Genomic DNA, 64,429 nt, shown 5'->3' with positions numbered 1-64,429 from the left:
ATTTTTTATGCCAAATAGTTTTGTTTATAGAAATTCTTTTATAATTTATTATTATTATTTTATTTCCCATTGCACTTGATTTTCTCCTCTATTTTGTAGTGCATGAAAACCAGGTTCTAAAATCCACCACTATAGTACAAACTAGATATTAATAAGCTAATCCAAAAACTTTGTGCAAAAATCTATGAATAGAGAGAAAAACAAAGGCAGCTAATCAAGCTTAGACCCTTATGGACTACCTCACCCTTACCTTGGGGGAAACTAATGGCATCCAACTGCCCGAGCTACTAAAGAGAGTCATATTTGACTTTAAGCATGGGTTCCCACCGATGCTAGAGAACAAACAACTCGTTCGGTGGTGCTGCCCATGAAAATCCTATGCAGCACCTAAGGAAGTTCACCAAGTTGACCAACACAATTAGACAAAACCGTGTACCAACAGAGTACATCAGACTCTATACCTTTCCCTTCTCTCTTAATGGGAAGGCATGGGACTGATTATGCTTACTATTTGAGAACAACATCACTACATGAAACTAGTGCACAAGTGCCTTCTTAAGGTGGTATTTCTCTCCCATGAAGACAAGTGAGTACATCTTAAACATTGAGAATTTTGTATAGAGGGAGCAAGAGAACTTACTTGAAGCTTGGGAAAGGTTGCAAGAGATGATTAGCAGTTGTACACAACATGGCATTACTTAATAGAGACAGGTCCATATATTCTATGTTGGAATGTCCTCACATAATAGGATAATTCTAGATTCTTCTTGTGGGGGTAACCTCATATTAAAACCCTTTGCTGATGCCATCAAGATCATTGAAGACACATGCTCTAAACCCTATAACAACTCATAAGGATATGAGGATTATGAAAGAGGCGTCAACTAGATGAAGAAAAATGACTCCCAAACTGAATTGGGAAAATGATGCATGCCCTAACATTGAAGATTGAGATACTCATGAGAGCTCAAACTCAAGTCCCCATTAATACACCTTTATTCCAAAATTGTGATAAATGTGGGATTGTGCATAGGCCATGAGAATGCACTATTGATGACAAGCTATCAACTTTGTTGGGGGAGGAAACGATTCTTATACTTAGTACCCCAACAATTTCAATCAAGGACAGGGCTTCAGGCAAAGTCAAGAAATGTTTAGGCCTAAACCCATGCAAAATTAGAGGCTTAGACAATAGGAGAGAACACCCACTCTTCATGAATCATGCTTCAGTATATGGCCCAAAATGATTAGAGAATATAGTAAGTGGAGTTTTAGTTGACTAGTATACAATTTGTCTTGTCACAAAAGCAATCGGACAACCTCCCTTCACAACTTGAACCAAATCCTAAGAGGGAGAAGGTTAATGTTGTGATGACTCGAAACAAAAAGGTATAAAAGGACTCCAAGGAGAAGGAAGGTTCTTTCCCAAAAGCCGCAAATGATGTCTTTATTGAGAAAGACCAAACACCTAAGAAAGTTGAGGTTTCTACTTATGGGAATTGAGTGCCAAAGAAGGAAGGGAATAAAAAGAAGGAGATACTAACATCTCCTTAGGTAAGTCTACCATTTCCTCATAGAGTTAAGAATGACTAACAAGGTGTACAATTTAGAAAATTTCTTAAGGTTATGAGTAAAGTGCACATTAACCTCCTTTTTGTTGAGGCTATTTCATAGATGTCATCTTATGCCAAGCATTTAAAAGAAATTTTATCAAACAAAGGAAAATTGGCAAATTTTGGCACTGTGGGTCTTACTGAGGAGTGTTCTGCTATAGTCCTTAGAAAACTTCCTCCTAAGTTAAAAGACCTTGGTAAATTTACTATTCCCTACTTGATAGAGGGTCGTACTTTGATAAGTGTTTATGTGATTTAGGGGCTAGTATAAACTTGATCCCCTATTCTATCTTTAAGAAATTTGGGGGTTGTATTAATTTTTATAACAAAATATAGTTTAAACATAAACATATCATATTTGTAGATTTACAATATCCAACAATCAACATCATAAATCACAATTAACATGTACCATCACAATCCACAACATAGTGTTGTTGCCAACATCCATCATCACAAACCAACAAATAATATGGAACATATTTTATCCATCAATTATCACAAACTCTCTTCATAACTCAATTATCAGAAACATCAACATATCTGATGTACACTAGGACTCCCTAGCAACTCAACCATCACATATTGGCTCTACTCCATAGAGTTTCAACATCATATGAGCGATGCTCCATAAGTCTCATCCCCTAACATAGTACTCATACTTTGACTATTCAGGGAGTCTCTTGGACTAACCCTACAGAGGAAGTGTAGTTTTATTAAATATAGACAAGTGTGAGTATTGACTTACCTTTGTAAGTTTGCAAGACTATACGTTTACAGGGCCCATTTCCATTAGCCATCGTGAAACTTTCTAGCACTAGGTTGAGATCCCACCTAACACTCTCAACTTATGTGCCTACTCATATGTCCATGCACTCAATGTATAGACACGACAACAACAATAACCCTGTCCCTATATGCCAAAAGCGTCAACAAAAACCTCTTGAGAAGTAATTTTCATCACTTTGACACACCATTCGAAGTGAAAACATAGAGATGGTACTTGGGAAGATATCCCACTAGGTGAGACCCTTGAGTTGCTTTAGTAGGGCAGAGATCTGGCATGAGACTTTCCCAAGTGTACATTTTTCAATAAAAATCTTTCCAACTGACATAGCTACTCATTTTAACATACAGGGATGATTTTTATGCAAGATTATCATAATCTCATTAACATTTCATTAAGATCTCAAAATATCACACTCTCCTCCATATCACATTCAACAAAATAAAAATTATATATATATATATATATATATATATATATATATATATATATATATATATATATATATATATATATATCCTCATGTAAATACCTCAATTTAACTTAATCATTTGTATTTCAACATATCATTCATCCATCTCACGACATCATCAATTCTTATAAAATGTGAACTTCCTAACATAGTTCTAGAATCCATCCAAATGTGGCATTTTCATAATCCTCACACGTCAAAGATAGGTTCAATTAAAATTCATTTAGAAACCATTTTATAAGTGTTCAACATGAATTTTCACTTAAGCCTCACCTAAATCTTGCTTAATCGTGCATTCCTGAAGCCATCTCATTTTTTTTAATATTTTTGCTTAAGCCTAGGTAAATCCTTACTCAAGCCAAATTTTCATTTAAACCAAGAATTACCTACGCTTAAACCTAAAATTCAACAATAAAATTTTCATTTTAGCTAGTTTCACTTGAGAGAGAATAACTCTTGGCTTAAGTGATGTAGGTTACAAAACTTTGAATCTCTACAACAAGATCTCAAATGGCTTCTAATTCAATCCCAATTCAAATTACACTTAATACATAACAAATAAACATAATTCCAAACATAAGATATTCAAACAAAACACATAATCAAACTAAAGCATTCCTCACCCTATGATGGGTTCAATTTCAAATTTATCAAATCCTTTTGAGGTGTTTTGAAGGATGACATCAAGTGGTTTTTAGATGAGTTTCATGCCAATGGAGTCATGCTTAGAGGGTGTAACTTATCCTTCATGACCCTGGTCCTAAAGATTGATGACAAGCAAAATCTATGGGATTTTAGACCTATTTCATTGATAGGATGTATGTATAAAATTCTTGCTAAAATTTTAGCAAGCAGGCTCAAAGTTGTTTTACTTGGGGTGATTGATAAGAGGAAAAGTGCCTTTTTGGAAAGGATACAACTACTCCACAATGTGATGGTAGCAAATGGAGTGGTGGAAGAAGCAAAGAGGAGGGAAAAAAATGTCTTATGATGTGTCTTGGAGTTTCCTTTTGTCCATGCTAAGAATATTAGGTTTTGGGGAAAAGTGGATTGGATGGATACATCACATATCTCTGTCTCGTTGAATGAGAGTCCTACCAATGAATTCATTCCTTAAAGAGGCCTTAGACAAGGAGATCCGTTAACACATTTTTTATTCAACATTGTAGCATAAGACCTTATGGGGATGATGAGGTAGGCATCAACAAAAAACCTCTTCAAAGGGTTCATTGTAGGGAATAGTAAGGTTGGTGAATCAGCTATAGTATATGCATGAATGACATAGTTTTTTTGGGGAGCTGAGTGCTAATAATGTTACCACGTTGAAGATTATGTTGAGATTTGAGAGGTTATGAGATGGTCTAGAGGCTTAAAGTCAACTTCTACAAAAGTTCATTAGGGGCAGTTGGGGTGGACTTTTGGGTTTTTTTGCTAACCGTTTGAATTACAAGTTAATGTCTTTGCCATTTACATATCTTGGACTTCCTGTGGTGGCTAATCCTAGGAGGAAGGAGACATGGGATCTTGTAGTGAGGAAAATAAAGAAAAGGCTGGCAAGATGGAAACACTAACTTGTGTCTTTGGTGTGGAGAGTATGTTTAATAAATTATGTGTTATTTTCCCTTTCACTATTTTATTTATCTTTTTACAAAATTCCCCAAGGTGTGGTAAAAAAGGCTAGGAAATTACAAAGAGATTTTTTGTAGGATTGCGAGGAAGGGAAAAATAAAATAGCATGAGTAAGATGGGAAAAAGATTTGTTGTCTTAGAGGAGGGGACTTGGTGTGAAGGACATATCTTCATTTAATGATTCCCTTCTAGCTAAATAGAGGTGGATTATTTTCCATGAGAAGGCTAGCTTGTGGAGAGAGGTTGTGCAGTCGAAATATGGAGGGTGGAGGGGGTTTATAAGTGAGGGTGTTGATAGGAAGGCTTTAATGTGGTGGAGAGATTTGACTAAAGTCTGTGGTGATCATAATGAAGAGAAATGGTTTGATAGTTGCATGGTGTGGAAAGTTAGGAATTGTGGTAAGATGTCTTTTTGGCATGATAGGTGGATTTGGGAAGAGACCTTGGCATATTCATACCCTAGGTTGTTTGCTAACTTAAATCAACAAGATAAGGTCATTGGGGAGGTAGGCTTTTTGGAGGGGGACGAGTGGAAATGGAACTTGGTGTGGAGGTGAAGATGGTTTAAGTTGCTCTAAAATTGGAACCATCAGGATGCTTCACCATTAGATCGGCCTACGGTGCCCTACACAATGTGATGATTCAAACTCAAGTTGATGAAATCTTTCAACATATATAAGCCTTGGTTATTCCACCAAATGTTGTACATCTAATTTGCAGAATCATGCTCAACAAGATTTTGTTTGGAGACAACCTCAAGAAAAAGAATATTCAATTAAGTGTATATACATGCTCCTTTTGTAATGAACAAAAGGAATCCATTACACATGTGTTATTGTTGTGTAGGGACATTGACCATGTATTGAAGAGATGTTTTGGGTGGCTAAATTCATCTACAATTATGCATAATAACCCCAGGGCCCACTTTCTTCAAACTCTGAATGTGCTAGTGCAAGGAACACATTAAAAGATGGAAAGTTCTTTATGTTGCACTCATTTGGTGTACCTGACATATGCACAATAAATGCCTGTTTAATGTTGGAATATTTGATATAGACTTTCTATTGCAACAAATTCATTTCACTACTTAGTTATGGTTGTTGACAATGTCCAAGTACTTTCATTATCCCTTCCAATAGTGGAATGCAACATCAAGTATCTACATTAGCAATTCACAACTTTTTTTGTCATATTGGCATGTAATATGGCCCTTGCTGTGTCTGGTAATTCGAGGACATAACATGGTGGATTGATTTGATACCTGAGGTGCTACTAGGGGTGGGTCTCTATGTTGGCATGCAGGGGACAATAATCTGGTTATGTAATGTTGTAGGTTTTGATGATGCCAAAAAACAAATGGCAGAAAGGCGAAAATAAAATAACATGAAAAATCTTGAACACGAACAAGCCAAGCAATTAGAATATTCAAGACTTAGGTTAAATTGTTAAAAGGTTTTTCCAATAAGTATATTTGGCCATTTGATTAATTTAAATCAAGTCTTTAGGTTTCTTTTAAAAGTGTTAAAATTGTTTTTCAAGTTCCGGAATCCATGTAATTGATTACCACATCATGTAATCGATTATCATAAATTTGAAATTGCACAAAAATGTGTGTTTTGAAGAGTTACATCTTTTGGGAATGACCCTTAACGATTTACACAAATTTTGCCTATAAATATTCATCATTTTAACACATTTAAAAAGATGATGATAAACACTTGGTTTACATTGCTTCACTTAACCTGAGCTACATTCAATTGTCCTTAACAAAATAGTAAAGGGTTTTACTAATCAATGATTGATTACAACAAGTATTTTGACCTGTCACTCCTGACTTTACAAATATTCTCCAGGCTAACACAACCCTTAGACTCCACCTGAATCTAAGAACACTCAAGTATTATTTTGTCACTAAGTCACTCCTAACTTTCTCAAACAATTAGTTTGAAGAATCATTGATTCTAACACTCAAAAAGTGCATGTACAATAAAGTAAAACTCAGTACAAGAACTTTGCTAAGCAAAGGATAGACTCTATGAGTACTATTTTTCTCACAGTAGTATTTCTCTTGATTTTTTCCTACTTTTTCTTCAATGTATGAATGTTATTCATCAATCTTGAGCGATGTTTTTATGTGCCTTTTAAAAGAGGAGGATGATCAGTACATTGTGGAATCTTGTCCATTTAATTTTTGGTCATTGTTGATCTAATTCTTCTGGTGCCACCTGGGGACAGATGGACTTGGTGCAATTTATGACAAGTGTGATATGTTCTCCTCAATGAGACTAATTGCGGATCAATTGTTTTTAAAACTATCCTACATATTATGATTTCAAATGTTAGTGATTTATAAAAGGAAAGGTAATATTATGATGTATAATATTCCTCATATAGACGGATATTTATAACAATAGAATAATTTGATCACACTTAAAGTAATAATCTGATTCTTTTTTAAGCATAATTAACAAATGGATATCGACCATGACTAAATACAAGGCAGATTCCAGTAAAGGATAGTGGACGATAATCATGACTATTTAGGATAAGAGAAGTCTTACCATATTTGTTTGAATCATACGTCCTGTCCACTTATAAGTAACTCATTAGTCATCACAAATTTATATCTTTGTGTTCATCAAAACTAAGGGATAATGGATGGTCCAATGATGGATCGTCCAGTTCTAACACGGTTGGCCACACTATCACTAATGCACGAATCACACATAGGCATGACAAATAATCTCATAGCTGCGGGTATTGCCTCAGACCTGCTTTGACTTTGACGGGAAATACTCACTTTGATTGGGTATGGTACAAGTATTACTAATCGGGGATGAATACCAAATTATATTTGTACACGTACTTGTACCCACCATCATTACATTCTTATAATTTTTTTGTCATAACATATATACACATAATATATATTAAAGGTTTTATAGTCATAATTTTTTAAAATATAAAATAATTAACTTAATAGTTAAATAACAAACTTAAAAATATACATTTAACTAAAAATATAATTGAATTCTTAATTTTTTAATCTTTAATTTCTTTGTCATTAAATTTATATATTGTTGAATTAAAATATAATTAAAAATTTAATATATATTTTATTTACAAATATAAAAGGAAAAGTGAATGATATGCAAGTATACTCAATCCTAATAAAATTACATAGGAATGGATATTAAAATTTTAAACTCGTTTCTTTTGTATCTGAACCCATCCTCATCTTTTGGAGATACATAAAGGAGAGAGTAGGGGTGTTCGTGGGTTCAGACAGATTTTGACCAAATTCAGGACCCAACCCAATCAAATTTGATCGATTTGGTTTGGTTTTCACACTTTTTTTTGAAACCCAACCCAACCCATTCATGAATGGCTTGGTTTGATTCACACCAATAAGTTATCCATTTAAATTTGATCTTTTTTCTTCTTCTTAGAACTACTATTATATACCATGATTCATCCCAATATACAATACAATTAATACAATATTATCAAAGGTCAGAAAATAGTAAAATTGATTTATTTAATACTATCACAATAATATTCTAACATAAACTAATACAAATTAAAATAAAATATTTTTTTAATGAGATTTATTAAATAGTCTAAATCATAACCATGTCCTACAAACTATTCTCTTGCAATAAACTTTTCTACAATCAGATTTGTTGAAACAAATGAATAAAATATGATCTATTAATATTATAACTATAATATAAAAAATAAATATAAAAAAAGATAAAACAAATAACAATGTATCTCAAAACAATATAAATATTAGTAATCTCAATACTTATCGTTGTCCCAACCCTTGTAATTCTAATATTTGGAATCCCAATATAAAAATATTTTAAAGCCAAATCAAATAATTTTAAAATTTTTAATTAGTTTAATTTTGATCAAATTTATAAATTTAAACTCATTACTAAACTTATACATAAATGATTTTAATCAGGTTAATTAAATTCTGACTTAAATATATAAATAACCAAACCAATTAATTATTTGAATGGATTTAGGTGCATTGGAATTCATAAATTACCGTACCATTGAACACCCATGGAGCCACACGAGTCCCGTTGTCATCCCTGTATTACTCACACACACACAACTGCTATCTGCTCTCTCCAAACCGTGCAGCAATTCCTCTCTTCCCTCTATCCACCCCTCCCATGGCGGAACCAATGGCTGTCGACTCCAATCCCGAATCCGGTCTCGACTTCGAGTCCCCTTTCGCCTGGGGGAAGAAGCGAGGCATGGGAGGCAAAAAGAAGGACGTGCAGTTCTACGAGTCATTCTCCTTCGACGGTGCCGAGTACGCCATAAACGACACCGTATGCCTCCAGAGCGGGATCGGCGGTGGCGAGCCCCACATCGGGAGGCTGATCAAGATCTGGGAGACCCGCGACAAGTCCAGGAAGGTGAAGGTGCAGTGGTTCTTCCGCCCCGCCGAGATCTGCAAGTACTTGGTTGGGATCGAAGTGAAGCCGAACGAGTTGTTCCTCGCGTGCGGCGGCGACGGCGCCAAGGGCTTTGCCAATGTCAATCCTTTGGTATGTTTTGGATTCTGAATCTCTGCTCTGTCGTTTTGAGTATTATTGGCTATTTTTCTGTCGTTTTGAGTGTTTGCTTCCGATGCTTTGGTAAGTTTCGGATTTTGAACCTGTTTTCTGGCGTTTTTAAGTGTTTGCCATTTTCTGTCGTTTGAGTATTTCTTTGGCTGTTTTTTTTTATGTCGTTTTGAGTATTTACTTCGCGAATACTGAACCTGTTTCTGTCGTCTTGGTAAGTTTTGGATTCTGAGCTTGTTTTCTCTCCATTAGATGTGTTGGTCTTTTTTCTGTCGTTTTGAGCGTTGGACATTTTTCGGTTGTTTTGAGTGTTGGACGTTTTTCTGTTTGTTCGAGTGTTTTTGTCCATTTTTTTTTAATATTGTTGGATATTTTTGTGTCGTTTTGAATGTTTTGCTTGTTGTTTGCACCAGGAAGCTATTGTAGGGAAATGCAATGTTGTTTGCATTTCTAAGGACGTTGGGAATCCGCAACCGTCAGGTGAAGCAAAGGCTGATTATGTGTACTATCGTTTCTTTGATGTTGTGCAATTGAAAGTAGTGGATCAGATAGATGTCAAGGTTGCTGCGGGAATTGAAGGTATTATGTGATCTTATTCGTTTGGAATCTGTGCTGTAAAATTTTAATTGGAGTGAATAGACAATTTAGTCTCTGAGATTGTATTCATTTTGCATATTAGTTCCTAACTTAATGTTAAATTTAAAATAGTCCTTATTTTTGTATGAGTGTTGCAAAATAGTCCTTCCGTTAAATTTTAAAATAACGCTGTTAGTGAGATCAATTTTAGTGTCACGTGGACTATTTAACGTGACACTAAATGATGATGTGGCATGACAAGTGAACATGCCTCCTAAAGGATGTCAAGTCATTTGATGATAACAAAACAAGTAAATAGGCAATTTAGTCTCTGACTTTGTACCCTTGTTGCATATTAGTTTCTAACTTAATGAAAAATTTAAAATAGTCCCTATCTTTTGCATAAGTGTTACAAAATAGTCCCTAACTTAAAAAATGCCAGAAATCATGCTTAAAGTGTCCATGCATTGCAAAGGTTGTGTGGATTTTTGGTTTTTTTTATTTGTGCAAGTGTGTGTGAGTTCTTTTTCGTATATATGCCTCAATTGGTTCAGAACCATCAAATTTGAAGAAGTCACTCATTCTATCATCATCAAATGACGTGACACTAAAATTGACCTCACTAACATGCAACAGGGGTACAAAGTCAGGGACTAAATTGTGTATTTACTCGTTTTGTTATCATCAAATGACGTGACATCTTTTAAGAGACACATCCACGTGTCATGCCACATCATCCTTTAGTGCCACGTTAGATAGTTCACGTGGCACTAAAATAGACTTCACTAACGGCGGCGTTACTTTAAAATTTAACAGAAGGACTATTTTGCAACACTTATGCAAAGATAGAGACTATTTTGAATTTAATATTAGGTTAGAGACTAATATGTAAAATGAGTACAATCTCAGGGACTAAATTACCTATTCACTCATTTTAATTGTTTGTTGTAAAGTAGTTTTTTTTTTTGATAAAAAATTAAGGGGATTTGTCACACTTGACTTGACATTCTCATTTGATTTTTTTTTTATTACTCTTGTGGTTTAAATAATTATATAAAATTTTTGAATGGAAGAAAAAATCCACAAGATTTGGTATGGCATTCTGCCATGTGTTTTACAATCAAAGTTAGGTTATTATCTTCGGTTGTTTAGTGTAATTGGAGAAAGTTGAAAAGTGAACTTGTGTTTGTTTGTTGAGTTGTTTTGCTTGTGTTTTGGATCTCCCAAGTGATGTCTACATTTCCTTTTGAGATTTGAATCCCTACATTGTAGCCAAAGTTTGTTGACATGTAGCTCTAATTGCCAACTTAGCCACACCTCTAGGTTTGGAATAAGAATGTTTAGCTGTCACATGGAGAGCTATAATTCATGTTTTCAAAATTGATTTTTTTTTGTTTAATCAGAATGTTTCAGATTTTACTATCTCAAAAAATTCTGTTGGAATGTAAGCTACCCCCTTAACCATAGGAAATATGTGTATTTCTATCTAGTGCTGAATTGAATTGCTGACAATCAGATGAAATGTTTTTCACAACTTGTTGCAGTTAAAAATGTTTCCAACAAATGAGATAGTCAAAAGCACGTTGGTGTTGTGAAACTCGGTCCAAGACAAGATAAAAGTTAGTGGGAATGGCAAGTAAAGTATTGAAGTAGATATTTCAGGTAAAAAACAGAGTTAGCCTGAAATTGAAAAGGTAGCCGGCAAATATGTTGATGTAATTAAGTTATTAAGTTCTACCTCCCACCAAAAATCAAAAGTTATACCGTAGTAGCTACTGTAATTAAGCTATTACTACTGCGGCTACTGTAAGTCATTTACTGCTGCAGATGCTGCTGCTTAGAATTAGGATTTACTTTAATCTGTAGACATGGATATGGTGTGTGGAAGGAAAATAATACTAATATCCTTTTTGAACTCGAGAGAGACTAAGAAAAACATTTTACAGCACTAATGGATAATTTATCAAGATCGGGAGTAAGATTGTGAATTAAATAAGTGTAACTAAATATTCGAGGAGGAACAAAGAATAAAAGGTCGTTAGGAAATAAAAAGGAATGAGGTACCTTGTTATTGACAGCAAAGGATTTCAAATGATTTTTCAAGAATCCTTTAATGAGATTATAACTAGCATTTTCCAATGAAGTTTTTTAATTCAAAATTGAGGAGTCAAATTCCGGACATGCCAATTAATTGGATTAGACTCCTATGGTAGCAATTACCAATGAGCGGAGTGTGAGCGGTTTCGGTGATATGAAATTTTCGCTTGTCATATACTAGTACTATGTTGTTGAAGTGTAATAACAAGAAGATTGATGAATTATTCCACAAGTTTCTACGAAGGAATTAAAGGGAGCTGTTGAGAATTAAAGGAAACTCCAACATATAGTGCTTGTTGAGAAGTAAAAGTTGTAGATTTATGCTTTTCGAAATGCAAATGTTTTGAGCTTGCATTAAATTTAAATTCAAGAAGACTCGAGCAAGTTCTTTTAAGCAATGACTTTCTTTTTTGACATTCAGATAGCTTTGTAGAAGAAGTTAGGTGCATTTATGTCAACACTTGTTTTCTTTTTTCATCGATGCACAGTATAGTCTTGCTTGTGTTATTATTTCTGTATAAGTGCATTCGTATAAGGATACTTTACTTCCATATTGGTCTTATTTGGATAACTTTTTTAATAAATATTTATAGAAAAGGAAAATAAGATAAATTGAATCTAACTATTTTTTGTATAAGTTAAAATAATTTGTATAAATTAATTTTAATTTATGAGAAAACTTACTTTTTTATGAGCATTTGTTTTTTTTTTACCAAATTTTATAATATTTGTTAAAAACTTTATTTAGGACTCCTGTTTTTGAGTTTAAAGGCATTTGCTTGCTTCTTGTAAATTAGTCACTCATAAGAATGAAGAAAAAAATCCTTACTTTACACCATGGTTATCAAAATCGCGTTTTAAATCATAGAATCACACGATTCTACAATTCCATGAAGCCTCAACGAATTAAAACAGGAGCATAATCGAAATCAAGTGGATTCGGTCGAGTTTGCGTAGACTCGGGAGAGTTAAGGTAGACTCGCAAGTCTGGGCTGAGTCTATGGGTTTGCGAAAAACCCAAAATGACATCGTTTCGTTTGCGCTTCATTTTTTGTCTTCCTCATACGTGGGTTCGTTTTGCGGTTACTTAATGGTTATTTCATTTTCTTTGTAGTTTCTTCCTCCTTGCGACATGTTCGATGTCAGAGTATGACGGTGAGGTGTGGCGATGAAGGAATCCTCCGCGAGATCACGACGGTGAAGTTCAAGTACGAGTGTGCGATGGTAAAGTTTGAGTGCGACTGTGCGAGTTCAAGACTAGGTTTTTTTATCCCTTCACTACCTGACCAATGCCTGTTTTTGTGATTTTGTTTTGTTGTTCATCTTCAAGATTAATGTTCCTTGGCATTTGATGTGTGAGTTTTGTTGGTCATTTGCTGTGTTAACTTATGTTTCTTGTTGTTACATTTTGGTATTGTGTTGGGTTGATGGCTACTGTTTTTACAACTAAAAGACTAATTGATTGTCATGTACTGGATTTTATCATTGTTGGGGAAATGGGAAGTTGCAAATTTTCCCATATTTGTCAAAATTATGATATTTTAATATTAATTGAGTAGAATGACATATGAGATATGAATAAATAATCTTTTGTCAGTTATTTCTCAGTATTAATGTCTCTTGCATTCCTACAAATTAAAATTTGGAATCACTTGAGGTTGAGGGTCAAATGGTACTTTAATTCCAAGCAAAGTGAGTTGTTAACTTGTTACCACATAGAAAAATAGAAACATGAAATTCTTCACTACTGACATTTAGTTTTGTGTTTCTGGGTTGGCTAGATTTTCTGGGGGGCGGGGGGTTGCTTTTGCTATTACCGAAAATACTCCTTATAGGCTTTGTGTATCAAGAAACATTGTGGGTCAAAAGGTAGACATTAACTTTGGATGTTAGTATGGTATGATTAAATAATAATTGACCATTGTTTTGTTTACAGGTATCAATTCACTGTTGTTTTAGAACTAGAAAAAAAGGTGGTTTTTTTCCTCATAAGCAAATGGTATGGAAATAGTAAGTTATTCTTAGTATGCTAGTTTATCTAAGACTAAAAGTCAACAATGCGTCCTAAATTAGTTTTCATTTTTGCTGTATACAATGAAAGTGGTGGTTGATTGCCATATTTTGTAGGACAATATCACTCTTACATAATGTCCTAGTTTGAATATATTAGAGTTGATAATGTTTACTAAACATTGGAATCAATTATCTAGTTGGTAACCTTAAAAATTGAGATTATTTGGTTTTTAAGTGTTTTTATTTTAAGAACTTATGTTTTGTATTGTATGAATTTATGTTTGATTGGATGTGAACGTAAATTACGTTAATCTGTTGAATTATTGTTAAAGTTTGTTATTTTAATTTATTTTAGGATTGAAATATTTAGTTATGATTTTATAGATAGGAATATTAATATATTTTTTGAATTGAGTAAACTCTTATAAGGTTAAGATTCGATTTTACAAGTCGAGTTTACGGAACCTCAACGAGTCTACGTAGAATCATGAATATGATAAGAACTAAAATTTAGCTCTTATATTTAAAAATCATCACTTTTGGTCCTTGTACATAAAGACTGAAAAAAAGATTAAAAATATTATGTATAGGAACTAAAAGTGATTAAAATAGTATGTGTAGAAACTAAAATGAATGATTTTTAATTATAAAGACCAAAAGATAAAATTTAAACAATTATAAAAACTAAATGAATTAAGCCTTCTAAAAATAATTTAATTTAAACTCATAGTAGACACTACCAAGTATGTGGACTAATTTACTTGCAACTTTTTTTTTTATAAGTAACTGTTGTACAACTTAAAACAATTGTTTTAATTTTAAGTTTTTAGTATGTAATTGAATTAAATATTTAAAAAAAGAATTTTATTATTGGTAATAATTTTATTCTAATCAAATGTGATTATTTCTCATAAAATGTGTTCTAAAAAACTCATAATAGGTAGATAGATTAATAAGATGGTATGAAAAAAAATTTATTGTTATTTTATTCTTCCAACCAAACAAAATAAGCTAATAAAGAACACATTTAAATCACAAAATGAGTGGTAAGAGATTTCTTTACATTACCGTTGACTTATGAAGAATAACTACGGAACCACCTCTACAGCTGACGTATTTGGTGTTGCATTATGCAGTGTCGTTGGTGGATCAGCTTATAATATTCAACACAATCTATTTCAATATAATAAAATTAATTTCCTTACATTCAAAGCACCCTAACCCTAATTGTGAACACAGCCCTGAGGGACAGAGAGGCAGACGGCTAGCAAAGGATGACTCTTTCGGCGGTCTTACTTTGACACAACTCCTTTTCAAAGACAGCATATACTCGGGTCATTTTATCAATTTAATAAATTACAATGCATAAATTTCTCATATGATTATTATTATTCAATTATGAACTACTCATGTTATAATTATTTTAAAAGGCAAATTTAAATTTTTTTTAATTACTTGGTAGTATACAAATTTTTATACTAATAATATAGTAAAATTATTATTAAATACATAGATCAATTAGTGTAAAATTATTATAGTTCAATGAGTAGTTTTATTTTATTATTATAATATTAGTGTGAACTATTTATCAGGTTTGTCAATAATAATTTCTAATAGAGAATCTAATTGACTAATGATCGTCTTTAATAAAATTTTCACTCTTAATTACTTTTTTTCCACGCACATACAAGATTTGATCTTATTTGAATACTCAAAGAATTTTATCGTTTATTCTATTCAACTCAAATAGGATATTACTTTCGACATAAAATATTTGTACTTGAAAAATATTAAAATTAAACCTTTTTTTTCTATTATTATTGATAAGTGGTTAATGAATAGGAGACACCTGGTAGCTGCCATGGGGAGTGGTCCACGCACCAAATGATAAGAACGCGCCGTTTGATAAAGTAAGACTTAAGCTTTCAACAAAAATTGGTAGTTAGACGTTGGAGAGAGCCACTCCATAAAGAAAAGCCTAGAAGGGAGGCCAAATGAACCCTACCTCACTCCTTCCTCCTTCCTCCACCCGAAATCACAATAATATATACCCACATATCACACTAGCCACATCATAATCTCATGTGACATGTTTCATACTCATATAAAAAAAGTACCATACATACTCTAGCTAGCATAGCTTTAAAAGGTTAAGGATTCAAGGAAACTTTGGTGACTTGGTGTACTTGAAGCAAATGAAGGATATCAAGAAGTATTGGTTCAATGCAAGCAGCCCAAGTACTACTCAAAGCATAAGGTTGGGTCGGAGCTACACAAAACCGCACTATGAGAGCAACCGTGATGGCACAAAACCAATGTGGCAAATGCTTTGGAGAAAGCTCAAAAGGGATCATAAGAAGAAAGGGTTTGGTTCAATGGAGGGTATTTATGACCCGGAATCATACTCTATGAACTTTGATCATGGAACTGGATGGATGGAGCCTGATAACCTCCCTCGTTCCTTCTCTTCTCGGTATGCTGACCCATCTAGGATCTTACCACCTAGACATTTATTGGATTAATCATGTTTATAAATGTATAAAGGAATTTACTTTTTTTCTCTTCTTGATTTTGAATTCCATTTGTTTAATTTTTGTTCTATAACTGATGGCTTCACATTTTCAACCCGTCTCTTTTTCTCCGTAGGTAACATTGATAACATACTTCTTGATTTTCCCTTTGGCTTTTGTAGTTTTGTTGCTTGCAACTTATCATATCTTTAACCAACAAAGTTTCGATATAGTTGATAGATAGCTAATTAGAACCTTAAGCATGTTATTCGGGATTCAATATTTCTGACTAAGTGTATGAAAAAAACATTGTTGAAATTGATAATAATACTCATTTCATTGATATCTACTGTTCATAAGAATTAGTTTTCGATTATTAATTGATTGGAGAAATATTTAGTATAGATAAAAAAATTATGATGTCTAACCATTGAAGGTGTTGATTAAACAATGATTTTATGCGAAGTAGAAAACGTTGATTGTAGGTTTAAAGTCCAAACATTAATTGGACAAAATAGCATAGACCCTTCATTCATTTATTTTGAGCCAGAAGAATATAGACATCAAATTTATATATTTTTTTCTTTTTGTTTATTGGAATGCACAAAATTGTGGTGCTCATGACTTTTCTTTACACTCTCCTATTATTTCTCCAATTCCTAAAAATACTAGTTAACAAAACCCTGATCTTAATTTGTGGCTTATATGTTTGTTCTTCTGAGCGTTTCGATGTTTTTGTACATCAGAGTTTGACCTCTCGTGATTATATAACAATACCATGAGGAAAACAACATAGTGTCAATATAAACTAAAATAATAACAAGAATTTAACATCAAACTTTTTTATTTCTTTTTTTGATATAATTAGGAGATGTAATTTTCTTCCCACCCAGTTAATACATTTTTAAAGTAAAGTAGTACCTCCAATTATTATTTCATACATAAGGTAAGGATCGAACCATAAACCTTAATTATGAAATCCAAATGTGAAATCATTTGTATCAATAACTTTTGTTCTTCTTTACCTTCCTTTAATAACAAGGAAAAAATGTTAGATGTAACTTCTCATATCCATACTCTAATAAATTCGCTAGTGTGGAAGATGCGGATAAAATAAAAAGAAAGAATCTTACAGTGCCTGCGTGTTCTTTACTTGCTAGTCTTGCTTATAGAATCAGAACCTACATGGAGTCATGAAAATTAAACTGCATTGTTGTGTCAAAAAAGGTGCATCCCGTAAACTGGTAACGGTTTATATGTGCTAATTCAATGGATAAAGTTAGTTTCTCACGCCCATATTTGAGCATTTACGCAAGTAGAAAATAGAGATCAGAATAAGACGAGAGAGAAGTATAAAAAATGTGATAAATAATATAATAGAAAAATAAATAAATAAAGTGGAATGTTAATGACATTATCTCTTTAATATTCTTTCTCCTAATCTAAAAGTGAAATGAATCGAAATTAGTAATTTTCATCCATAACATAAAGAAGGTTAAAAAGAAAATATAACTAACATTTCTCATAAATAAATAAAATAAGTAAAAAATTTAGAATGTGGATAAAGTTTTTTTTATCTTTTTCCATCTATCATCCCTTTCCTCATTACAATTAAGAGGCCATAACTAAAAGCCTCTTTTACTGATAGTATGTTTAGATGTGTTTCAATTTAGAGGCCATATCTTATTTTGAAAAATTAAAAGAAATATGATATTATTTTTCAAAATAAATTAAATTAAACATGCACCGAGTTCATTGCATACATGCGTCTTTTCTACCATTTGGATTTGTTGCTATGCACTTTAGGTGTCTTTCCTCCCCCCCCTATATGTACGACTATGAAAGAAAACAATAAACCAAATCGAACACAAAACTAAATCAAATTAAATCTAAAAAAAAAGCAAATCATTTAAAATGCTTTTTAAACAAGCTATTTATTGTTTAAATTTAGATATGATGCACTATTTCTTTTAACTAGTTTGCTGCACCAAAAACCAAACCATATTACTTTAATTTATTTTCTTAAAAAAATATTTAATGTATACTTTAAATATTTTATACTATTTATGAGAATGACTCCATATTTACAACATTAATTGCATCCCAAACAGCAATTCACCATTGTGGCCAAACAATTATTCCACTATCCCTTCAACCTCATCCAAACACTTGAACTGGATTTGAGTTACAAACCAATTACATAGAACTCAAACCACCCAAGATAATTTGTACAAATTTACCCCAACACCACGACGCCCTTTTATGTATAGCCTTTGGAATCGTCTTCCTTCATCAAGTCATGATTTGAATACCATAAAACTCTAGAGCTAGCCTTCTTCCTTCCACTAATTCAACGGTGGCGACTTCTTCCCATTGAATTTTTTAGTCTTATGCTACACGGCAAATTTCTTACCTGACACCTACGATGGTTAAATTAATTTAGTTTTTTTTATACAACGAAAACGTTATTTTAGATTCTCAAATGTGGCATTCCTAACTTCTAATATTACTCTACCTAAACATAAATTTCTTTTTTTTTATTTTATTGTAGTATCTTTGGTGGTAACTTAAAACAACATCGATCTAACATATATAGATATTTTTATCTAAGTGTTACCTTAAAATTTACATTAGAGCAAACACTTAATATGTTAAAATTAAAAAAAAAATGCCACTAGCACAAGATTCCTAATTACAAAAAAATTAATTTAATTTCAACAATATAACATGTTAGTCACAAAGGCTAGCTAAGGAGAATGACCTCAATGATCGACCTTGCCTCAATGTTGCTTCTCGAGTGCAAGATTTAGGTTGTATATAGAAACAAAGTGATGTTGCGATGTGCATGGGATGGTGTTGTAAGTCAACTAAAGAGCGAAAGCAGATGGACCAGAGGCCTATCTAGAACACAAACCATTTCGTCAAATATTAATAAAGTGGTTTGGATTTAAAACCAAACCATAAAATGGTTCAATTTGTTTTTTTTTTTCTTTCAAAATCAAACCATACACAATCCTATTTGCTAGTATCATTAAGACCAAAATAATAGACTTAATACAGAAAAAAAATTTCTTATAAAAAAAGAAGTTTCAAACAGGTTAAAAAATAATCTTAAAAAAGATTTCAAACAAGTTCAAAAGCAATTTAAAACTAGTTTAGCTGAAAACTAATTGGTTTAGAATCCAAATCACTTTGTTTAATCCAAAACAGTTTAGATTAAAAAAAATTAGCCTATTAAAATAGTTCCATTTAATTCAATACTTTTTTCTTAAAATAAAATAAGCCATCCACTACCATACCTATATGGGTTTCACCTTTACTTATCCAGTTTCTTAATTGTATCACTCCTTATTTTTTTTTTTTAAGTATAGTTGTCAAAATCAGACCAAAATAATTGATTCAACCGAGAACCGATCTAGTGACCAGTGCGAATACTCACCAAAATCAGACGACTTCAGAAGCTGGTGATAACAGAGCCAAAATCAGTGCAAAAAATTGATTTAAACCGGTATTTTTATTTTTTTTCTTAAATTTTTTAAATATAATATAAAATATTTTAAAGATAAATAAAAAAATTATTAAATATTTCAAATAGATATAAATTATTTTTATCAATTATTATTAATTTTTTTAAAACATATACATTTAATAAACATATACATTGTTTTAACCTTAATTTCAAAATTATCCCAATTTAATAATAAATTATTTTGTAATTTACTTCCAAAAATTTAATTTTAGAATGCATTATTTTTTCTTCTGAAAATTTAATTCTAGAAATCATCTATAAAACACCTTTCAAAATTTGACTCCAGAGTGTATTAAATTCTCTTTCGAAATCTTAATTCTAGAAATAATTTTAGAAACAAATTTCTAGAAAAGAGTTTACAAATTACTTCCAGAATTAAAATTTCAAAGATAATTAATATGATTCGGAATTAAAATTTCAAACATAATTGATATGTTTCGGAATTAAAGTCATGCAGGAAGTGAATAATATTCTGAATTTATTTAAAAAGAAGTAATTTAATATAAAATTTTCAAAAATACTACCTTTGATCCTTTTCAATTAGGCTTGATGTCACTTTTAATTTATTATACTTCGTAATTATTTCGCATTGATACAATTAAGTTTTAAAAATTCTATTTTAATCTTTTATATTTTAAAATGTATGGTTTTAATATTTTTTCAGTGTTTTTTAACTTTTAACCTAGAATGTATAAAAGAGACAAGAGAGAATATCTTTAGTACAAAAAGTGCTAAAAGCAACTACCTCTGACTCCGTTTTTGGTTTCGAATGTTAGACTTCTCCCCTTGTTTTCTTTAGACTATAAAAATAAGTCTTAAAAAAGATTGGCGTTTGCTATTTACACTCTCAGTAACTTCTCTTTACACTCTTCTTCCTTTTTTTTTAAAAAACAATTTATTGCCAAAGGTACTCCTTTATCTAAAAATTAGATATAAAACCTATTCTTTACACTCTATTATCATTTTTCTCTCAATCCTTCCTACCATTTTTCTCTCAATCCTTCCTACCATTTTTCTCTCTTAATCAAAAGTATAAGAATTTTACCTTAATTGATTCTATTTAATTAGATTGTTTATATAATTTTGTATTTATCAATTTCTTCATTTTGTTTGTGCATAGCTTAGGTCGATTTCATTGTTTTTTCATTCATGGACAATTATGGAAAGTACTATTTAGAATTTTTCATAAAGTAATTTTCATAATTTTTGTGGAGAGTATTTTTCAATATTTTTTCATAAACTACTTTTCAAAACCCTTTCTAATTTTTCTCAATTTGTTTCATTTTTTTATTTTTATGTTGACATGGAATACCATGTTAGTAGTCCAAAAGGAGTGTGGTGAAAGAGAGACGGAGTGTGATGAAAGAAAGAGGGAAGGAGGGAACCAATGGAGTGTGGTGAAAAAAATGGGGAGTGTGTTACCAAAAGGGAGCGTTCAAGGGAAGGGAGAATGTCTGAAAAAGGGTAATAAAAAGGTTACTTAAGTAACTTAAAAAAGGGCTAAAATAGAATTTGGGTTTCTTATTATATTTTAGGTTTCGGTTTGACCGCTTAAGTTTAAAAAGTTTTTGTCTCTCCAATTTGGTACATCTTGTGCATAATTTGGATATGATTAGTAAAATTATTTTTCTTATAATTTTTTTTAAGTTTCACTTTTATGCTTTAAATTTCCTCTCTTAGACTAAATTGATATTTTTGTTGGCATATCACAATAATTTAACATATGGCAAATTGTGAGATATTTCACATGTCTACACCAACCCAAATTAACATCATTAGTACCAAAAACTAAAGAAAAGGCCAATTTGATATAAGAAAAACACTATAAGGAACCAAAGGGAAACATTATAAACTCAAGACGCAAAACTAAAATCTAAAGATATGAGACAAAAGCCGAAATGTTATCACATTTATGATTTGACTTTTTTTTTTCTTTCTAAAATGGATTGAAGAAAAATATAATTTTTTACCCTTAAAATTAAATATAAACAAATTGGGTCAAAATATATTTATATTTTTTAATATATTTTCCAGAATAAGCAACAAAAAAAAAACTTTTAGTTTCTCTCATATAGATGAACCAAAAAAAAAGTTTCCCTCATATAGTGTTTGGACCATGTTAATTTTTATATTTTTAACTGCTGAATTGTAATCCATATATTTCAAGAATGATAATGTTGAACCAATTATTAAGTTGCAGTCCAATTTTTAATAGAGTTGATGACATGACATGGGGATCAATCAAATATGTTTAACATGAAATTTTTGGATAGTTCGATGTTGTCTTTTCACACACATAATGTAACACATCCTTTGTGCCTATCTTTATCAAGTCCTTCGATGCCTAAATTGATGCCTTTTTTAGTGATTGATAAAAGAAAAATTACAAGTGTATGGTTTTTGTCAAGTAATAAAATAAAGACCATATTATATATATATATATATATATATATATATATATATATATATATATATATATATATATATATATATATATATATATATATATATATATAGGGAATAATGAAAATTAAACAAGAAAAAATAATCAAGAAAGAGATTAGATTTTTGAATGATTGGATGGGTTGAGATTCAAATTAGAATAAAAGAAAGCAATATCGAAATTGGGAGATATCAATAAGCGAAAACTACTGGGACTAGGAGCGGAGTTCGTAGAATGATTTTCTAATGGATTAATTTCTTGTCTAAGTGCACTAATTGGTTCCTTTGAAGGTGAATTAGCTTAAAGTAAATTTTATCTCCTTTTAAGACATAGAGATGTATATAATAGAATTAATCCTTATTTTTGTGGTAGTTATATTCAATTAGATCTCCTACGCTTTTTGTTAATTAAATTGTTTATCAAAGGGTAAAACCTTGATGATTTAAAGCCTCAGATCTTTTCTTATGGGTCTAACATATAGGTTCACTTTTAGTTCTTCTCTACATTCAAGTCCAACAAAAGATAAAGAAGTTCTTGCCTCTAATCCAAAGTCATCCAAACCAAAGCGTTTAGAAACCTAAAACTTAAGATAAAAAGTGTTGAAGTCCAATAAAAAAAAAATTCATAAAAAAATAATATCTCATTTGCAAGGGTGACCACCGTAACATCCTAAATTCTAAGAGTGTAAATATAACTTAATCAATTCATTACTTTATTTTATAAAGTGTATTAATCCATTTACATTTTCACAATCAAGTAAAACCGAGAAAACCTAAACAGGAAATTTTAGTGAATTTTAAAAACTTTCCATTGATTGGTTTCTAAGGTCAACACCACGTAATAATTAAAATGACTTGTTCATATTTTCAAAAAGAAAGTATAGCGCAATTTGGCTTAGAAGCTTACTACTCAAATAAGTAAACCATAATAAAAGAAATAACACATCCAAATTTTAATATATATATATATATATATATATATATATATATATATATATATATATGATTGTATATGATAATAAGGTAGATGACAAAATATATACATAAACAAAAATACTATAGGCCTATCCATACCAAATACACATAAAAGGAAAGGTCCTAGACTCAGAGCAATCATTTCTAACACCCAACCCTATGTTAAAACTACAAAAAGCATAAGTCAATAGGTGTCCACACATAATAGAGATATCCAAGGAAGTGATCCACACCTTTAGTCACGTCGGGTATCTATCACCTCCAAGTGCACTCATCCTCGAGATGGAGTGTCGGCTCCTCACCTGCCATCTAGTCCTAAAAAAAAGTAAGGGGTGAGTCTTCCTACTTCGTCAACTAAACATAGAAGACTTAAACAAGTCATACACGCAAACTAACATCCATGATGATGTGCCTATCTATCGGATCTCGTATGCATCCTAATGCGTTATTTTTTTTATCTCAACATATATATCTCACAGTGATTTCATGTTCTTCATCGCTATGGAGTTTCATTGTACTTGGTATTGAACAATGTTGAATAGACAATCGAGGACACCATCCTTCCACACCACGCAGTGTGAAAAGCACCAGTTGGTCACCACCTTACAAGCTTTGACAACTTCTAGCGCGACACCTCACACGACTCTTTTCAACTTGTATTTCATCATTCCACCATATATTCGCGTCTACTTGCACGTCTCTTACGCGTACTATTCTCATTGCAATAGAATTCTAATCACACCGATACTCATGTTTGAGTCCTTGTGAACTATCACACAAGTGACATGTCTTTCGAGATATGCAGTGCCTACTAGAACTAGGTTCTAGTCAACATCGAGACTCCTACTTGAGTCCTTGCAATTATCAAACAACAATATTTAACACACAGCGAATCACCGACTATGGTTGGAAACCAACCGTGTAACAACAATAACCACATGCATTTCTCAGTGCCTGAGGTCAAACCTCTCAGTCTCTAAATAAATTAGTGCATACAACAACAATAATTGCTCGAAATTTACACATCCTGGGTCTTTCATAGAGTTCAAAGCATATCATGACACATATATCAACAATCAAATTCATCATACCAACACTTAGTAAAAAAACATGCAATTTTAACACAACAATGTAACAAGCATCAAAATCCTAACATTAGAAAATAAGACAGATTCAAGGCTCTCTGAAATTTAGCAAATGAATTTAGTTAGAGAAACCTTTTACATAGCCTCGAGGAAACTTTTCTTATCTTTCTAACAACGTAATCCAATTGGCTAGCAAAATTCCAAAAGGCAGCAAGACAAAGTGTTTCCTAGTTTTGACATAGTTCAAAGATTTGTGAATTTCTCTTCCTTCCCAAAACCAATTTGAGTTTTAATTTTTAGTTTAAATTTAACAAATGTATCTTTCCAACAAGGTAAGAATTTTTCAAAAATTCATTTTTGTCAATCCTAATAAATTTTTTATTCAAGCCATTTCCCTAGACTTCACAAGAGCTCCTTCTAGCAATCACTCTGTTTTGCCTTCCCCTTTAAAGTTTGAAGATAACCTCTGTAATTTTACTAATATACATGGTTAAAAATCATTTTTTCTCTAGTTTAATAAACTGTAAACACCATTTTAGGAAGATCACCATAAAGACTCAAAATTAAGGAAAAAACACACTGCTAGACCTAATTTGCAAAATAAGGCAATCGTCTTGCATGCCACAAATATGCCTTAATTTGACCTCATTTCACAAGGACTCCAACGAAAAAGTTGTTGCAAATTTTGTCTAGAGTAAAACAAGACCAATTTAATGAAAAAGGTATATTTTTGTGATAGGTTTAAAACATTGAGATTGGTCCAAAGAACTCAATTTTCTAGTAAGTGTCTCTTTCATTGTGGCTCAAATTTTCGAATTCCAAGCTTGTCTAAAAAATTTTGGAAAAATTTTGGTAGAGTCTTCTTTGTATTTGGAGCTCTCCTAAAGAACAAACAAAGCAAAGTGAAGAAAGAAAACATGCACGCAAACATCTCTCAAGACAGACTTCACCAAAACATATTTTTCTCTACAAAACCTAGTTTCTCTTCAAACAAAATTTTGTGAAAGCCAAGATATATGGAGGTCATTACAACCGTGGTTACCTTCTCCCAGAGGTAACTTGTAACACCCTATTTTTTGTAAAATAAATAAAAATGGTTTTATTTAAAAATTGATAGAGTTTTTAGAAATTAAATAAATGAGAGAAAATGATTTTTTTTAATTAAAATAAGGGTTTTATAGTATTAGAAAATAAGTAGAGTAAAATTATATTTTAGAAAATAAAGGAATTTTTTTAATTGGTTATTCATTTAATGAAAGAGTAAAATAGAGTTCCTTTTATAAAATACAGAAAAACAGAGTAAATAATAGGCTTAGAGCACCCCAACTATAAATAGAAACATATTACATCATATTTTACATTTACGATAAGGTGTTACACTCTCTCTTCCTCCCTAATTCGTTCTCCCTTCTTCCTCTCCCAAAATCCTCTCTTTTTCCCGCATACATCCAAACTTGTTCCAATAAAACTATAGTCTCATACTCGTTAACTGTTGGATCCTCTTGAAATTTGGATAACACTTTTGGAACTTATTTTGGCGCATTCCTATCGTTGGGATTTGCAAAATAATATCTGTAAAGAGAGATATGCCCCTCGCACAGAGACATTGAAATTGAGGCTCTAATATCTTCTCCTTCTCTCTAACACTTGGAAACCCCAGCAGAACAACCAGAGGAAAAGCTTGAGAAATTTTAGGAAACCGCTAAAGACATCGTTATCACTGTCGGACTACACACGTGAGCCCACTTAGAGGTAATGGATAAGTTTATCGCAATTTGGATTAGAATGAACATGTGTAGGAATTCTTAAAGGATCAAATTGGGGTTTATTTTGGAATGTTTACTATATTATAATTCTGCCTTTATGATTATAATCACGAGATTGCTATGTTTGATGGGCCAATTGATGCCCTAATCCAAATTGGTTGATAAAATTGAATGCTCTTGGTGTTTTCGTGTTTTTGAACCAATGATTTTGATATGATTATGTGAAATTTTTTGAGGGGTTTTACTCCCCATATTGTGAGAAGCATTTATGTATAGTTCGTTTGTATTTTGGACAAGATTTACTAGATTAGCGTGAGAATTAGATTGTTGGAAACATTCTTTGTCATGTTTTGGTCTCATAAGCTTATTATGTGTTGATGATTATAACACATATATGTATATGAATTGTTAAAATGAATTAGGAATTAACAGTTCAAATAATAAAATTAAATTGAAGGAAATTAATATATTAAGATTCAACGATAAATATTTTCAATGCATTTTTAGTTTAATTATTTATTAACTCTTTTTAATTGAAAATAATATAGTTCGATTTAATATATACATGTTTTGTGCCATGTAAATATTAATACGATGTGATGATTATATGATTCATGAGGTGTGATAATATGTTGCGTCGGGATTATCACATTGTGATTGAGATTGAGTGTATGTGATAAATTAAGTATTTGTTGAATTGTAAGATGCATTTATATTAAGATTTTGTTCGCATCGAGTTGTGAGCTATGAACTGTATAATCACACAACTGTAGACCCTTTAAGGACGACAAGTTAATGCGCAACAAGTATTGTGATGGGATCCACTGTGTGAATCACTTTGAGGTGCAACGAGTTAAAATGATTTTGAAAACAATTAAGTAGTTGTGTGTATTGCATAGTTTAAACTCCAATGACACATATATGATTTCAAATGCCTGTTTTATTGAGATGATTAGTCATATGAACATAACATATTAATATTATCACTATGTGATATGTATATGATGCATGAGGTGTGATAACGTGATGTCTTGGGATTATGAAAGTGTGATGAATTGTGTGTAAGTGACAAGTTAAGTTTGTGTTAAATTGTGAGATCACACGTGTATTGAGATGTTGTGTGCATTGAGTTGTGAGCTATGAACTATACAATCACACGACTGTAAGACCCTTTAAGGACGAGGAGTTAATGCGCAACAAGTATTATGATGAGATCCATTGTGGGAACCCGACGAGTTGAATTACTTTGAGGCGCAACGAGTTAAAATTATTTTGAGAATAATTGAGGAGTTGTGTGTTTTGTATAGTTCATAGATAGAGTCTATGTGTTAAAATGTTTTATGGATTGGACCTGAATCAGGAGGGAAAGACCCTGACAGACTCTTCGGAGTCTAGGCCTTGGGGGTAAATACACCCGATTTTAGTGCCCCTTTAAGTTTGTGCCGATCCCACATGGTTGGAGCATTCTCGCAAAATAGCGTGACCTTGATTGATCTTCCTATGATTTTACCTTGTGAGAGTGACCTAACTTATCGGTGTGTGGTCTATCTTGTCATGTAATCCTAGGCATCCGGCGAGGTTTTTCACTGACATGGTACCATATTGCATATATGATTGAGTCTTAGTGTATTTGTTGCATAACGCATGTGTAATGATCATTATGACTTGTTATGCGATGGCGTGTAATGAATTATGTAAGTGTGAGACGCGGTATTGTATTTGAGATGTGTTGTCTTGAATATGTGATTAATCATGAAGGCATGGAATATGATTTGTGATTAAATTCTAGGACAAATGATGTTACGTGTTAAGTGTTGAAATGATGCAAACTGTGCCAAAGTTGAGCCTTGTTATGCATATATTGTTCTTATAATTTATTATTGTTATATTTATATCATACTTGTATGCTTCCATTTATCTATATTCGTTGAGGAATGTGATGAATCACTCTCTGTGTGTTGTTTGTGTTTGGATCCTGTGATGATCTCGAACCTTGTGTTCGTGGGAGCAGATGACTAGGTGGATTGCTTTAAGGAACCTCGTGCTGGAGGACGCTAGGACACAATGTTCTGATATGATGTGACATTGGGACATGTGTGACATCCTGGAATTTCTACCCGGAATTTTGTAAGTATTACATTTAAATAATATATATATATATATATATATATATATATATATATATATATTATTTAAATGTAATACTTACAAAATTCCGGGTAGAAATTCCAGGATGTCACAATACTCCCACCTTTTAAGGAATTTCGTCCCCAAAATTAACTACTGTAGGAACAAACTTGGGTACAACTCTCTCACCCTATCCTCTAACTCCCAGGTTGAATCATCCTCGTCGGGTCCCCACTGCACTTTCACCAACGCGATCTCTTTACCTCTCAACGACTTCATTCTTCGATCAGTAATCTTCTGAGGTTGTGCTTTATAGGCGAGGTTATCCTTCACTTGTACTTCGTCCAGTGCGAGTACATGTGATGGATCCGGGTTTTATCGTCTCAATTGAGAGACATGAAACACAGGGTGCAAATTCGATAAGCTCGGAGGTAGAGCGATTTGGTAGGCTACAAGCCCAACCTTCTTTAAAATTTGATACGGACCCAGATACTTGGGCGCCAGCTTCCTTGATTTGAGAGCTCTCCCGACTCCAGTTACATGAGAAACCTTCAAAAACACATGTTCTCCTTCTTGAAAATCTAATGGCTTTCTCCTTCTGTCATAATAGCTCTTCTGCTTATCCTGGGATGCTTTTATTTTCTCTCGAATCAATTTCACTTGTTCGGTAATTTGGTGTAGCATTTCAGACCCAAGAAGTACTGTTTCCCATCATCGTACCAACGAAGAGGAGTTTTGCACTTTCGCCCATATAGAGCTTCAAAAGGAGCCATACGCTGGCTTGGTAGCTATTGTTGTAAGTAAATTCAATCAATAGCAAACATTCCATCCAACTACCTTGTTGCTCTATAATACACGCCTAGAGTAGATCTTCTAGAGTCTGAATGGTTCGCTCAGTCTGACCATCTGTTTGGGGATGATAAGCTGAACTGAGCTTCAGCTTTGTCCCCAATGCTTCATGTAGACTTGTCCAAAATTGCGAGGTAAACCTCAGGTCCCTGTCTGATACGATACTGGAAGGAATTCCATGTAACCTTACTACTTCTTTGATGTACAACTCTACTAACTTCTCCATTTTATATTTCATATTTACCGGAATAAAATGAGCAGATTTGGTGAGTCGATCTACTATGACCCACACAACATCGTGTCCATGACTCGTCTTGGGTAAACTAGATACAAAATCCATAGATATGCTCTCCCATTTCCATTCCGGAATTTCTAGCGGCTCTAATTCTCCTGATGGTCGCTGGTGCTCAGCTTTGACCTTTTGACATGTCAAACATTTTGCTACATATTCAGCTACATCTTTCTTCATGCCATGCCACCAAAAACTTCTCTTCAAATCTTGGTACATCTTAGTCATCCCTGGATGGAAACTAAGATGGCTTTTATGTGCTTCTTCCAAGATCTTAACTTTCAAATCATCTAATGGCGGTACACATATCCTCCCCTTGAATCTAAGTAACCCGGCTGTATCCTTTTTAAACTCCACATCCTTATCTCCCATTGCATCTAACACTTTGTCTTGCAGAAACTGGTCATCCTTTTGAGCCTCGCGTATGTGATTTACGAATTCATTGATGATTTGCAACGCTCCCAAAAATAAGCTCTTGGGTCGCATCTCGATTGCTAGATTTAGATCTTGGAATTCCTCTATCAATCTCTGTTCCAGAATCATCATGGTCGCAACATATAAGGACTTCCAGCTCAGTGCGTCGGCTACTACATTAGCCTTTCCTGGATGGTAGGAAAGACCAAAGTCATAATCCTTGAGGAACTCCATCCATCTTCGTTGCCTCATATTGAGTTCCTTCTGATCGAACAAGTATTTGAGGCTCTTGTGATCGCTGAAAACTTCAAAACGAGTGCCATATAAATAGTGCCTCCAAATCTTTAAGGCAAAGACCACAGCTTCTAGTTCCAAGTCATGGGTCGGATAGTTAACTTCATGAGGACGCAATTGCCGTGAAGCATAAGCCACTACCCTTCTCTGTTGCATCAATATGCACCCTAAGCCTTGCCCGCTCGCATCGCAATACACTTCAAATGGTCTCTTAGGGTCGGGCAAAATCAACACTGGAGCTATTGTCAATCACCTCTTCAACTCTTGGAAGCTTTGCTCACATTTCTCATTCCAGACAAACTTCTCATTCTTATGAGTTAGTTTAGTTAGGGGTAGTGCTAATTTAGAAAATCCCTCAATGAATTTCCTATAATAGCCGGCCAACCCCAAGAAACTTCAAACTTCTGTTGGAGTTGTTGGTTGTTGCCACTCCATAACCGATTCCACTTTAACCGGGTCCACCGCAACCCCATCTTTAGAAATCACGTGCCCCAGGAACTGCACTTTCTCTAACCAAAATTCACATTTCGACAGTTTGGCGAACAATTTCCTATCCCTCAGGATATGCAACGCAATTCTCAAGTGCTTTTCATGCTCCTTCTTATTCTTTGAATACACTAGGATATCATCAATGAACACAACCACGAACTGATATAAGTAATCATGGAATATACGGTTCATATAGTCCATGAAGATAGCCGGAGCATTAGTCACTCCAAATGGCATGACTAAATACTCATAATGTCCATATCGAGTCCGAAACGCAGTCTTTGGAATATCTTCCTTCTTAACTCGGATTTGATGATACCCCGATCGCAAATCGATCTTCAAAAATATTGTCGCTCCCCTTAATTGATCAATCAAATCATCTATCCTTGGTAGGGGATATTTGTTCTTGATAGTGACTTTGTTTAGCTGCCGGTAGTCTACGTACATCCTCATGCTTCCATTCTTCTTTTTAACCAATAAGACCGGCGCTCCCCACGGTGATACGCTTGGGCGAACAAATTGTTTACTTAAGAGATCCTGTACTTGTGCCTTCACCTCTGCTAGTTCTACTAGGGACATCCTATAGGGCGCGATCGACACTGGATTCGCCCCAGGCACTAAGTCAATAATGAATTCCACTTCTCTCTCAGGTGGTAATTCACAAATGTCATCAGGAAAGACCTCTGGGAATTCTGACACCACCGGTATACTGCTAACTTTAGAGACCTCCTCCACATTCATGGAGAACAACACCATGTAGGTTCGAACGTCCCCCACTCCATCGTTGGCAGCATTCTCCTTCAATGGTTCATTTGGAATTACATTTCCACCAAATACTAGCATATTCTCTTTGCAGTTTAGAAAGATATGGTTAGTAGATAACCAGTCCATTCCCAAGATCACATCTAGATGAGCTAAAGGTAGGCAAATCAAATCTGCCATAAAAGATCGACCCTCAACAGTTATAGGACACTTCAAACATATCTGAGAGGTGGTTACAGGCTCGTTAGTCGGAGTAGACACCACGATATCATATGGTAACTCCGTCGTACATAACCCCAACCTCTCCACACATGCATGAGATATGAACGAATGCGTGGCACTCGAATCATAGAGTACATCTAGCAGTTTATCAACAATTAAACACTTACCCTGTATCAAATCGTCGGAGGCAGCAGCTTCTGATCCACTCATAGCAAATACCCGGGAGGGTACCTTCTGTCTTCCACCACTAGTGTTATTGTTGTTGCTAACATTACTGCTCCTCGTGGGATTAGTAGATCCACGGTTGACTATGTTAGAATTTGCAGTTATCGTCAGTCTCCCAACCATTCTACACTCCCGAGCATAATGGCCTACCTTGCCACAAATATAGCAACGACTGTGTCTGTTGGAGTTGTGGGCAATTTCTCCTAAGATGCGGTCCTCCGCACTGAAAGCACTGTACCCCAGTCCCCTTTGACTGGCTCATGTTGGACGTAGCCATAGGTTGTTTCCCCTTGTTGCGAGAATATGGCTTCATCCTCTTATTACTGTTTTCTCTAAAAGGGTGGCTTCTTTGTGGTCCTCCAAAGCCTCTGGCTTGCCTCTCTTTCATCTTGTCCTCAAATATTCGACACTTCGTCACTAGTTGATTGAAATCTATAATCTACATGTAGCTAACTGCTTGTTGCATCTCCAGTCGAAGCCCATTCTCAAACTGAGCACATAAGTCCTCTTCGTTCCGAGCATCTTGGTATTGAGGCCAGTACTGTAGAAGTTCATTAAATTTGACCGTGTATTCTCCAATGGACATGTTTCCCTGCCTCAAATTCAGGAATTCCCTCGCCTTTCGCTTTCTGAAATCTCGTGAAAAATAGTTGTCTAGAAATTTGTCCTTGAAGGCATTCCAAGGAATAACGCCTCTAGGTGCTGCTAATGTAGGTTTCACGAACTTCCACCAATTCTCAGCTTCTCCCTGGAGCATGAACGTTCTTGAATTTTTTTTAACTCTATACGTTATACACTTATACTTTATACATAATTAATCATAAAAAAAATATTTTATATATAATTTTTATTTTAATATATTTTTTATATGAATGAATAACTTGTTTTTTTTTAAAATATTCATCCTCATTTATTATATTTTTTTTATACATTATACGTTCATAAAATAAAATATTCAATAAATTTTTTCAATAAGAAAAGAGACAATAATACAAATATATTTAATTGAAAATTACATAATTTTACTATATTAATGTAAATTTCAGGTAAATTATTCATCCCGTAAATTAAATGTAATTTTTTTCCTAGTTGTATCAATAAAAAATAAATTTATATTTATGTATTAAATTATATATATATATATATATATTTACTTATTTAAGTAAAAATATAATAAATAAAAAATAAATAATTAGTTCCTTAAAAATTATTTTTAGACACCGTAAGTCTAAATATTTTTCCACGCTTTCATGAATACTATTCATCCTCATTTTTTTTCATACTTTTTATGTTATTAATTAGTTAGGAAAAATATAACCATAAAGAATACATTTAAACTAAAATTATTATAAAAATAATAAAATTCACCATAATTATTTAGATATTAATATAATAAGAAAATTTATATTTTCTAGGTATAAGAAAATCATGAGTTTATATAAGTGCAAAGATAAAAAATAAAAAATAAAAAATTATTTGATTAAAAATTAATGTTAGACACTAATTTTGTCTATAGAAAATAATTGTAATTATGTTGATTTAATTTATTTTTTATGTAATTAAATATATATTAATTATGTAAAATAAATTGTAATTTTGATAGGAGAAAAATTATTAGAAAATAGTTTATTCCCGTGAATTCAAAGTATATTTTTGTGTCCTTTTTTTATTTTAAAAAATGATCATCCCCATAAGTTATATTTTATATATCTAATCCTGTAAGTTAAGTCTGGATTTATCTTCATGTTTTTATGAAAAAGATTCATGCCCATTTTAAATATTTTTTCATACTTTCTATTTTTATAAAAATATAAAATTAAATAAATTATTTAAGTTAATAGAGAGATATCTATAAAAATACATCTAAATTAAAATAATTATAATAGAATAATGATTTTAGGTAAGTTATTCATCCCATTAATTAAGTGAAATTGTTTTACTTGCTTTTATAATAATAACAAATTCACCGTTATGTGTTAAATTTTATATATAACTTTTATTTTAATATTTTTGCATATACATATCAATGTAAAATTAAAAGAAAATGAAAATTTATTCAGGTAGAAGAAAAATTAGAATAATTTATTTAGTTAAGAAGATAATAAATAAAAATGAATAAATATTGGCTTAAAAATAATTTAAAACACTATTTTTTATTTTAATTTTTGTTGCGTAATTAAATATATATTAATTATGTAAAAATGATAATTTTGATTAAAAAACACTTTAGTAACGAAGTTTATCACCGTGAATTTAGTAAAATTTTGCTACTTATTCTTTTAAAAAAAGTTTATCTCTGTTAAATATATCTGACACGATAAATTAAGTCTAAATTTCTCTTTAAGTTTTTACGAAAAATATTTTTTACAAAATTATAGCAAGAGATGACTATTTTTTTTCTACAAAATTTAAATCTTTATTTCAAAACTTAGGAAATTAAATGCAATATATAAAAAATAATTAATAATTTCCTGAGTGAGCATCTTATTCCCGCATGGTAATTGGGATTTGGTGACCCCTAAATGTGTAAAGAATAACGACATTATTGCCTCACTCAATCAGCGTATCTTGTGAAGGCAAGGAAAACACAAGCAGCGCCCCCTGTTTTGTCTTCTCCCAATCAAATTGAAAAGTGCCAAATCCCTTTTCCACACACAATAAATAAATAAATAAATAACAGCGTGCAATCCACGCGTATTCAACGAGCTCCGTATATATACATAGATATCGCAGTGCCAGTGACTGCATACAATACATACATCAGTGCCGTCGTTTCGGTGAATAAGTGTCGTTTAAAGATGCAGAGTCTGCAACAGAAGGCTTCCGAATGGAGCGGTGTTTCCATAGACGACGCTTTCGGCATCGACGACACCAATCTCTTCCAGAAACTCGGCCTCCAAACCTTCATTAACCTCTCCACCAATTTCTACAACAGGTAGCACTTTTTTCTTTTTCTTTTAATTTTATTTATTTATTTCGTTTAAATAAATAAACTGATTTTGTCTTTGGGGTAGGGTTTACGATGACGAGGAAGAATGGTTTCGTTCAATATTCGCGAATTCTGAGAAGGAGAATGCCATTCAAAACCAATACGAGTTCTTCGTGCAGCGAATGGGTGGTCCTCCTCTCTTTTCTCAGAGAAGAGGTAACATTTTTTTGCTGACTCGAAATATTTCCAATTTACAGTAGATAGTGTAATTGCTCCGTGAAAATTATAACATCTTTAGTGCATGCATAGATACATATTATTCCTTCTAATAAGCGTACAAAAAAAAAAAAAAAAGAAACTAATAAACTAGGGTGTGAACTAACACACAGGTTAATTAGTGATCTTGAGCCTGAGTCTTGGATATACAGTTGCGTGAAACTAGCAGTGACATCGAATTGGAGTCCTAGATATTCAGTTGGGATATTCGGTGGGAAAGTTTTGTCTTGAGAAGCATTGTCTCTCATGAAAGATTATACCAAAAGAAATGTACAAATACAAAACGTTTATTTAGCTGATTAACATGTGCAATTTTAATTATGTGGCTGATGCTATATAGTTTGATTATAGACAAAACTTAGATGCAGTTGTTTACGTTCTTTTCATACTATTCTTCAATTAGAGTTGATAAATATTCTGCATTAAAATTAACTCAAAGTTATCGGGGTGAAATTCCTTTTCAAATTTGGAAAATAACATCAAAAGAACTTAAGGAATTACTTATTAGTAGGGATATAAATGAGCTGAGTTGATCCAAGCACTTGAAATTTAAGCTTGGCTTGTGAAAAAAATGGGTTGCTCAAACTTGACTCATTTATTTAGAAGAACCTAATTAAAAGTTTGGGTTTGACTTGTTTAGCTCATTTAAAACTTAATTATTTTTTAACTTTATCAATTTAGTATTTAATAAATTATTTTAATAATAATTCTGTCAAAAAATATATATTTTAATAATATCAATTTAGAATCTATGTAATTTTAATTTTCTCTCTAAATATACGAGCTATTCAAGAGCTGCTAATGTCAAACTTGGATTTGCTTCATTTAAATAATTGAGCCCAATCTCAAGCTTGAGTTTGTTTATTTAATTAAACAAACAAGTTTGATCCAGCATTTAACGAGTCAAGCTCCAGTAGTTTGCAAATAGGTTGGTTCATTTACACCCATATGAGTTTTTTCCTTTGACTAATTTACTCAAATATTTCTGTTTCTAGTTTTTCACATTTTTTTAACAATAAAAGATGCATTTGATTTAATTCTTTGAAATCTATTGAATGTAGCTAGCTAGTAGAACAGTTTTAGTAAATTTGTGAACTCATTATTCTCCTGGAATGGATTCTTAAACAATGGCCTGCTTGCATGGTGCTGGTCTTTGTAATATGGTTTTGGGATTAATTTGACAATATTTGAGGAATGTGTTGCTCTTCACAAAATGCTGAGGGAGAATGAAAGAGATTATAGTAATTCCAAGTGATGTTGATGCTCTGTCTGTATGCCCTTACTGATAGGATGCTGGTTTCTGAGCCTGTGCCATTGCTTTCCTCAAATGATGTTATCTAAGCAAAATTTATAGGGTGGATGTTAATCACCTTGCCAAATGGTAGCACCGGTTAGTCGTTAGTGGTTACTCAAAGAGTTAGATTAACCTTTGCAAAATTGCAAATTGAATATTTAGAGTACTGAAGTAAGAGAATGTATCAAAATTTCAAAGATTTATTATAGTGAAGTTCACTCTCAGCCTATACTGGGCACTAAATACCCTAAAACTTAGGGTGACTTGGTGCATGGGGCTCCTACCTTGTGGGTCTGGACTCTGGAGAGGTTGGATGAACACACTCTTATTGACGGAGAGACTGTTTCCGTGATTCAGCCTGTGCTAATATCTTGAGAAAAATATTTAGTGCCAATAGCTTGTCCCAATTTGCCCTTCCCATAGAAAAAGATGATGGGGCAACTTGCTAACTGATATTTGGGAATTAGGAATGAAATTGGATCTTCTGTTGTTGAGTAACTTGATATAATCCTATTAGAGAGAGAAAAGGACAAATGATTTTGAATGTGACTACATTATTGAATCATCCTACAACCAATCATGGTGGTTTGGTTGCATGATAAAATTTGTCTTTTTATTGATGATCACGACAGGATCCAAAACCATTAAAAATGAAGCTAATCTTGATGATTTTTAGCAACTTGTTGAGTGAGGGTGAGGTACTTATTAAAATGTTAACAGGATTATGAATAAGTTTCTGTACTAATGTCCATTTACATTTTAATCCATTGGTCTTATACCATGTTCTTCGCCCTAGTACTTAAATGGGATTGTTAAACTTGTGTTTTCCAGACAAAATTAGATTGTTGGAATTAAAAATTGAATGTTATATGTTTTCTGCACTGATCTTTGTGTGTGTGGAGGGTTGCTTCTTTGAATCATCTAGTAACTTTAAAGTTTGAAAAATGAACCTTGGTTCCTTTCTTGATTTTTGGCAGGACATCCTGCTCTAATTGCTCGACATCGACCATTTCCTGTCACGCATCAAGCTGCAGAGAGGTGGTTACATCACATGCAACATGCATTAGACAGTACTACAGATATAGATGATGACTCAAAGACCAAAATGATGAACTTTTTCAGGTTTATTTTCTACCCCAAGGTCCCACTTCACGGAAAATGGTTGTTCATGATAACATTGAGTCATTGACTGTACTCTTGTTTTTCAGGCACACTGCATATTTTTTGGTGGCTGGAGATGAGCTAAAGAATCAAAACCAACATATTCCATGCAAACATGCAGCAGCCAAAAAGGATGATTCTTGATTCATAAAACTGTTTCAATTTTCTTTAATTTATTGCCTTTATCCATAAAACTTTGTATCAGAGTAGAAGCATTGTCCAAGTGTTGGGGAGATGAAAACGAAGCCACATTACACACATGCCAACTTTGAAACCAAATAGTTAGTAAGACGAGGTTGATGATTGTAAGCATAGAATCGATAAAATACACTAAGAAAATACAAATAGTGTTTTGACAAAAAAAAAAAAAAAATACAAATAGCAATCTTGAATTGCCTTTAAATTGTACTTCTCTAAACTGCTATCAGGTCAAATCCTCAATCAACGATGTTTTCATATTTTTTTCTAGTATAATTTGTACTTTTCAAATTTTTGAATTTTTGGTTTGTTGATACTACTATTTAATTAACTACTTCCTGGAAAGGTCACGTCCTACAAAGGCTCAGAGTATGGGAAGACTGAGGACACTAAAGCCAACCCGACAGGAAGGTATAAATTAAGAATAAAGTAGGTAAATAAAAGGGTAAGAATTTGCAACAACGATGTAGTTCAAGCAAATAATAAAAATAAGGCATACAATAAAAATAAAAAAATTGGGTTTGATTGATTTTGCTTTCGAAAATTTATTTTTTGAAAAAAAAGGTGATAAAAATAGTTTTTAAATTTTTAATTTTTAAATTAAAAAAGAACATTTCTAGATTGTGTTGATTTTTACTTCTAGTTTTTTATTACGTATTTTGTGTTTAAAAAATATGTATGTAATCAGTTGTGTTTAAAAAAATATGCATTTTTTAAGGATGAAATGATATTTTTTTATTTATTTGAGAATTAAACACAGTGTCAAGGGGTTTAAGGTGTTATTTTTATTATTAACTTAATGTTTTTTTTGAAACTAAACAACTTCAATTTTATTTCCTTTTATTACTCTTAAATCAAACAACTATTTTTTTATATTTTACTTACCTATTTTTCTTTGTTTTTTTTTTTCGCACTTATCTGTTTCACTTCCTCTATTTATTTCCTTTCTATCCAACACAATTTACTAGTTTTGAAAGACAATAATGTAAAACTAGTTTTGAAACATAATTTACTTCTTTTGAAATTAGTCAATGAAAAAACTGGTGGAATTTCACACCTATTATATAGTGATTGAAAAAAATAAAAGAAAATAGAAATGTAAAGCTTTTTATGCTGCACACAAACCTAGTTCCATTGAAGAAAATTTGACAAATTCAAACCTATGGCAGAAGTAGTAAAATAATTATGAAGTGAGTCGTAATTAAAATATATTACCTTCATTCTTATTTTTAAGACTCAATAACTTATTTCATTCGGATAAAGAAAAGTATTTAACTTAGTTGATAGCTATCCTAAATTTATATATTTTTTTCAAAATTATTATTGTCATTAATGCTCTTCTAGCTTTGGTATTAAAATATGGGCAAGTGAATATATAAAAGTGTCATCTTGAAGAAGATATGTTTGTTGAGATTACAATTAAAATGTGTCCATGAATGTAGTCCTAAATTTAATTTATTAGAAAATGTTTTAAAGTCAATATTAGCCTTGGAGTGAGAAGCATCAAGGAAGAAATTTTGTTCCTTTAATTGGGTTCCTAGTCCACTCCAAGGCAGTCATTGAATTGCAATTTCTATTGCTACCTATTTCTATGAAAATTGTGATAAAGGAATGTGATAAAAAAACTAAAACCGATAAATAAAGGAATAAATAATTGAAAAAGAAGAAGACACTCAAAAAGAAAAAGACAGATTTGATTGATTTGGTTAAGAACATGTTCTACATTAGTTTTTCCTATTTATAATGATAAAATTAGTCACAAACAACTTAATTATTCCTAACCCACTACCCTAGATTTTAGGAGATCATGAATTACATCTTAGATCATGGATATGATACTTTTGTTCCTCCAATTTTACCCTTTTTATTCTGTCAATTAAGTTTAGTCGTTTTATTTTCTTCTATCTATTAGTTGACATATGCTGACTATTATACTTATGATGGCTATTTTTGGTGATCATGGGTAATTGCCCAGAAAAATGTCCTGAGTATTTTCCTACTTTTGACCTCTGTTCCTTATTCATTAGAAAAATAACTATTAACTTCTTATTATTGGATCAAGTGGTCTCGGAATAATTAAGAAGGGGGGGGGGTGTTGAATTAATTATTAATGTGTCTTGACTAATTAAAAAATTTATTCTTCTTAATGTTACTAGATTTAACTAGGCTTTTACTACTAAGTTAAGAAAGTAAAGAATAGAAACAATAACTTAACCAAAAGTAAAAGCGGCAATTAAAAGTACACAGCGGAAATTAAAGAGTGTAAGGAAGAAGATGACAAACACAAGATTTATACTGGTTTGGCCACAACCCGTGCCTACATCCAGTCCCCAAGCAACCAACGATTCTTGAGATTTCTTTCAACCTTGTAAAATCCTTTACAAGCCAAAGATCCACAAGGGATGTACCCTCCCTTGTTCTCTTTGAACAACCAAGTGGATGTACCCTCCACTTGAACTGATCCACAAGAGATGTACCCTCTTTTGTTCTTAGTATAACAACCCAAGTAGATGTACCCTCTACTTGTACCACAAAGGATGTACCCTCCAATGTGTTAAGACAAAGAATTCTTAGGCGGTTAGTCCCTTGAATTCTCTGTGAGGGGGATACAAAAGATATCTCAGGCGGTTAGTCCTTTGAAATCTTTTGTATAAAGGGAAAGGGAAAAAGATATCTCAGATGGTTAGTCCTTTGAAATCTTTTGTAAGAAACAGAAGATATCTCAGGCGGTTAGTCCTTTGAAATCTTTTGTCAAGAGGGAGAAGGGAAGAAACAAAAGAATTCTCAGGCGGTTAGTCCTTTGAATCTTTTGGCAAGAGAAAGAAGTGAATGAAGAAGAAGAGTAGCACAAGTTTTTGAACAATGAACTTTTCTTGAAAGAGAAAGTATTGAACAAAAACTTTTAGAAAGATGAAGAGAAATGAATCAGAAAGTTCTTTAAAAACCGTTATGAAAATTCATGCCATGGTCATATATTTATAATCATTTGATGACTCAAGTTAAAGTTTGTGACTCTTAGACAATTTCTTTAAAACTAGTCACCTTTTAAAAGTTGTGACTCTTTTGAAAAACTCTTCAGAAACAAGTCACTTTAAGAATTGTGACTTTTGGTAATTTATTTTTCGAAATGTAATCGATTACCATCAAGGTGTAATCGATTACACATCAACAGATGTGACTCTTCATGTTTAAATTTGAAAATCAAAACGTTTAGAAACTCTGGTAATCGATTACAAGTATTGTGTAATCGATTACACAAGTTTAAAATGATTTGAAAATGTTTTATCACTAGTTGTGACTCTTGAAATTTGAAATCTAACATTTTAAAACATTGGTAATCGATTACATGCTCATGGTAATCGATTACAACTTTGTAAATCAGTTTTGAATACAATGCTGGCTACTGGTAATCGATTACTACTTTCTGGTAATCGATTACCAGAGAGTAAAACTCTTTGGTAAAAGATTTTGTGAAAAATTCTTTTGCTACTCAATGTTTTGAAAAACTTTTTTAGTACTTATCTTGACTGAGTCTTCTCTTGATTATTGAATCTTGAGTCTTGAATCTTGATCTTGATTGTTTTTGAATCTTGATTCTTGAAACTTGATTGAATCTTGAAACTTGATTATTCTTGAATCTTGATTCTTGAAGCTTTTTGACTCTTGATTCTTTGGAACTTGCTTAACTCTTGATTATTTGGCATCATCAAAATAATCTTGGAAGTCATTGCTTCCACACCTATCCACTTCTCCTATTTTTGTTAGGAAATCATGACTTCGTATGCATTTAACTTAGGAAAAACTGCTTGCAACTACCTTCCATGTTCAAATCTTTGCTTCAGCTTGGCCTTCTTCAAAATAGATAAGATTTTGGGACCACTTCTCAATTCAATTATGTTTTACTAGTCGATAGAAATAGTTGTCAAGTGTCAAAAACAATTATGTTGTTTGTTAGTCATCAACAATGACTATTTTAGTCGTTAGTCACTTTTAGTACCGGGTCAAGCTAGAATCTACTTAAATTGAATTGCATTAGTTATCGACCATTGACTGAATTAACTTGAATTAACTATTAGCCAATGATAAACGATTAACCTCCGTAACAAACATTTTTAATGCCAACAAATACGAATAATAAACATGCCATGATGCATAAGATCTAGTCCATACATAAAATGAAGAATAAGTCCCAACTCCTAAGGTGGTACGATATACTGAATAAAATAACTACATGCGTATTCGATATCGAATAGATGTAAACACAAAATGTTTCAGAAAAAAATGCTTTTTATAGTTGATACGAACAAAAATTCTAAAAATACAATTTTTTATACTGTAAAATAAAAACTTTTCCTCTAATAGATAATTGTGATCGTCATTCTATCCCATTTGTATGTTTTCTTCTATATATTTCTTAAATAATAAGTAATATTATAGCAATCTAACAGCTAAAAAAACAATTATATTATTTAAAAGAAAGAGAAAACCAACAACATTTATAATGCATAGTTGCATAGATGAATTATTTATCTTAATTTTGTGGGTTCTATAATTCTACACAAATTGAAACATTCTACACAAAATTAATTCCAATATTAAGATTACTAAAATGAGTGTTTAATTAACTTAATTTTATGAATTCTACAATGCTTGAAAAATATTATTTTATAGTATAAATGTTTTGAACAACCGTTGCTTATATAAATAAGGATGCTTATATAACACTACTAGAAAATAGACCTTTTACATAGGTTATTAAGGACTTTCAATATCAATTATTAACCGATGTCGAAACTATCAACACTAAAGTATCAACGTTAACATCAGTTTTCTAAAAACCGATGTTGTTTTCTTCTCACCAACATTGATTTTTAGAAAAATCGATGTTGTTACTGACAACATCAGTTTTTCTAAAAATTGATGTTGATTTTTGGATTTTTTTTAATATCTTATATGTTTTTTTAAATTACCAACCTATAATTATTCATATTACAACTTATCATTCAAAGTTGTAAAAAAACTCATAAAATAAGCCATGCACCAAAAGTTATAAATAAAATATATCATGCACCAAGAGTAGTTATAAACATTTATGAACAAAATATACCCCAAATGTGTTCAGGATGTTTCAATATTTCCCACAAAATATACCACCAAGACTTATAAACAAAAATTTATAGACTGATAATAGTAGAGTAGTAATGTACTTTAACTACAAACAAATCTAAAATAAAACAAAGTTAGAAATTGTATTTGTGAACTCAAATTCTAGCTTGCAAATTTTGTAATTGGGCAAAAGTCCTCCATCCATTTCCAACTTTTGCAGTCTTCCTCTAATGATTATAAACAATCATGCACTCTGTAATCCCTTCCAAATTCAGATGGGTGAATCATGCAGCTTTCATAAATGAGTACATGGTACTCAAAATATCCTGAAATTAACATTAAATTCATATTATATATGTATATGATTTTAAAATTTGATAGATAGAGGAGTGCTTAATTACTCACCAAACTGCTGCAAGTCATTTTGTACTCAGTCAGCAGGACTTTAAAAGTGGTCGAGTTAGGAACTTGGTGGTACAGGGAGTACCATTTAGGATAACTTTTTGTTCAGAAATGTTTTTGAAGACGGTGAGGAAGAAAACACTATGAACAAAATGGGTCATGGTCACTTGATGATTTCCAGTGAGTCCATAGAAATGTCTGAGTTCTGTCCATCCAGTCAATAGAGTTGGGTTCAACAGATCTTGGTGTAGAAGCAAGCTTCATGATGATGAATCAAGTTGATTCATGTAGTTTGATGATGACAAAGATGATGACAAAAAGCTCAACAGAATGATTTCAAGATTGAGTCAACAAGTTCAAGATCAAGATTAATTTCTAGTTTCATGAAAAGAAATCAAGAAGATTCAAGATTCAAGAGAAGTTTGATTTCAAGATTCAAGAGAAGATGAATTCAAGATTCAAGAGAAGAAATCAAGAAGAATTCACAAGGGAAGTATTGAAAAGATTTTTCAAAAAACAAACATAGCACAACTTTGTTTTTCAAAAGAGTTTTTCTCAAAATTTTCTAAGTTACCAGAGTTTTTACTCTTTGGTAATCGATTACCAGTTTCCTATAATCGATTACCAGTGGCAAAGTTTGATTTCAAAAGCTTTTAACTGAATTTGCAACGTTCCAATTTTTTTTTAAATGGTGTAATCGATTACAATATATTGGTAATCGATTACTAGTGTATCTGAACGTTGAAATTCAAATTTAATTGTGAAGAATCACATCTTTTCATTAAATGCTTTGTGTAATCGATTACATGGTTCTGGTAATCGATTACCAGTGACAAGTTTTGAATAAAAATCAAGAGATGTAACTCTTCCAATGGTTTTCTCAAGATTTTCTTAAGGTTATAACTCTTCCAATGGTTTTCTTGACCAGACATGAAGAGTCTATAAAAGCAAGACCTTGACTTGCATTTTATGTACTTGATATAACTTTTTCATAACTTTTGAACATCTCTTTGCACTTCTTCTTCTTCTTCTTCCTTTGCCAAAAAACTTTCTAAGTTTTCTGGTTTCCAAACCTTGTTCTTTCACAGAAAATAAAAGTGTGCTATTCATCTTTTTTATTCTCTTCTCCCTTTGCCAAAAAGAATTCGACAAGGACTAATCGCCTGAATTCTTTTTGTGTCTCTCTTCTCCCTTTTCCAAAAGAACAAAGGACTAACTGCTTGAATTCTTTTGTGTCTCCCTTCTCCCTTTTCAAAGAATTCAAAAAGACACAGTCTGAGAATTCTTTTGATTCTTCCCTTTCCCTTGAACAAAAGATTTCAAAGGACTAACCACTTGAGATATCTTTTGTTTCCCCTTCACAAAGTTTCAAAGGACTAATCGCCTGAGAACTTTGTCTTAACACATTGGAGGGTACATCCTTTGTGGTACATGTAGAGGGTACATCTACTTGGGTTGTTGTAGCTGAGAACAAGAGAGGGTACATCTCTTGTGGATCAGTTCAAGTGGAGGGTACATCCACTTGGTTGTTCAAAGAGAACAAGGGAGGGTACATCCCTTGTGGATCTTTGCTTGTAAAGGTTTTTACAAGGTTGAAAGAAATCTCAAGGACCGCAGGTTGCTTGGGGACTGGATGTAGGCACAGGTTTTTGCCGAACCAGTATAAAATTCTTGTGTTTGTCTTTTTCTTCCCTACACTTTTAATTTTCGCTGTGCACTTTTAATTATCACTTTTACTTTTGGTTAAGTTTCAATTACTGTTCTTTACTTTCTTAACTTTGTAGTAAAAGCCTAATTAAATCTAGTAACATTAAGAAGGATAGATTTTCTAAATAGTCAAGGTCCCCTTCTTAATTATTCCGAGGCCACTTGATCCAACACTTGGTTGTATGCAACAGGGTGCATGTTGTCATTACTGTCTAGCAGATGCCAAGTATGTTCTAGTTCATCCTTTCATCTTACAACAAAGGACATATTGACTTCACCATAAGGCTACATTTAACAAGCAAACTAATATAAGAAAATATGTTATATCATGTCATGTTTATTTGGGAATAGTCTTGAAATTTCCAACCTGATCCATAACAAGAACAATGTCGAACATTTCCTCTGTTTTTTTTGTTAATCTTCATCATGGTGTTAGCCATTTCCTCTGATCCACAACATACACAACAACATACACAGAAATAATACGCACATCAAAACGAAAATTGGAAATCATCAAAACCAAGAACAAGCCCTAGCTTCTTACTTACCATCACCATCAAAATCAAACACAGAAAAAAGCATTTATAGAAGACTAACCTTTTGTTTTTGTGAGTGAGTGAGAGCGCGAGAGTGAGAGAATGAGAGTTAGTAGACTTGTGAGTGAGAGCAAGAACAAGAGCGTGAGAGTGAGTGATTGCGAGAATGAGATGATAACAAGAGCGACAACGAGAAGGGTGTGGCTGCGCTGTCGCAGAGAGTGCGTGAGAGTGAGAGTGAGAATGATAGTGCGAGAAGAGTAAGAGCAAGAACGAGAGCGCGATAAATGAGTGATGGTTCAGAATGAGCGCGAGAAATGAAAGATACAAATTTAATTTAACTAACACAACATCGATTTTTTGGAAAATCGATGTTAACATGAGTTCATTAATGTCGCTTTTTAAAAAAACCGATGTTAACATGAGTTCGCTAACATCAATTTTTTAAAAATTGATGTTAACGAACTGATGTTAACATTGATTTTTGAAAAATCGATATTAACAAACTCATATTAACATCGGTTTTGTCAAAAACCAATGTTAACAAACTCGTGTTATTTACGAATATGCCACTGCGTTTTTGTTAATATCGATTTTCTAAAAAATAGATGTGATGTTCACATAACGATGTTATATTCATTCTTTTTACTGGTGTTCTTCCTCTACTCCAATAAAAATAAAAAGTTAAGTAACATTATTTAAAGTTAATCAAGTCACGTAAGTATTATTATTGGAGATGATCTTATTGGTATGCATGTCATTTTTAGTGATGTTGATAAGAAAAGGGACATACAAAAGGGAAGAGATTTACAAGCCTTTTAAAGTGTATCCTTTGTGGAAACAAACATTATCACACGGCAATTATCCGTATACGTCATTTTCTTAGCATCTTAACTATTCAACAACTTCAGTTATACAAAAGTTAGTTTAATCTTTATGTGTCAATTATGAAAGACCAACCTGTTTTATAGCCCTGGTATTTTATTTTATTTTAAATTTGAAGTGTATGACAAGTAGCATAACAAGCACGCACGACTTGTTAGTGATGCCGAGTTAGGGTTCTTCTTTGCTTCTTCGTGACAAATGCACGCCAACTACTTCACCATTAATGTCAACGAAGTCGTTGCGAAATATATATAACCTAAGCTAAGGTAATCTTGACGGAAAGATATTAAACGAGACGTTTGTAATCTTGTCAATTAGACAATTAGATCATTATAGTTCTAGATATAGATATTATATATGTAATTAATTGATATCGTATAAGTTTTTCTTTTAACCAATGGTTAATCTTTAAATGAATGGATAAGTAATTTTCATCTATAATTTGTGATATGATTACTAATTTATAACTATGATTGATTGGATAGTTGCAAAGTCCAATTACATGTTGACAAAGAAGCTGTAACAATGTCTGCTTGTGGTTCATAAATATCAGAAATTTCAATATTTAGCGCTTGTCTAATTTTTTGAACAAAGTAAAATACTAAAAAGTAATATGAGTTGATCCAAGCTTGTAGCGTTTCGTGTAACATATTATAAATCCGGTGGCAAACAAGACAAAATGGACAAAATGGGCGCAGACAACGCTAAATATGTTTGAGATATGGAAGTTGTTTAGATAGTACAGGCCAAAATCCCTAATAACTATAAAGAGAAAGTTTAATGAACACCTCATATCCTAATGCAACATCCAGAAAGAGAGATAAAAAAATATAGGTACCATATAAGTTTATAATGGGATAGAAGAAAGAGAGATATAAAAAAATGAGAAGTATATTGATGTATGGTGTTAAAAATATTGAGGTGTTTATGATTATTAGTCTAATTATTATTCTTTAGTCCTTTGGAATCGCTAATTAAGGTGCAATATCTTGGTTTTAGTTTTCCTTAAAAATTACGTAGGTCTAGTTTTATTCTTCAGTGGTGTACATTCTCTAGAAAATATGAAGAGTTATTGTATTTTTTGACTGTATAGGTGTGTTTGTTTTTGTCAGCAATAAAAAAAAGTATATTAATAGCCAATAGGTACTAGACGTACAAAATGAGTACACAAGAAAGATAAGAGGCCTTGGTTAATTCCTATTTACATTCAGCATAGTATAAATAACTATTAACCAAGGAATTCAAACTATCCCACCTTATCCAACAACAATTCATGCCCCTGAAACCGAAATATAAAATTTTAGACATAACTAGGGACAGGTGTAGCCACTATAGGTGTGTAACTATCATTCGGAAGAAATCAAGAGCATAATGCATGAAGCTTAAAGTTTTTAATATATGCTTCTTTATTATCTAGTTAAAGAACATGTTGGTCAAATAAATACAATCTATTAAGGGAAGAACAAAGTAGGCTACACACGGTCATGCTTCGACCTTTTCTTCCTCCACCTACTCATACACGTTAACTCAGACGAGTTCAATTCAAGGATATTTGCGACTCTAAACGAAAGTCTTATAGAACATATATTAAAAAATAATAAAAATTACTTTTCTCACTTTTGTGCTTCAGCTATTAAAATTACATACTTTAAAAATATTAAAATGATATAATAATCACGTTTAGAAATTAATATTTAATTGATAAAACAACTAAATTATTCAATTTTTCGTGACACATTGAAATAAAAAAATAATAAGATGATTAAATTTAAATTTGAAATATTTATTTCTACCAAAGCTATACTAATAGAAAACAGGAATGATTAATACTATTATATGATTTATCCTTGCATCTGGAAAGAATTCACCTCTTTTAATTTTCATGTTTTATAAATTTAATATTCTAAGTGATATATATAATGATAAGAAATATCTAAGAACGGATTGTAAAACTTTTCCAAAGAACATTTCATATCCTCTAATTTTTTTATATTCTTTTTGTAATAAAAGCTTTTCATTTGATTTAGACTGCTTAATTAAAGATGTAGCCAAAGAGATGCTCATGTAATGTCTAATGGAATATGTTTCTATAAAGATCAAGATTCATAAGTCTCAATAAGCATATGAATATTACATAATATAAAGAGTTTAGAGTATGGGAGAGATGAAACAAGCCTTTGGGAAAAAAAAACCCATATCCATGAGGACGCTGGGGAGAAGGAACTAGGAGTTGCCTTTAGAAGATAGGGTGCAATGAAGGAAATATTCATTGTACCTAAGAGGAATAAGGAAGGCTTAGATATATGGTTTCATTAGATACTATAGGGAGGGGGATGAGAGAGAGCTAGAGTGGAACCTTGACCACATTTTGATGTGAAACATGAAACTACAAGTCAATATCCCAAACTGTTAAAAGGGTAATTCAATACCTCTAGTCTGTAACCAAGAGGTTTACTGGTTAACCTTGTAAATAGACATAGTTACTATTGCCTATAAATAGACTCAATACATGTTGTAATTGAAATAACTTCTCAATAATACATTTCATATATTCCTATTTTTTAGCTCTATCTTTCCTCTGGTTCCAACATTTGGTATCAAGAGCAAGGAATCCCAGGGAGACTCTACTGCAAGAATGGCTCTTAACACCGAAAGCTTTGCCACCGTCCTCCCCATCCTCGATGGCAAGAATTGGGAAAGATGGTGCATCCAGATGAAGGCGATCCTCGACTATCAAGATGTCATGGACATCGTGGAAGAAGGCTACCCAAGCCTTCCTGAAGGGGCCACGGAGGCACAGAAAGCTATCCACAAGGAGAACAAGAAGAGAGACTAGAAGGAAGTGTGTCTTCTTCACCAGTGTGTGGATATTCCCCATTTTGAGAAGATTGCAGGAGCTACAACTTCTAAAGAAGCATGGGACATTCTGGAAAAGGGAAATGCCGGTGCAAATCAATTGAAGAAACTAATGTTGCAAACCATGAGGCGTCAGTATGAGCTAATGCAAATGGAGGATACAGAAAAGATTGCAGATTTCTTCAATTGGATTATCAAGTTGATGAATTCGATGAAATTGTGTGGCGAAACGATCACATAATCCACGATTGTTGAAAAAATATCGCAAACTCTAACCCCAAGATTCGATCATATCGTTGTAGCGATGGAGGAATCCGGAAAGGTAGAGTCTCTGAAGATCGAAGAACTTCAAGGATCCCTTGAAGCCCATGAGCAACGACTCAATGAAAGAACCACTAAGAGGAACACAGATCAGGCGTTGCAAGCACAAACTTATGGAAGAGGAGGAAGCAGTGGTAGAAGCTACAAGAAAACACGAGGTAGGGGTAGAGATCCAAGATCAAATGCTAGAAAGGCTCCTCAACAACAAGAACCTGAAAAACATGACTCAGAACAACCTGAATTGTCCAATGGTAGAGGAGGGTATAGGCAGTATAGAGGAGGAAAGAAAAGATTTGATAGAAAGAGGCTTAAATGCTTCAATTGTGGTAAAATTGGGCATTTCTTTGCAGAATGCCAGGCACCAACTCAGAATCAGTCCAAGGGGAGACAAGATTCAGAAGCAAACTTGGCAAAAGGTAAAGATGCTGATGTAGAAGACAACACCTTGTTATTGATGATGACAACATATACAGAGGTTGGAAATGATGATACTTGATATCTTGACTTAGGATGCTCCAATCATATGACTGGACATAAAGAATGGCTGGTGAATTTTGATATGAAGAAGAGAAGCAAGGTCAAATTTGCAGACAATAGAGTCATTGAAGCAAAAGGAACTGGTGATGTGCTTATCCAAAGGAAAGATGGAGGCCAGACCTTGATAACAGAGGTTTTGTATGTTCCCACAATGAAGAACAACCTGTTAAGCATTGGTCTATTACTCCAGAAAGGATTCAGCATGAACCTCCATGATGGCACAATGGAGATCTTTGACAGAATGCAGAAGAAAATACTGAAGGCCAAAATCTCAGAGAACATGACCTTTCAAGTGAAGCTAGGAGCATTTGATTCTCAGTGCCTAAATGCAGAAACCAAATAAGACGAGTCTTGGCTTTGGCACATGAGGTATGGACATCTTAACTTCAAAGATTTTAACCTTCTACATGCAAAAGATATAATGACTAGTTTGCCACAAGTTAGAATCCCCAAATCTGTTTGTGACCATTGCATGATTAGTAAACAAACAAGAGCATCCTTTAGTAACTACACACCTACTAGAGCCAATGATTTACTACATGTAGTGTACTCTGATGTTTGTGGACCATTTGAGGTTCCCTTTCTAGGTGGGAATAGGTTCTTTGTGTCTTTGGTTGATGAATTTAGCAGGAAAATGTGGACATACTTACTCAAGGTTAAGAGTGAAGTATTTGAGAACCTAAAGAAATTCACAACCATGACTGAAAAATAATCAGGGAAGAAGTTGAAGATCATTAGAAAAGATGGAGGAGGAGATTTCAACTCTAGAGAAATTGAAGCCTTTTGCACAGACAAAGGCATCCTACATGAAGTAACAGCCCCATACACACCACAACACAATTGTGTGGTTGAGAGAAGAAACAAGACCATCATGAACATGGTGAGGAGCATGTTGAGAGGAAAGAATCTACCTAAAGCCCTAAGGGCAGAAGCAGTTGTCACAACAACATATGTACTGAATAGGTGCCCCACACAACAACTTAAAATTCAAGTACTAGAAGTTGTATGGTCAGGGAAAACACCATCTGTGAAGCATATTTGAGTTTTTGGCTCAACATGTTATAGATATATTCCTGATCAAACAAGGAAGAAATTGGATGACAAGAGTGAACATATGATCTTTGTTGGCTACAATCCCACAGGGTCATACAAACTCTTAAATCCAAGAATGAATCAAATAGTTTTCAGTAGGGATGTGCAATTTGATGAGCTAAACACATGGATGAAGGACGAGCATGATCCAAGCAAGAAGCCAATGATGCAGATCAACAGAGAAACATTGAGTGAACCAGAACCTGATGATGTTACAGGTGAAGTTCAAGCTAAACCTACAGGTGCAGTTTAAGCAATAGAGGGAAGAAGATCCACAAGGACTAGAAGCTTGCCAACAAGACTAGAAGATTATGAGATGTTTCCTAGTAATGCAATAGATGATGATGGTGAATTGGTTCATCTAGCATTAATGGGAGAAGCAAAACCTGTCACCTTCCAAGAAGTAATTAAAAAGTAAGTATGGTTAAAAGCTATGAAAGAAGAGTTGAAAGCCATAGAGAGGAACAAGACATGGGAGCTGGCTAGTCTACCAAATGGAAAAACAACTATAAAGGTCAAATGGGATTTCAAGAACAAGCTCAACCCAGATGGAAGTATTGATAAACACAAAGCCAGGCTAGTGGCAAAGGGCTTTATGCAGAAAGAAGGCTATGATTACAAAGAAGTCTTTGCACCAGTGGCTAGGTTTGAGACTGTGAGGTTGATAGTTGCTTTGGCAAGTTGGAAAGGATGGAAACTATGTCAAATGGATGTAAAGTCTACCTTCCTAAATGGGCCCCTAGAAGAAGAAGTATATGTACAACAACCTCCTGGATTTGAGACTACATGGCAAGAAGATAAAGTGCTGAAGTTGAAGAAAGCACTCTATGGGCTCAAACAAACACCTAGAGCATGGAATAAGAGAATTAACTCATTCCTAACAGATAGTGGATTCAAGAAATGCATTGTAGAGCATGGTGTCTATGTGAAATTTCTCAAGAATGATGAAGCTCTACTACTATGCCTTTATGTAGACGACTTGGTAATTACAGGAAGCAACATAGGGGAAATTGAGAATTTGAAGACACAACTAGGGCTAGAATTTGAGATGACTGACCTTGGAGAACTTTCTTACTTCCTGGGCATTGAGTTCATGAAGACTAGTAGAGGCATTATAATGCATCAGAGGAAATACATCGCTGAAACTTTGAAGAGGTTTCACATGCAAAACTGTAACTCAGTAGCAGTTCCAGTAAAGGCCAATTTGAAGATTGACAACTCAGAAAGTCAACAAAATGTAGATGCAACTTTGTATATTGTTGGGTGTTTGAGGTTCATTTGTCACAGTAGACCATAGATTTCTTATGGTGTTGGAGTGATTAGTAGATTTATGACTCGTCCAAAGCAATCTCATCTAGCAGCAGCCAAAAGGATCATGAGGTACCTAAAGGGGACAAAAAACTGTGGTATTTTGTTTCGAAATCAGAAAGAGAAGGGTGATCTACATCTTGTGGGTTATACAGACTCAGACTGGTGTGGAGATAAAGTAGATAAAAGAAGCACTTCTGGTTTTGTGTTCTTGCTATCAGGTGCTCCAATATCCTGGAGCTCGAGGAAGAAAGATGTTGTTGCTTTGTCAACCTGTTAGGCTGAGTATGTAGTTTCCTGCAATGCATCGTGTCAAGGTCTTTGGCTATTGTCCTTACTGGCTGAGTTGAAGTGTGGCAGTTTTGAGAAGATTGAGCTGCAAATTGACAGTAAATTTGCCATAGGTTTGGTCAAGTGATGCAATCCTATCCCGCAAGGGAATTGGGTAGAAGACTCCAAGTAGATTGGGCTAGAGATCCAAGGGAAGGCCCTAGGGTTCTTATGAGCCTTAGGGTAGATTTCGAGCCCATGGGCTAAGTATGAGCCCGCTTATCTTTGTAAATATTAGAATAGGTTTTTCCTTCGTTTGGGCCTTGTATTTTGGCCATTCTAGTAGTATTGGGTTTTAGCCTTGTATTTTGGGCATTTTGAGTAGTCTTTGAAGTAAGGACTTTTTTTTGTATTTTCATGTTTTTTGTCATGGGGGTGAGCTTAGCTATTATAGGGGGTGTGTAGCTAAGTTCTAGCTTCTCATCTCAAGGAGGTGAGCTTAGCTATTAGAGAGGTATGTGTAGCTAAGCTCTAGCTTCTTTAGGAATCTTCTTAAGGAAGCTTCTCAAGGAGGTGAGCTTAGTTATGAGAGGGGTGTGTGTAGCTAAGCTCTAGCTTCTCAAGGAAGTTTTCTCAAAGAAGCTTCTCAAGGAAGTTTTCTCAAGAAAGCTTCTCAAGGAAGCTACCTAGTCTATAAATAGAAGCATGTGTAACAATTGTTGTAACTTTGATGAATGAGAGTCTTGTGAGACACAACTCAAAGTTCAACTTCTCTCCCTTTTTCTTCCTTCAATTTCGTGCTCCCCCCTCTCTCTTTCTCTCCCTCTTTCTTTTCCTCCATTGAAACATCCTCTCCAAGCTTCTTATCCAAGGCTCATCTTGGTGGTGAAGCTCTTTCTTCCATGGCTTATTCCTTAATGGATGGCGCCTCCTCTCACCTCTTCTCCTTTGTCTTCCGCTGCATCTCCATGGTGGAAAATCACCATTAAAGGACCTCATTGAAGCTCAAAGATCCAGCCTCCATAGAAGCCTCACAAGCAAGTTTCCATCAAGTGGTAATCAGAGCACAAGAGCTTCAAGTAGGTGCTCCTTAAATCTCCTTTAATTTTTTTTGCTTTACCTTCTCTTCCATTGTTGTTTCTTCATTTTTTCTCCATGTATCTCCTCATATGTCTTGTGCTAAATGTTGTTAACTTGATTCTTTAGAGTTTCCATCGATTAAACTTGCTATAGAAGCTACATTTGATTTTCTATGGTTCAAATTTCTTGTTCTTGTTCTTGAACCATGAATTATGTTGAGTTTAGGTTCCTTTGAGTTTTGTCTTGTTATTTTTTGTGGATGAAACCTAAATCATAAAATTCTTACAAAAATATCAAAGTAGAAGAAAATCTCAAAAATCTAGAGTGACTTGTTCACCTATTGTAGTTTTGTCATAGAAGTCATGTCTAGTCATGAAACTTGTCACATAAGATTTCTTATGTTGTGCTGAATTTTATTTTCTTGTTTCTTTGTCTAACTCATTTGTTCATGAGTGTATGAAATTCTTTTAGCCTATTATTTGATTTGAGTCAAATCTTTCATGTTAATTAGTGCTTAACATGTTCATGCAAAATTCTTAGAGAGTCTTTGATTGTGAACCTTTTCTTGAACTTTTAGGTTTCCTTATGATTGTGTCTATTGTGAATTTGAGTTTTGGTGATTGAATTGCTGGCTGAAATGTTGATCCTATGTGAATATTGAACTCCTAAAACAGTGTTAAACAATCCTAGTGAGTTCAACATACATAGGAAGGTTGAAAGTAATCCCAAGGCAATCAATATACCATGCTTAAAGAAACAATTCGCTGGTGCTGGCAGCTTGGACATACAAACTTGTAAAAATTACTGAGAATTGGTTACTTCGAATTTTGAGCTGAAATTTTTAATGAATTTTCTAGACATCTGGAAAAAAGTTATAAAAAAGGAACAAGTGATTTGGATAAAAAGAAAAAATACGAAAAATCACACAAGTTGGCAGGAAAATCAGTATCCAGAAAAAAAAAGGTGAAAAGGAAGTGTGCTTGTTGTTTTGGCTCAAAATTTATTCTATAATTGGAAATTTCAATTGAAAATTAGTGTGAAGACAAGTGCCAAAGATAGAGGTTTTTTTGAGTCTTTTTTTTTCAGTTTTTTTTACTCTACTCTAGAGCCATTCTAAGTTTCTCTTTGAGTCCTAGCTTGCTTCTATGTCCTTTTCATTGCTTTAATTGTTGAATAATCCTTGAAAAATTGTCTTGTTAAAACTCCATTGGTTTAGCTTTCATTTCATTTTTTTTTGGTCTTTGGTTATTGCTTGTCTCTTTGTTTCCTTGTTTGTGGGTTGCCATATAGGGAATTGGAAGGAGGATTGGTGCCATCCCTTGAAGAATTTGAGTCAAGAAGCAAGGGGCCAACCACCTTAAGAGCTATTGGACTAAGAAGAATTCCAAATTGAGTGAATCACCAAAGAGAGAACAACCACCAAAATTGAGGACCGTTTTGTAATTTTGTAATTTGCAATTTACTTACCTTCATTGCTTTCAAGTTTTGTAACAAAAAGGCCTTTCATTGGAAGTGTGTTGGGAGCCTCCAATAGGTTACCAAACTTCCATTTGTGTGTAATAATTTTAGGCAATTTTTCCTTAGGATAGTGAGTGTTTTGTTGGGAACCTTTAATGTGGTCATCCAAACACTCTTAGGATTCGCCTAGTTTACATTTCTTGCCAAACCGCCTAGATAGCTTTCCTTTTACCAATTAGTTGTTTACCTTATCTTTCACACCTCTTTTAGTGTTTATTTTGGCTAGTTTCAACCATAGTTTCTTTTACCTTTTGTTTTCAAACCTCCAACAAGAAAGAACCACAACTTAGGAACCAACATGAGTCATCATTCATCTAGTGTTAATGGCGAGGGTACTAGTCATAAAGACCCTTTATCTAGAATCTTAGATGAGTTGAGTTCCCTCAAGTTATGGAAAGAAAAACAAGAGAGAAAAGAAAAAGGAAAAAAAAGAGTGGAAGAAATAAGTCAAGATGAAAGAAAGAAAATAAGAGAGGAAGAAAGAAGAAAAATAATGAAAGAAATGAAAAGAGAAATGCATGCCTCCTATAGTATTCATAACTCTTGTAAGAGCCTAAGTGAAGAACTTCGTGACTATTACGAAGGAAGGCATAGGTCACATCTTAGACCACACTCCCATAGAAGAGAAAAGGAAAGAAAGCCTCAAGAGGCTAACATTAACCTCTCATACTTCCATGGGAAGGACAATGTAGAGGCTAACTTAGATTGGGAAATAAGGGTAGAGCAACAACTTAAAAAGAAGTATACTTCAAAATCTTATGGCTCTCACTCTTATCCAAAGAAAGACCAAGGTCAAGGCATCTTAGGGGTGACACCTTCTAAGCCCAAAGATGATAAGGGGAAGACAATAGAAAAGCAAGCCCCTAAGGCTAGTATGCAAGAGAAAACTAGCTCTATAAAGTGCTTTAAATGTCTTGGAAGAGGACATATTACTTCTCAATGCCCCACCACAAAAACCATGATTATGAGGGGCCAAGACATTTATAGTAGTCAAGATGAGGCTACTACTTCACCTTCCTCTAGTGAAAGTGAAAAAACAAAAGGGGAAGAATCTAGTGAAGAAATCTACCCCAAAGAAGAAGGACAACCATTAGTGGTTAAAGAGAAGTGTAAGGAGGTAAGTGTCTCCTCCAAGAGTTTAGCTAAGAAGGAAACTCATTTTACAATAAAGACAAACATTAAAGAAAATTTCCCTCTTAGACAACCTCCACATTTTCTCTTTTGTAAAAAGGCACTTGCTAGCATTGCCACACCTCTTGGGCTTGAGTTTATTCCTCAAGTAAAGAAGTTGTTGGATGAGGGTTTGATTTGCAAGAGCTTAAATCCTTGTGCTTTTTTGGTGCCCAAAATAGGTATTATTAGGAACCAAGTCCCTAAAATAGGTGGTATGATGAATGTTTTGAGTGGTGCAACCCTCTTTTGTAAAATCACTCGTACACCTAACATCTTCATGATGTGTGTACATAGGGACCCATTAGGTAGGTTTGTTCTTATTTTTAGTTTCAATACAAACTTAGGTACTCATATGGGACACCTTAGGTTTGTCATACTTTTTGGTAGGAATAATCAATATGAAAATACAGAAAAAGGTATGTTTTATTGCGTTACTTTTCTTAATTTTTCAAATAGTGATCAAGGGGTTCCCATGAACCCTAAGAGAATAAAGGTCATTCCTGAGTGGCCCACTCCACCAAGTATAAGAAAAATTTGAGTCTTCCATGACTTAACAAACTTTTACAAAAGGTTTGTCCCATATTTTTCTATACTTGTAGCACCACTCATTGAGTTGGTGAGAAACGATGTTCCTTCATGGGAAGATGCCCAAGAAATGGGTTTTCAGACCTTACCTTACTTCAACATACCAAACACCACTAATACATATGTTTTTGTTCTTTTTACAGGTGTTGAGGGAAGTAGCCCAGAGTATGAAGAACCTCGGGATTTGAGGTCAAATCCTTTTCAAGGTGGAGGGAATGATGCAATCCTATCCCGCAAGGGAATTGGGTAGAAGACTCCAAGTAGATTGGGCTAGAGATCCAAGGGAAGGCCCTAGGGTTCTTATGAGCCTTAGGGTAGATTTCGAGCCCATGGGCTAAGTATGAGCCCGCTTATCTTTGTAAATATTAGAATAGGTTTTTCCTTCGTTTGGGCCTTGTATTTTGGCCATTCTAGTAGTATTGGGTTTTAGCCTTGTATTTCGGGGCATTTTGAGTAGTCTTTGAAGTAAGGACTTTTTTTTTTTTATTTTCATGTTTTTGGTCATGGGGGTGAGCTTAGCTATTATAGGGCGTGTGTAGCTAAGTTCTAGCTTTTTATCTCAAGGAGGTGAGCTTAGCTATTAGAGAGGTATGTATAGCTAAGCTCTAGCTTCTTTAGAAATCTTCTTAAGGAAGCTTCTCAAGGAGGTGAGCTTAGTTATGAGAGGGGTGTGTGTAGCTAAGCTCTAGCTTCTCAAGGAATTTTTCTCAAAGAAGCTTCTCAAGGAAGTTTTCTCAAGAAAGCTTCTCAAGGAAGCTACCTTGTCTATAAATAGAAGCATGTGTAACACTTGTTGTAACTTTGATGAATGAGAGTCTTGTGAGACACAACTCAAAGTTCAACTTCTCTCCCTTTTTCTTCCTTCAATTTCGTGCTCCCCCCTCTCTCTTTCTCTCCCTCTTTCTTTTCCTCCATTGAAGCATCCTCTCCAAGCTTCTTATCCAAGGCTCATCTTGGTGGTGAAGCTCTTTCTTCCATGGCTTATTTCTTAATGGATGGCGCCTCCTCTCACCTCTTCTCCTTTGTCTTCCGTTGCATCTCCATGGTGGAAAATCACCATTAAAGGACCTCATTGAAGCTCAAAGATCTAGCCTCCATAGAAGCCCCACAAGCAAGTTTCCATCATCAAGAATCCTGTGAGTCATGGGAGAAGCAAACATATAAAGACTAAGTTTCATTTTCTCAGGGATCAAGTGTGTAGAGGAAGGATAGGTTTGCATCATTTTCCAACAGAAGTTCAAGTGGTTGTATTTTGACCAAAGAATTAAAGACTGAGAGGTTTTTGATGCTGAGAAAGATGCTAAACATTGTGTGTTTCTGATGTTTTTTTAGCAATGTTTAGTATTGTATAAGTCCTGAGCTTTTGAATTATAGGGGGGGTGTTAAAAAGGGTAATTCAATACCTCTAGTCTGTAACCAAGAGGTTTACTGGTTAACCTTGTAAATAGGCATAATTACTATTGCTTATAAATAAACTCAATACATGTTGTAATTGAAATAACTTCTCAATAATACATTTCATATATTCCTATTTTTTAGCTCTATCTTTCCTCTGGTTCCAACACAAACTATAGGCAGAGATACGAAGAAAGGATAAACACTGGAAACAACTATAGGTATAACCAAAAAGTGGAAGGGAGGTATGGTAAGATGCAAGCCAATGTCACAAAAAAAAAATTGGAGGGGGCAAGTAAAGCAAGGGTGCCAAAGCGAATAGGGGTAGTTGTGCACATGGAGAAGAAGGAGTGTTTGTTTAATAGTCTGGTGGATACACTGAATGATCCTAAGATGTTTGATAAGCTAAGGGTAGCAATTGTGTTGGAGGTAAGTGGGGATATGTGTGTCAACTATCTGACAGATGACCTAGTTCTAATTAGAGGTTTGGTTCTAGAGAAAGCTAAACAAATGAGTGAATAAGAGGATGAAGGGGTTTTTTTCGCTATTCCAAACAATATAGAGTTTCAAACAATAGACTAGCATGGATCATGTGCTATGGTGTCCCCTTGCAAATTTGGGGTGAGGAATGCTTCACATCGTTGATGGGGATGTTTCAAGCTTTGGTGGCGGATGATGATGAAACAGTGAAGATAAAGAGATTAGATACAACACAACTACTTGTTTGTATCTCGTATTCAAGCCAGATGGGTCACTAGTATAATGCAAAGATTAATGGCGAGGTTGTTCAAGTGCATGGAAGAAAAATGGTGTGTCTAGTGAGGAAGGATCATTAGAAGGTGTGATTGGCATGGACCAGGCTTCATCTGACTTGAAGTGTAACCAAGATGAGGTAGGTGAAGGAGAGAGTGCACGGTGGTCAAAGCCTAAGTTTCTGGATGAGGAAGGTGTGAGGGTTTATCTAGTGGTTAATGAGAACCTTATCATTAACGGTCTTGTTGAAACTGTTGTGCAAGATACATTGGGTATTGATACTTTAAGCCAAATCAGAGTTAGTGTGGAAGGTAAGTAGGAATAAGACAATGAAGTGGGCCAACCAATGGCAGGAGAAAACGATGAGAGTAAGGGTAGAGACCTTTCAAATTTAAGTCACAAAAGGGGCATAACAAAGAGAGACATATTGGCAAGAGGAGTAAGGCCACTGGAGAGAAAAATGGGCCACAACTTATGGCCTAATATACCTCATTTGCACACATTGAGGAAGGTTCCAGTGAGCTTGTGGTCCAACCAATCAATCTGGATGTAGAAGGAATGCTTGATCCTGGGACTAGTGAGATAAACTTGCGTTGCCCAGTAAATAAAAAGTGCATGCAATCTAGGGAAAATTTTTGGTCAATGGAGGATTTGAGGGTGATGCAAAGATGCTTGTTTGAAAGAAGGTGGTAAGAAAAGTATTTTTGACTTGGAGAAGGAGACACTAGTCAACTTGTCACAAGCAAGCCTTGAAGGGGGGTGGGGGTGGTAAGAGGCCCTATTGGTGCTAGCTCGAGCTCTTTGTCAGCAGGCTCCAAGTTTAAGCAATCCTCTCTAGGTAAGATTCTTAAAAAATAAAGTTTGAAAAATATAAAATGCCATCACTCTATTAAAAACTTTATTTCAAATACAAATGTGGGAAATTGCAATGATATTTTTTGGGCAAAAAATGAGAATGAGGAAGCGAAAAAAGTATTGGTGCTTGGAAAAAATATGGGGATGTCTCTTTATGGATGTAAAGATAATATTGAGGATGATTTGTTGTGTTCAGAGAAGAAAGGATCAAGTGGAGATTGAGAGGAAGAGAAGAGGGGAAAGTCTAGGTGGATTATGATGATCTTATCCTATAACGTGAGGGGCTTGGGGAATAGAAAAAAATGGAAAGCTATTAGGGAAATGATGGTTAGGGAGGGTGTACAACTACTTTGTATCCAAGAAACAAAAAGGAAGAAGTGACTAAAGAAGTTTGCTATGCTTTGTGGGGGAATAATGAGGTCCAATGGTCTTTTGTTGCATCGGAGGGAGAATTGGGAGGTATGCTATGTTTATGGGACACTCAAAATTTTGAAGTTACATCTTGCTTTATAGGAGAAGGCTACATTGGGTTGGAAGGTATTTGGTGTGAAAAGGAGGTGGTGGTGATAAATGTATATGCTTTTTGTCAAAGAAGAAGTGGGTGTAGAGGGTGGGAGGGGCTCAAAAGAAGAAGACAAAATTATATTATTAAGAGGTGGTTCTTGGTGGGAGATTTCAATTGTGTTATAAGTCCTAATGAAAAGGAGGGTGAGGGAGATCTTGATTATGGTAGAGCGGAGTGGGAGGAGTTTAATGATTTTATTGATAGTATGGAGGTGGAGGAGGTGTTGGTTATTGGTAGGAAATTTACTTGGTAATGATCAAATGGAATGACTAAGAGTAGTTTGGATAAAATGTTGGTGTCAAATGAGTGACTAGATGTTTGGCATGATAGCTCCCAATATATTCTTGAGAGTATATTCAATCATTGCCCGGTTCTTCTTAAAATTTTAACTATTGATTGGGGACCCAAGCCTTTTAGGGTATTCGATTATTGGTTAAAGAAGAAAACTTTCCATAAATTTGTTGAGGAGGAATGAAAAGTTTTGGAGGTGAGGGGTTGGGGCACGTATGTCTTGAAATAAAAAATAAAGATAATGTGGAAAAAAAATTGAGAGATTGGAGTGAAAAAGAGTTTGGGGATGTTGTGAAAAAAACAAAATGACATTGTGAAAAAATGTCAATGAGTTAGATTTGAAAGAGGAGAGAGTAGGGCTAAGTTAGGAGGAGTACCTTCAAAGGAAAATTCTTGATAGGGAGTTTTGGAAGGTGCCACATATAATGAATCTATATCTAGATGAAAATTTAGATGTAGATGGGTGAGGGAAGGGGATCAAAATTCAAAATATTTTCATTCTTGGGTGAAATGGAGGAGGAAAAAAAATGCTTGAGGGGGTTGAAATAAATGGTAGGTGGGAAGTGAATCCTATGTTGGTGAAAGAGGAGGTAAGGAGTTTCCTTGAGAGTAGGTTCATAGAGCATGGCTTTAATAGACCATAGCTAGATGGGGCCACTTTCTCACAAATTTCTTGTGAGGAAAGTCATATGCTAGTCGCTTGTTTTGAAGAACAAGAGGTGAAAGATGTAATTTGGGATTGTGATAGCCAAAAAGGTCCCGACCTAGATGACATTAATTTCATTTTTTTGGAATGCTTTTGGAAAACTTTGAAGGGGAAAGTGATGAGACTTGTAAATGAATTTCATAGTAATGGGAGTATTACTAAGAGGATGTAATGCATCTTTCACCTCTTGAAAGTGAAAGTGGAAGCTCAATAATCATTGGGGGAGTTTAGACCAATCTCCTTAGTAGGGTGCATGTACAAGATATTGGCAAAACTTCTTGCTAATAGACTCAAGAAAGTGATGCATGGGATTGTTGATCAATGATAAAGTGCCTTTTTGACAAATAGGCACCTTACTCATAGTGCTTTAGTTGCAAATGAAGTCATTGATGAGGCTAGGAGGGAGAAGAAAAAATTCTTATTATTTAAGGTGGACTATGAGAAGGCTTTTGACGCCACCAATTAGGATTTTTTTGTTTTATATGCTTAGGAGATTGAGCTTTCTCCAAAAATGGAGGGAGTGGATCAAAGCATGCTTGGAGTAAGTTCAATCTCAGTTTTTGTAAATGGGAATCCTACAAGAGAATTAAATGTACAAAGGGGATTGAGGCAAGGGAACCCATTAGCTCCTTTTCTTTTTAACATAATGGCCAAATGATTGTGTGGGATGATAAAACAAGCAATTCAAAAAAAGATTTACACTAACTTCGAAGTGGGTAAGTTGAAAGTGGAGTTGAACCTTCTTCATTGTGCCGATGATACTTTGTTCTTTGGTGAGGCTACCTTAGCTAATGTGATTACTATCAAAAGTATGCTTAGGTGCTTTGAACTCATTTCGAGCCTAAATATGAATTTTCATAAAAGTTTTCTTTTTTTGGAGCTTTGGGTGTGGTACAAATTTTTTTGGAGAGCTATGCAAGTGTTATGAATTGCAAAATCATAAAGTTGCATTTCATATACCTTGGTATTCCGGTCGGTGCAAATCCCAGGAAGGAAGAGACTGGAGGTGCCAATTATGGAGAAAATTACAGGGAGACTACAATCTTAGAAGCACAAAACTCTATCTTTTACGGGAAGGGTTTGCCTAATAAATTCGATAATTTCTTCTCTCCCTTTATTTTATTAGTCTTTTTTTTGGATGCCCAGAGGAATGATAAAAAAGATCGAGAGATTGAAATTTTTTTCCTATGAGGTGTGGGAGAGTTTGAGAGGAAAATTATGTGGGTGAAATGGTTAGCAGTTTGTAGGCCTAAGAGTCATGGCGGTTTGGGGGTGAGGGACTTGGCTTCCTTTAATGAGACTTTGTTATGAAAGTAGAGATGAGACTTTTTTTTTCTCAAAGTGAGGCTTTGTAGGTAAGAGTCCTAGTGATGCAATCCTACCCCCCAAGGGTATTGGATAGAAGACTCCAAAAGGATTGGGCTAGAGCTACTAAAGAAGGCCCTAGGGTTCTCATGAACCTTAGGGTAGATTTTTTAGCCCATGGGTCAAGGTTGGATTCATACTTCTTTGTAAATGTTAGAATTGGTTTTTCCTTCTTTTGGGCCTTGTATTTTGGCCATTCTAGTAGTATAGGGTTTTAGCCTTGTATTTCAGGGCATTTTGAGTAGTCTTTGTGATAGGGACTTTTTTTTTTATATTTTCATGTATTTTGGCATGGGGGTGAGCTTAGCTATTATAAGGGGTGTGTGTAGCTAAGCTCTAGCTTCTTTAGGAATATTCTCAAGGAATCTTCTCAAGGAGGTGAGCTTATTTATTAGAGGGGTGTGTGTAACTATGCTCTAGCTTCTCAAGGAAGTTTTCTCAAAGAAGTTTCTCAAGGAAGTTTTCTCAAAGAAGTTTCTCAAGGAAGTTTTCTCAAGAAAGCTTCTCAAGGAAGCTACCTAGTCTATAAATAGAAGCATGTGTAACACTTGTTGTAACTTTGATGAATGAGAGTCTTGTGAGACACAACTCAAAGTTCAACTTCTCTCCCTCTTTTATTCCTTCAATTTCGTGCTCCCCCCTTCTCTCTTTCTTTTCCTCCATTAAAGCATCCTCTTCAATCTTCTTATCCAAGGCAATTCTTGGTGGTGAAGCTCCTTCTTCCTTGGCTTATTCCCTAGTGGATGGTGCCTCCCCTCTTCTCTTCTCCTTTGCCTTCCGCTGCATCTCCATGGTGTAAAATCACCATTGAAGGAGCTCATTGAAGCTCAAAGATCCAGCCTCCATAGAAGCTCCACAAGCAAGCTTCCATCACCTAGAGTCCAAATTGGGGTTGGAGGGAACTAGTGGATGCTAACTCCTCAAAGAAGGCATCCATATGGGCAAAAATCGTTGAAGTGGTTTGACTTATTAATGAGGTGGAGAATTGGTAGTGGTGGGAGGGTAAGGTTTTGGCAAGACAATTGGTTGGGGACAATAATCTTGCTTTTTTTTTTCCTAGATTATTTGTCATGTCTTCACAAAAAATGGATACATTAAATTAGATAGGAGAGTGGAGGGGTGATGAGTGGGAGTGGAACATTATATGGAGAAGGAATTGTTTTTTGTGAGATGAGTCCTTGAGGGAGGAACTTAGTGAGATGCCAAGTCATATATCTTTAAAGAGGCACGAGGAAGATTCATGGCTATGGCTATGTGATTCTAGTGGTGTCTATCTGGTGCATTCGACTTATTTGGCTATTAGTGTGATGAAGGAGGGGAGCCAAGCTTGTCCAATGTTCTCTTCCATTTGGAAAGCTCAAGTTTCGCAAAAGGTACAAGTTCTTATTTGGAGGACTCTTCAAAACCGTTTAGCTTCGAGAAATAATTTGACTTTGGGAGGGGTTATGCTAAAATCAAATTTCTGCCCCTTTTACGTATCATAAAAGGAAACTAGTGATGATGTTCTATTCCTA

General features: G+C 33.8%; 3 protein-coding genes across 3 annotated transcripts; all 3 read left to right on the top strand.

The window, feature by feature from the left end:
* Positions 1-8,547: 8,547 nt before the first annotated feature.
* LOC114383147 (protein ANTI-SILENCING 1-like) lies at positions 8,548-11,585 on the top strand. The gene is made up of 3 exons (XM_028342748.1): positions 8,548-9,069; positions 9,501-9,666; positions 11,208-11,585. The coding sequence occupies exons 1-3, from the start codon at positions 8,689-8,691 to the stop codon at positions 11,228-11,230; spliced, it is 570 nt and encodes a 189-aa protein (XP_028198549.1). The 5' UTR covers positions 8,548-8,688; the 3' UTR covers positions 11,231-11,585.
* Positions 11,586-15,968: 4,383 nt separating this feature from the next.
* Positions 15,969-16,295, top strand: LOC114383919. The gene has a single exon (XM_028343621.1). It carries the CDS (start codon positions 15,969-15,971, stop codon positions 16,293-16,295), a length of 327 nt encoding a protein of 108 aa, XP_028199422.1.
* An 18,185-nt stretch (positions 16,296-34,480) lies between these two features.
* LOC114383048 (two-on-two hemoglobin-3) lies at positions 34,481-37,879 on the top strand. The gene is made up of 4 exons (XM_028342637.1): positions 34,481-34,686; positions 34,766-34,896; positions 37,228-37,372; positions 37,459-37,879. The coding sequence occupies exons 1-4, from the start codon at positions 34,550-34,552 to the stop codon at positions 37,553-37,555; spliced, it is 510 nt and encodes a 169-aa protein (XP_028198438.1). The 5' UTR covers positions 34,481-34,549; the 3' UTR covers positions 37,556-37,879.
* Positions 37,880-64,429: the final 26,550 nt, after the last annotated feature.

Source organism: Glycine soja, chromosome 14 (genome assembly GCF_004193775.1).
Source record: "Glycine soja cultivar W05 chromosome 14, ASM419377v2, whole genome shotgun sequence".
Taxonomy (NCBI): domain Eukaryota; kingdom Viridiplantae; phylum Streptophyta; class Magnoliopsida; order Fabales; family Fabaceae; genus Glycine; species Glycine soja.
Note: the sequence above shows the minus strand (reverse complement) of the source record. Positions and strands in the feature narration are given on the sequence as shown.

Bases quoted from the DNA above. Each gene is read 5' to 3' on its own strand.
- LOC114383147 (XM_028342748.1), top strand. From the start codon at position 8,689: ATGGCGGAACCAATGGCTGTCGACTCCAATCCCGAATCCGGTCTCGAC. The intron at 9,070-9,500 runs GTATGTTTTGGA...TGTTTGCACCAG, and splicing joins TTGCCAATGTCAATCCTTTG to GAAGCTATTGTAGGGAAATG. The intron at 9,667-11,207 runs GTATTATGTGAT...AACTTGTTGCAG, and splicing joins GGTTGCTGCGGGAATTGAAG to TTAAAAATGTTTCCAACAAA.
- LOC114383919 (XM_028343621.1), top strand. From the start codon at position 15,969: ATGAAGGATATCAAGAAGTATTGGTTCAATGCAAGCAGCCCAAGTACT.
- LOC114383048 (XM_028342637.1), top strand. From the start codon at position 34,550: ATGCAGAGTCTGCAACAGAAGGCTTCCGAATGGAGCGGTGTTTCCATA. The intron at 34,687-34,765 runs GTAGCACTTTTT...TCTTTGGGGTAG, and splicing joins TCCACCAATTTCTACAACAG to GGTTTACGATGACGAGGAAG. The intron at 37,373-37,458 runs GTTTATTTTCTA...CTTGTTTTTCAG, and splicing joins AAAATGATGAACTTTTTCAG to GCACACTGCATATTTTTTGG.